This window comes from Drosophila rhopaloa, unplaced genomic scaffold (genome assembly GCF_018152115.1).
Source record: "Drosophila rhopaloa isolate 14029-0021.01 unplaced genomic scaffold, ASM1815211v1 contig_2, whole genome shotgun sequence".
Lineage (NCBI taxonomy): Eukaryota > Metazoa > Arthropoda > Insecta > Diptera > Drosophilidae > Drosophila > Drosophila rhopaloa.
The window spans coordinates 10,582,255-10,654,343 of NW_025335083.1; the positions used below are offsets into that span (position 1 = coordinate 10,582,255).

General features: G+C 37.9%; 2 protein-coding genes and 1 long non-coding RNA gene across 3 annotated transcripts; 1 reads left to right on the forward strand and 2 right to left on the reverse strand.

Annotated features, from left to right (window-relative positions):
* Positions 1–5,453: 5,453 nt before the first annotated feature.
* On the reverse strand, positions 5,454–6,529 carry LOC108042303. Its single transcript, XM_017120517.1, has one exon. The coding sequence runs from the start codon at positions 6,408–6,410 to the stop codon at positions 5,607–5,609; it is 804 nt and encodes a 267-aa protein (XP_016976006.1). The 5' UTR covers positions 6,411–6,529; the 3' UTR covers positions 5,454–5,606.
* Positions 6,530–18,381: 11,852 nt separating this feature from the next.
* Positions 18,382–18,854, forward strand: LOC108042301. Its single transcript, XM_017120513.1, is given in 3 exon segments — positions 18,382–18,432; positions 18,434–18,787; positions 18,789–18,854. Coding segments are annotated over 3 exon segments (471 nt in total).
* A 4,732-nt stretch (positions 18,855–23,586) lies between these two features.
* Positions 23,587–55,972, reverse strand: LOC123037732. Its single transcript, XR_006417609.1, has 3 exons — positions 55,508–55,972; positions 42,146–42,257; positions 23,587–24,136 (listed from the first exon to the last, which is right to left on the reverse strand). It is a non-coding gene; the product is annotated as an uncharacterized LOC123037732 (long non-coding RNA).
* Positions 55,973–72,089: the final 16,117 nt, after the last annotated feature.

Below are 72,089 nucleotides of genomic sequence, written 5' to 3' on the forward strand. Positions count from 1 at the left end.
TGACATGAAAATGGGTCAAAAATTGGATCAACGTTAAAATGAAAAATTTGAATGCAGATTTTTTGAGAATCAAATTACGAGTCTTTCGAGGTATGCCACTTTGGAATCGTATAAAATTTGATAAAGTTATAGACTTCGGAAGTCCAGTTGTGGGCCACCTTTTAACAAAACATGGGAAACTTGGAAATAAATGACATGAAAATGGGTCAAAAATTGGATTAACGTTAAAATGAAAAATTTGAATGCAGATTTTTTGAGAATCAAATTACGAGTCTTTCGCGGTATGCCACTTTGGAATCGGATAAAATTTGATAAAGTTATGGACTTCGGAAGTCCAGTTGTGGGCCACCTTTTAACAAAACATGGGAAACTTGAAAATAAATGACATGAAAATGGGTCAAAAATTGGATCAACCTTAAAATGAAAAATTTGAATGCAGATTTTTAGAGAATCAATCCACGAGTCTTTCGAGGTATGCCACTTTTGAATCGGATAAAGTTTGATAAAGTTATGGGCTTCGGAAAACAAGTTGTGGGCCACCTTTTAACAAAACATGGGAAACTTGGAAATAAATGACATGAAAATGGGTCAAAAATTGGATCAACGTTAAAATGAAAAATTTGAATGCAGATTTTTAGGGAATCAAACCACAAGTCTTTCGAGGTATGCCACTTTTGAATCGAATAAAGTTTAATAAAGTTATGGACTTCGGAAGTTCAGTTGTGGGATCAACGTTAAAATGTAAAATTTGAATGCATTTTTTAGAGAATCGAATCATAAGTCTTTAGAGGTATGCCACTTTGGAATCGGCTTAAGTTTATTAAAGTTATGAACTCTAGAAGTTACCACAAAGGTTATTTCGATTTTCAAAATTCAATTCAAGTTTAGTATTTTTGGTGAAACCTTTTATTTGGAATCAGTTGATACCTTTATGAAATCAAAAACACAATCTGATCTGATTTTCAGATCAACCAATGGAATACTAAACTTTTATGTAAACTTTTTATATGTAAAATATTTGGCCTACCGCATTTGCAGTACTTCCAGGATAGATGTATGATAATTTTTTTGGAGACCAAGCGGAGTTGCATGATGTTTCCCCATCATATAAATTTGCGGCTGGCCGCACACACTTTTTATTCGTGGCCAGAATGCAAAGTGTGCGCCATCGTGTTCCCGGTGATTCCGTATAGTCCCTTTCCCCAACTCCCAGAGTTCGGATCCTGGAGAGGAATGAGGCTGGAATTCCGGGTGCCGGTCATGTCGTAATTAGCAGTGCACGGCGTTGCCGGCGATAATTAATGACGTTGGTCACGTTGGTTTCATGTCGATTTCATTTCATGACACGGCCGCAGTCACATCTCCCCGATCCACCCAGTTTCAGCTACTTCTGCTCCTCGATGCGGTGATTTGTCAAGCGTTCGCATTGAAAAATAAAGAAAAACTGCTTCGACCTCGACGACTGCATGTAAATCTACATTAAATTGAATTTCATTTGGCCAGAAAAAAAGTGCGAGGGCGTTGGACTTTTTTATTTTATTTTTTTTTGCTTCTGCTCCATTTCGCTGGGCGTTCATTAAACGCCGACCATTTTGAAATTCAATGCAATTTTAACTTTCAATTCAGTTGAGTTGAGTTCAGCTCGATTCGATTCGATTCGTTTCGGGTTGCGCATAATTGAATAATTTATGGACGTGCCGGGCCAAAGTTGTCTTTGATCAAGTTTGCCCAGCGAAGCGGTTTCTTTTTTACAGTCTATTTTGTCTTATTTCTTAAACCTTTTTTTAATCATTAAAAAGAAGAGACATTTTTTTATATTTAGATACGTATTTAGTATTGGGAAAGTAAGTAAAAGTCGCCTCATAGCTTCACCAGTTATATCAACTGAATCACCACTTTAGATTCTTCTTCATTTGTTTCTAATTTTATTAAAGAAAAGTGGTTATCGATGTTAATCAAAAGAATCGAGTCATTTAAAAGCTTAGAAATTGATTACAGCATATATATAAAATTATTAAGGGGTCCAAATATTATAAAATTAAAACTTTTCCACATGTATAATATATTTATACATTTTTAATTATTTTTGATTTGAGATATAGAACTTAATACTTAATTTTACATCATACTGTGATTTATTTTATTGTATATAAATATTTCATTGTATACATTTCTTGTAAATAAAAAAACAACAAATAAAACAAACAACAAACTTTTCAAATAATTTTATTGAAGGTAACATTTTTCCTTACCTATAGAATTCTACAGCACAATTAAAACTTTTCGCTTGGGTGATGCAATAAATGAAACGGCCAAATGGTCAGATGATTTAATTTTCAACATTTCTAATCTGCTCTTCAGACATTTTATTAATTGTAGTCGGTTTTTGGAGCGGCAGCTATTTACATATCACTTGATTTGCCAAATTTCGAGTTGATTAGAGTGCAAATGCCAACGCAGCTTGTTAACTAATTAAGTGGATATCCCTCACTCACGCCACTCGGTTACAAAATTAATTAAATTCATTTTGTTTGATAGTCCGCGTTTATGCGACTTCACCGAAATTGAATCCATGGATAAGAATCAGGGATCAAGTGAAATGCCATTGCATATTGCCAAATGTTTGATTTTCTTGAGCGGAGCACATGTATTTGCCTTTGCCAGAATTTCATCAAATATTTGCATATAATACACACAATGGCCATCACAGTGTGTGTGCGAATATATTTAATCGACAAATACTTAATGCTCTTAGCCTTAATGCATTCAACATCAAAGTGAGTTATTTGGTCTACTTGAAATACATCAAATTGTCTATACAGCAAAATTTCCTGCATTTGTCTTTACTTGTGTGAAGCTGCCAAAGTGCATTTTCCCAAATCCTATCTGATTTTGATAATCTGAGGAATTGACTAAATGGTATGTTCGCTTTTGTGACTTGATCCGGATTTCTTAATCAGCTTATTGTATAATCAGATCAGAAGAACTTATTGAAGTCGTTAGAGCGCTCGTATAAAATTATTTAAATTTCAGGGGGAAAAACTTTAGGTTGTTTATTTATTCATTTTTAAAAAATCAAAATTATATAGATATTTTTATCATTTGTGTTATTCTGTTAAGATGATGTGCATAGTTGAGCTATAATCAAGGATTAAAGTGCAGTACAATAAAAGTAGAAAAAGATGATTTTCCATAGATACCATTTAATAATCAGCTTTGCACCAATATTTATGTACATATATGACTTAAAGTAAATATTTATCATACGTATAGCCCATATTTTAACAGATTAATTGCGCTTACATTTTTTAGTGAAATTTATGTTCTTTGTGCCAATTAACTTTTGTTTATTGTTTATTATTTTTTGCACAGAAATAATAATTTGTGTTTGCCATCGATCACAGTTCACTCGTATTTCGTTGTCACCAACCACTGGCTACAGCTGGTTGAAGGGGACCAAATGCTTGGAAAAAATAGATCTGACCCGATGTCAACCAGCTACACACAGCGTTGCAGATAATAATTTGTTTAATATCATAAAATTGAATCAGTTTTCTTTTGTGCACTGTTTGCATTTCATTACGCACGTTTTGTTATACTATACATCGGAATCGGTAATATCAATGCGCCGGCAGTCGCATAAATCAATTCGCACTAATTACGCGCCATTGTTGTGAACGATTTTATTAATATATTTTTTTTTTGAGAAAATTTAATTGAATAAAATATGCACAAGCACAGGCAGTAAATCACAATGCATCGGTCAGCCGACATTGACAATCATTTTTTTTTTCGACAGGAAAAGTTTTCTATGAAATTTTTTATTTGGATACCCTAGATTAAGTTAAAAGTAAGTTTTAAATGGTTAAAACATATGGAATTTAAACGCTTTAAACGAGAAAACCATAAAGATGAGAAAATTATTCTTAATGTACATACCTTTATCTCCGATGTGCCTTGCTTCTTAGTTGTTTAAAAAAATTTTTAGTTTATTTCATATGATTCCATTTTTACATTTTAATAAATAAAAATATTCATGTATAAATGATAATTTTATATGAACATAAATTGCTGCATTTAAATTAAGAAAAAATCTAACCAAGTAGCTTTTCATAAATTTTTTTTTTTTATATTTACCATAGAGGTATAAAAGAAATACCAATGGACCCTTTAAAATAATGTATTTATACCCGTTACTCGTAGAGTAAAAGGGTATATTGTATTCGTGCAAAAGTATGTAACAGCTAGAAGGAAGCGTTTCCGACCCTATAAAGTATATATATTCTTGATCAGGATCACTAGCCGAGTCGATCTAGCCATGTCCGTCTGTCCGTCTGTCTGTCCGTCTGTCTGTCTGTCTGTCTGTCTGTCTGTCTGTCTGTCTGTCTGTCCGTATGAACGCTGAGATCTCGGAAACTATAAAAGCTAGAAGATTGGCATTTTGCATGTAGATTTTAGAAGTTCCTACGCAGCGCAAGTTTGTTTCAAAATGGTGCCACGCCCCCTTTAACGCCCACAATCGCTTATATACGATTTTAAAAATTTAAATATTTCGGAAAAGTAAAAATGCAGTTTTATTGTGTTTATCAATACCTATCGAAATGTAGAAAACAATTTTCAAATCGGACCATTCGTTAAAAAGTTATGCGTGATCAAAGTTTCTATCTCCATCTCCCTCGCACTCCCTTTAGCTGAGTAACGGGTATCTGATAGTCGGGGCACCCGACTATAGCGTTCTCTCTTGTTTAATATGTGTTTTCGTTATTTAAATGGTAAAGCAAAACCTTTACAAAGAAAAACTCTTTAAAATATATTCCGCATTTTAATTTTCCAGCTTTAATGGCCAGGATCATCTATCCTGTTCCAATGTGGTCCGTCTCTTTCTGCCACTCATTTATCCGATTGTTGTTTTGCATGCGGCACATTAGCTTCATTTGTTCTATTGTTTTGATTATGATTTACAATGCCCAATGCGCAGCTTTTGTTGCTTTGCTGAATAAGCGTTTCGTGTGTGTTGGTAAGTGTGTAATAGTGTGTGTAAGTGTGTGCGCACATGTATGAGTATGTGCGCGTAAATTTATGTTGAACAAAGCATAATACATTTGCATAGAGAAAAAGAGAGAGGCATTTGGGCCACACAATAAATTTCATTTAAGCTCTGCACACTATTTGAATAGTCCTTTGTGCAGTGGATTTTTTTCGGTGTTTGGCAAACACCCACAAAAGTGTTATTAACGCTCATTAGACTTTGGGGCTTAAATCCCCTTCGTACATCAATTGCGCACTGCTTAATTATTTAAACATTTAAATTGGTTGACAAATTTAACAGTTACAAAATCGAAATATAAAAAAGAAAATATTAATGCTGTTACAAAATCTTAAATTTATTTTAAATGTGATATTTTGTATATGAGGAACATACGAATTTATTTATCCATAAATAAGGATTACCGTTTAGTAAACAATGCAGATTTATTAACTTCTGTAACATTTGCTTTTCACAAGGTTTCAATACAATTTTAAAGTGTTCTTAAATAGTTGCTGCAAATTAAGAGTATCTTGTTTTAAAACTAGAAAATTTTGGCTCGATCGACTATGATATTGTATTAGATCTGATTTAGATGGGGCTTAACTGGTTCCTCTCGCCTAAAGTTTAAATTGCCAGTGGTATTCGGAGCCTGCTCGAAGGATTGGTTGGGAAAGAAATGGGCCTCAAGTTTCTGCACACCATCCGGAGTGCTCAGATCGAAGGCGAACTTTAGGTATTTGTCGAAGTAGTTCTTGGTGCGATTGCTGTTGTGCCGTGAATTACGATGGCTGAGATTGGGCGACTTAGGGGCTCCCCTTAACCTGGAATCTTTGGATTCTTTGTGCTCTTTTGATTCCTTAGGCTCATGCAGTGTCTTGTGTTCTTTGGCCTCCTTGAGTTCCTTAAAGTCCCTGAACTCTCTGGCTTCTTTTAGTTCTCGGATTTCTTTGGGTTCGTTTAGCATCTTAAATTCCTCGGTTTCCCTGAACTCCTTGATCTCTTTGGGTGTGAGTTTTTGAGCTCTTCCTGTGGATAACACTGGGGTTCGTAGGGTCTTTGATTGTTGGTTGCTTAGATTAACCTTGCTTTGGTATTTTGGAGCCACGGCTGCTGCTCCGCCTCCTCCGGCTGCTCGGATCGGATTTTTAGAGGCTCGAGTCAGATCAAAATGACTCATTTGGCCCACAGCTTTTGACTGTGTTGTAGGTGAATCCTGCACCTGCTGTTTGGATGACTTGTTTCGCCGATTGTTACTCATCTTCGGTACCTTTTCCTTGGGCATTCCTACATCGTTGGCTTGCTGTCGATATGTCTGGGACATCGGAGGATTCTCCAGGCGTGTGGACTTCGCCTTGCGGGTCAATGCCGCATTGTGGGCCATTTGATTTGGTTTATTAGCACCGCGAGGGCAATTGATCAATTTTCTTGTAGGTTGCAACAAATTATTATCTAAACTTATTGAAAAACAAATGTTGTAATGAGGCAGAGACTGATTTACCATTTGATAGTAAATTCTGGGATTATATGAACGACTTGTGTTTGGAAATGGAAACCCTTCAAAGTTAAAAGTTGAAAATACCTTATATTTAAAAAAAATATAATTATATTGCTTATGTTTATCTTAAGAAAATAGATAGTTTGTTCTTTTCAAGACATGTTCCCTGCACGAAGATTGAATCTGGTGACTAAAAGAGTTTTTCAAAAAAGTGTATAAAATATTCCACATACTCCTTTAAATTCAGAGGAAAAGAACCCCACGAATGTTTCTAAAAAAGGTTAATAATCCTCCGGGGATACATTTCTTCTCTCTCTTTTAGACACGACAAAAAGTCAAAGCTTAAAATGCGAGTAATTTACCAAAGAGAAATGTGAAAAAGAGACGCAAAGATAAAAAGACTTTATTTTTGTTGGATTACTTTTTCGGGGCAGCTGCTAAAATAAAAATAACAACACAAAAAAAAACAATTAATTCCGGATAAACACATTTTATAATTAAAAAATTCCTTCGCCTTTTTTTCTGGCTCGCTCAGTCTATTTGGTTTTTGTGTGAGCTCGCAAAAACAAAGCCGGCGAATAATGCGAAAGAGCCAAAGAAATTAAATGAGAAAAAAGAGGAGACGGAAAAAGAGCTTAGAGAAGTGACAGCAGAGGAAAAGAGAAACGGAGAACGTCAAACTAAAATATAACCAAGAAGTCGAACAACACATGGCGTATACGCAATATTCCTTTGATTTTGACACAGAAATTTAATCATCTTTTCTGGGGAAAAAGAAAACCGACTAAGCTGATTAGGGTCTCTTTTTACTAATTTCTTTCTTATTTTTCTTATCTCTTATTTCCCTTTTTTTCCTTTTTTTCCGTATTTCCGTGGACCAAGTAATTTATTCTTTGTTGTGCGTAATTAACCCGCTTCGTGGTCGCGTTCTTGGCTTTCACACTTTGTTTTGTAGCCTTTTGCCTAATGACGTTATGCACGTTTTGAGGCAAATTTTCCCTCTTTTATTCTGAAAAAAAAATTCATTTCATTTTGGTGATTTAAGTCTTATCTGCGTGTAAAGTCGTCCACGTAATTAGTTTCATTCCAGCCTCCTCCTTTCACGGAATTTTTTTTTTTTTGCCCCCAGTTTGCGACCTGTGCAAGTTTTTCCCCTTTTTTCGCTTACATTTCACAAAATGTGCGCAGCTTGGCTGAAAATGTGAGAGAAAAGCGGCGGGAGTGGCAGTTGACGGGGCCAAATGTCAGCTTAGCCCTCGCGGGCAATGCGAAATGACAGGCAAATTAAAGCTGAGTGGACGGGTTGGAGATGGCAGCCAGCAGACAATTTATCAGAGATACACATAACATGATAAAGGTATAAAAAAAGCCATGTTCAGCGCTAAGCAAAAGGAAAATGACAGGAAAATCTCCTCTGACATTTACTGGAAATTATTCGAAAGGGAACAGGTTTTCGACTTGTTCGGGGGATTTTCAAATCTACAAAATACGATTTTAATAGAGTAACTTTGTAAAACAAAAATGTTGCTGAAGCGGTTAGTTAATTTAAAGCACCTTAACAGTATTCAAAACTTTTGAGCTCGGTTATTTATAATAATAATGAATATATTTTATATTTTTCTATATTATTTTTATGTTTATATATACTTATTTTTATGTTTATGTATACCTAGCAATAATTTCATACATTTAAGTAATATTTACGATTTCCCTGGCTTTGAAGTGAGGTTTTAAAAACGAATTTATTGTTATTCAAATTATAAGTTTGTTTGCCCAATCTTAAGTTTTTTTTTGAGCAATCGCTGTTAGAAGAAATAAAATCATTTAATTACATGAGAAATTACATTTTCCTTATTATTTTATTACCCCACTGCCATTTAAGTTCCCTAAATAAGTAATACTCACTTAATGCTCTCCCAACGAGTTGTCTTTTGTCTCAACAGAATCAGTTCCCTTTTTTCTACTAATGCTTAAAGTTTCCTTAACGGGCTTAAGGAACAGAAGGAAGACAAAGCTCTAAGAGGGAATTGTCTTGAAGGAGTTCTTGTGCTTAGGCAGCCTGTTGCCAATTGTCGAGCAAACAACTATTTACTTGACATTTGCAAAGGAATGTGTTCTGTTGTGGACCTCTCTTGACTGGCATTTACTTCTTTTATGCAGGTCCCTTTATTGTCTTGTTTGCCTTTTTCCCCTGATCTTTTCTGTTTAAGCAAGGACTTGAAAGAATTGTTTAACAGCTGCATGAGGTACAAGAAATAAAAAATACAGCTCAATTTTTAGTTGAAAGTTCTTTAATATAATATATAGGTTTTAATAATACAATTTGTGAATTCAATTGACCTTAAAGCATTTCTTCGGCATATAGTTTCGGATTAGTTGTTTAAAAATTAAGCAGCCCCTATTGTGCATTATGAGATAAGGCTAAATTTCTAATATGGTTAGTTGATTGTTTGTTGAATGTTTAACAAAATTTGTAAAAATTAAATTATACCATATTAAAAGTATAATATTTTAATGCAAGCTTTTGGCCCTAGGCTAGAATCTGATCCCAATGGTAAGAAAAGTCGCCTAATATCAAATAATGCCTATTTTTTATCTGTGCAGTTGCTCTTTCCAGTTCTCCAAGGTATTGATGTCAACAGAATGTTGCAGCAACTTCTCACCTGCCTCCTCACCTGTCCGTTCCACTGAATATTTCACCGCTCGACTGACAGTCAATTGGAGTTCCCCGAAAAAAAAAGGGAAACGAGAAATACATATATAAATTGCAACATAAATTATACGCACATGGCTGGGGGAAATCGAGCTGGGATAGCTTGTCCCATGTGCTTAAGCGGAAATCGTGTACAAAATGAAAATTCAGGAGGAGGAAAAGTCAACCCCTGACCCCACCCGAATTTCGCTTCCTTTTTCTCCTGTCGCCGGCGCCATTCGTTGCTGTTAACATTTCCGCTTTATTTGTCTGTCTGCCCCTTTGCCCCTTTACCCCGTGCCCCTTGCCCCTGCCGCTTTATCTATGCCCGCTTTTCCAGCTCGACATTCCACCTACATTTGTTTGGATTTTTGTTGCTGCAGCTGCAGTTTTATTTTTGCAGTTCCTTGCAGCTCGGTTTTTATCTCTTTTGTGTCGCCGCTGACGTTGTCTAATGTTTTAAATATAAACTCGAAAATAATGCAGAAAATAAAAACATAAATCAACGCAAATATCGCTTTTGGATTTCTTTTCAATCTGCCCAAGTACAGATAGAGTTGGCGTAACTTTTCCCTTTTGTTGGTTTGGCTTGTTTGGAAACCATAAATTATTCACACACAAGCTTATCTCTTAATGCGATAGTCTGAGTTTTCCTCGCTTTTCTCTTTGCGTTTCAGTTTAGCAATAATCAGGATGCAAAGGAGACTAGTGGGTGGATAAACACCTTGCGTTGTAAAAGTTGTTCAAAAAATGTTTACATCTAATTTGCATTGCTAAAAGATATTCCCCGTTTTAGTTTTGGTACAGTAAATGTGTTTATGTTATTGTATTTAAAAGGGGTGAAATCTATATACTCAAAATGCTTGGTAGGTAACTTTTCTTAGAGATTCCTGACTAGTGTTGAAATGTACGCAAATCAGTAAACTTATCGCCCCAACCTGATATACAGGTGGCAATTTCCATCGTTTTGAACTGTCAATAGTATCCGTCGACTACTCATTGCATTAACATCATTTGGACCTGTCTGCTGACTTGCTCACAATTCCCAACTGGCCGAGCGAAAGTGGCAGTCGAATTTCCCGTTTAGGTCTCGCACCCAGATGAGCGATCAATCAAACGTGGCATGCAAAGTGGGCCACCAAGGATTGGTCCGTTCTCCGGGCTCCTTGCAAATTGAAACGTGAGATGTGTACGGGACGACGACGCATCCTTCCTCTTCAGTTACCACCTGGCCATTTAGCCACACGAAGCAGTTAATTAAATGATGAAAGCATTGACGTGTCGCAGGGACCAAACGGCCGGAAAGAGGACTCGCTGTCTGAGTTGGTCGGCAGCAGTAGGGAGTAGGGAGTAGGGAGTGCTGACATACGGGGAGGTGGACTGGCAGCATGGACCATGGCCATGTCCTTGGGCAGGACTCGCAGCTTGACAGACGCACGTTCGGCCAGTCTATAATGCAATAGAGAGTTTGGAACTCGAAGTGAGGTAGCGACGAACTCCGGCAAAAGTGTTGAGCTTAGGCAAAAAAGTAAGTTATGGAAAAGTTTTGGAAATTTGAAATCGAATAATTATTTAATAACCAAATTTAAGGAAGCATATATTAGAAAATTCATATTTTTAAATATTTGGTTTGCTAGCATGTTGTCAATTTTCTTACCCTTTTACAATATATAGTTTAATAATGATGTATTATATTTCTTTTAAGTAAATGTGGCAAATTTATTGAAATTTAATTAAAGATTAAAATAATGCAAATAAAAATGTAAATAAAATATATAATGGTATACATTAATAGGTCATCCATTCGATATTTACCACAGTTTTCAAAACGTTCTTTTTTTTTTAAACCCCCTTTCGAGGCAGCTAGTATATTGAAAACATTTGTCTTCACAAAACCAATTTATTGCATTTTGAGGCTGTGAATCAAAGGATGTTGATTGTGTCAAGAGCAAGGCTAGCCAATAAGTTATAATGCAATGTAGAGGGAAATCGGGAGGGGCTTGCACCACTGTGGTTGCACTGGGTGGACTCGGATTGGGTTGGGATTCAGTGTTCGTCGGGGTCACGTAGATGCTTCAGTTGCATGTCACACGCCGCTTGATTGGTTGCCTGATTCGTTGATTGCCCTGCTCGCCGCTCACGTGACAGCGCGTAACCCTCGGGCATTGTCCATGGATCCAACCCGCAACCCGCAACCCGGAACCCGGAACACGGAGCCAGGAATCCTCACCACTTACAATCCATCTGCCCCACACACCCACACTCACTCACCTGTCAGTCCGTCCGTCGATCTCCGCGCGTGTGTGTGCTCATTCTAATTTTCATTTCACTTCCACTCGAGTCCCACAAACGCAAACTAACCGATGTTGGCCAAGTCAGTTGGCCAGGTTGCTGATTTGATTGATGGCTGGGCTCTGCTGCTAATGAACTTACATAAGTGATACCGTTAACAAGTTATGGCCCACTGAGTTGCTGTTGGCCCAACAATTTGCTCATGCTGCAAATGTAAACAGATTTTGGACTAGTTTATGTTTGTCCCTCGGGCTGAAGAGGAAACGTTGTTAATTAGTAAAGTTGATAAATTCACGCAGATTTAAAAAATCAAGTGGGTAGCAAAGTTTCTTTTTTCCTCGCTCCCTGATGCAGGTGAAGGTGAAGTTTTTCTAGTAATTTTTATTTTTGACCTCCGTGCAGGTATTTTTTTATTACCTTCAAAAGTTGTTGACCATGTTCTGGGAATTTTTGCCCAGCAGTGGTTGGCAGTTTACATGTGGCTTCCTGTAAGCAGAGAAATATGTGAAAGTTGATTAGTACATTGCGTATACGCAGTGTTGGCCAAAGGGAATATTTTTAGATGTATAGTGTTATTAATTAAGGTGATTTGAAAGTTGCAGTGGGGACAAAGTTTGCTCAACTTATATGTTCATTAATTAGTGTATGGAAATGTGCATGGAGAACAAAGAGTTGCCAATATATGACATAAAATATATATTTATTCTAATAATTCTTTTGTTTTGTAACAAATCAACTGTTTACTCAAAGTTTACTAATTTAGTTATGGTTACATTTTTCCCAGAAATCCCAAATGAATTGGATAGAATCTATTAGCTTAGATGCTAACTTTATTCCACCAGCTGTCTACTTTCTACTTATTTATTTAGTATCAATTTTATGTAGTTATTTATTTCGGTAAACTCTGCTGACTCACTAATGAATTCAATTCAATTAACCAACATTCATATTCAGGTTTTCCTGCCTGTCAACATTTCAGCATGTCAAGCACTCTCCATCTAACTTCTTTCCGGCAACTTTGTTGGTCCAAAACACATGTGAGTGGGCGAAGCCAAGTCAACACTTGACAGCCAAACGATAATTTTCTTAACTAAATTGTCCAGGGCAAGGCAAACAAAAGTTGGGCAAACAAATAAACTCATCGAAGACATCAGGCCATTAGGTTCACTTAAAGTAGTTGGCCAAACAAATGGAGGTGAGTGGACAAGGTGGAAATGGAAATGTGGGTGGGAGAAAAAACCACAAAGTTTCTTAGCAAATCGCTTCAACTTTTGCATGTTTTACCGAGCTTTTTCCTCTTATTTTTTTGCTTGTTTGTTCTTCAATGAAAGGTTAACTCCATAACAACTCCAAGACTCAACTGCATTGACTGACAAGTGGTGTTTTCCCCCATATTTTTCCTCTTTTCGCGCTTACAGACCCAAGATTTTGCAGCTCCAAGGCGAGACAACATAAATCATGAACAGACACAGCGGAAAACTGGTGGAAAGTGCTGGGAGCTGGCCACAAAACTGCGGCGGAAAAGCCGCAGTGGAAGAAGAAGGAGCAGCTGGAAAAACCGCAAAGCGTTTTTGGTCTTTTGCTGTTTTGGCGGCGGCGCTGGCGGAAAACTTGCCACTGGCACTGGCAGAAATCGCTTCAAATGGCTTTAAAAGGCCATCAACTCGGTGAGCTCGACTCTAGAATTTTCCTCGCCAAGCGGCAAACTTTGTTTGTGGCAGCTGCAGTTTGTCTGTGCAAATTGGCGATGGCAACTAAATTGAAAAGTGCCGGGCTAAACGCCCGAAAGTAGGCAATGGTTTCTGCTTCTCAGCAGGATTCATTTCGTTTCAGTTTGCACCAACCGCAGAAAGGATGTTTTTGCTTAAAGTTCCGGGCTTCTCGGTCTCCTTCTTTTTTCGACTGTCTGCCCTGGACATTTCCTGCACTCGTTCGTGTTTTTCCTTTAGTTTTTTTTTAGGGTACCAGCATGCCAGGATGTCTGGCCATTGAAATGCTTTCCCTTCGCCCATATAGACACTATTAATTTGAGTCGTTTTGCTCGGTTCAGCATTTTATTTAATTTTTTTTGTGTTTCAATTTCGTTTCGGCATTCACTTGATTTGTGGCTTGTTATCGTGATTTTTCTGCGCACAAGAAAATTAAGTGTTTTCGGGAAATTCTTGCAATTTATCTCGTGGTTTTATTCTTTGTTTGTATTGTGTTATATATAAATATAAATAAATTCTGTATATTATGCTGTTTATATAAATTAGATTTTTTTATTACTTTTGTTTTTGCAACTCCTTAAAATCCATATATTTGATAGCTTACTGTTTAAGAAATATAACTTTACTCATTAAATTTTTGAAGAGCTTAAATAAAAAAGCGTTCATTTACCGCAACCATTTTTGCAGCATACTTTTCCGGTCTGATCCAGTCAAAGGCGAACGCTAATTGAAATTCCTCTTTTAGGAAAGCCAGACAAAAATGCGGAGAAAATACTATCTGAACAATACACGAAACACACACATATGGCAAATTGTTATCGATGCATCCGGCAGCTGTGGCAACTTCCGGTCGACTGACCCAACTCCAGATTTCTATTCGGGACATTCAATGAGCGCGACAGATTATCCGCTCGCCAACCACAAAAAGCTAGAAAAAAACCGGGAAATGCTAGCCGAAAAGCAGGCGAATCGGAGGGAGATGGCGGGGGTGGATGAGACCGACAAAAGCGACAGAGTCCGTAATGATGCGGAAGTGGACAAAAGGCAGCCACAGCCTCACAAAAGCCAGAAGCTGTAGCTGCCAATTCCACAGCCCATGGACTGTGGCCATGACTATGGCAAAAAAGGGCATTCTAAAACTGCGGTCAATTGAAATGGCAATCAAGTTAGCGGGCACGTCCTTGTCAAAAGGACATATACCCCGCACAGCACTGAAATCTGAAATGGGATGGAAGTTCAGCCATTTGCTGAAATTCACACCACAGAACAAAGAAAGCCAATAATTGCAAAGGGCAGGCCAATTGAGTTGCGATTTATAGCTGCTTTAAAAATATACTCATTTTAAATTAAAATATGTAATTTAATTAAATTTAATGTTGTATAACAAGTATAAAGCACCTATGACCTTAAAATATTTTTAACTCAGCTTTGTTTTAACTCTCTACTGCATGACCATCTTTTCAATCAATAAACCCATTTTTTTAACGAAAATGTATAATTATTTGTGTTTTTGTAATACATATTTGAACAGTTTTTGTAAAGCAAGTTTAAAAGTTTGAAAGGCATAAACAACTATTTTTCTGTTTAACAGAAAATAAAAATTACCCTACAGTAAAAATGTTAGTTAAATTAATCTCTTGGGTGATATTTATAAGTCGAAAGAAACTTTTTAAAATGCCTTTCCAGATTAAATTACTAGTTTTTTTGGCCACAGAAGTAAATTTTAAGCCGTTAAATATTGCCCTGCCAGTAGATTATTTGAAAACTTTTTCTGCACTTCATTTGAATGTACTAAGGGTATGGAAAAATTTAAAAATCCAACTGCTTTGCATTTCTTTTACCACAGTCGTAATTTAATGAGTGCTTGGCACTCTGCTTTTCCTCTTTTAAGTGGGGAATTCTTCACCCAGTTTCCAGAGCACTTTAAGCCCGATTATGGTTTTGGCCACGTTTTTTTTTAGCGCCTTTTGTTTTGGCCGCGCACTTTTTGTTTGCCGTGCTCGTATCACTGCACAAAGGAAAAGAGAGAGGTCATTACGTGCCCAGCGAAGTGTGTATGTGTGCGAGAGTTTTCCGCACTCCGTGTGTGAGTGCGCCTGCAATAATGATTGGAAAGTTTCGCTTTGCAGTTGGAAATGGAAATATACTGCAACCAAACACGCCCCAAGTCGTAAATATTTGGCAGGCCATGGGGGTCATTTGCATAACAAAACTGCATGCGGTGCAGCCATTAAATAATTAGAAATGTTCCTTTTCCCAATGCATATCTCGAGGGGAGAAAATTCGGCGAGGGGATGGATGGATGGCCAAAACTTTGTGCAACGCCGCCTTGGCCATTAAAGCGCAATCAACTTTCGACATCATTGGCGCCAAAGCAAAAACCACAGAAAGTGGAGATATTTTTCAGTTTATTTCAAAGCTGGAATTTTAAATACTCTTTAGAGGAGTAATTAAATTTTCCTATTTAATTAAAAAAAAATATTTTTTAAGGTGTCAAATTTTTGTCGATTTTTTAATGTGCTAGTTCTAGTTTGTAGTTCTAGTTTGTAATCTGTCACAGAAAGCTAACATGAATTTAAAGTGGTTGGTAACACAATTCGTTTTTTTTTAATGAGACGATAATTATACGAAAGACAAATCTTTACTTGATATGTTATCACTCGAATAGGAAAGAAATTCACAGAACTATTTCTGAAATAGAAAAGTGGGCGAACTACTTCTTGTCATTTTCGTTTTACTGACCGACAAATAATAACTAAAACATGGCCTCTCGTTAGAACCAAAAAAGTCTGATAAATTCTCACAAGGTATTGAAAACGTAATGTTTTGGAAAAAGACATTTAACTTAGCTTCAAAACTTAACACTACATTGAGAAATTTCCAATTTATTTTCAATTTGATTTTAATTACCAATTCAGATCTCGTTTATATTTTAGGAACTTAGTTGCTGTCATAAATTTTTAGTGCCCTGACGTGGCTTTTGTTTTGCAGCTGCTTTCCCTTCTTTTTCCCAAGTAAATTCTTTTGTTCGTTCGCCTGCTCTAATTGGCAGCATTTGATAAATGCAATTGACTTGCATTTTTCCGTTTTTGTTCAATTTTGCTTTTTTGCGCTTTACTGGCTCGATTTTAATTGCTCGTTAAGTAGTTTTAATGGGTGCGTGTGGCTTTATGGACTGCCGACCCATTGTTGAGTCATTGCGAGTGCATTTTGAGCAAAAGCCTTAAAGCCAGGTCCTAACATTGTGGCCAAAAGCTAAGCCAATTTAAGACAACCGGGAGATTTTGTTGCGCGCGTGGAAAATGGGGAAATGGAAAAGAAAAAGCATGTTGGAAAATTGTCAACGACAAGGGGCGACAACCACAAGTCGAATTGACTTTGGCGCTTTTGGCTTTGACACGTTGACATACAATAAAGGTATTTGCCTTGGCCACGCCCTAAGCTCAGCCCGCCTCCGCATATAGCTTACAGCGATTGTCACATGGAATTTTCATCACCCAAAACGGCGACGTGTCACTCAATCCTGTGTAAAAGGAGGGAGAAGGAAAAGGAGGAAAAGTCCTGGATGGAGTGGCTCATGTCATCGTGTATATTGAACTTGGGGCAAGGATTCTTCTTCCTTTAATACCATTTAATCGGAGAATCCGTGGGTGTATTATTTTATTAAGTAGAAAATGTAAGATCGAACCCATTGCCAAAATTAAGGGCTTATTTCTCAATTGTAAGTTAAGATTTAAATTGACACAAAATCTTCATTGTAATTTACCATTTTATTATGGTTACAGTTCATTTTAAGAGGTATAAATTCAGTTTACGTAATTATTACTTTTATAAGTAAATAAATTACTTAGCATGTTTAATATGTTTAATATATGTTTAATTTTTCTAAAGGGTGTGTAACATTCGTAAGAATCATTTGCATTTTTCTTTGAATTTTTCTTTGCATTGAGTTTTTCTTTTTCCCTTTTCTTTGGCCTGCGCTGGTTTCACACTGATTACACAAACGTGAGTAAGCTGCTTTCAGCATCGCGTTCCACATGCAAACATCAGTTCATGCATTTATTCATGTACTCACTCATTCATTCATTCACTGCTCCAAGGATGTAGTCATTCATTTTCATCATTTGTATGTTGTTAAGTCAGCAAAGGAAAGGAAAAAGACTTGGGGAAAAACTTGACGCACTTTTTTCTGATTTGCACTTACCCACCCGCCGGTAATCCCATCCCCTGATTTTCTTATCTGGGCGAGTGAGTGTGTGGGATTTCCTTGAAGTTTCCTTTCTGGTTGGTCATGCCAGCAGATTGAACCCGGCTAACTTTATTTGGCTGGCTTTTAGGCCTGGCCTGCAGGAGGCAAAGTTTGTTAATAATTTTAAGTGATTTGCCAGAATGAAACCAACAGTTTTTTAATTGCTGGAAGATTTTCGGAGAACACTTTTTCCCAGAAATGAAAAGCTTAAATTTATTTATAGAAAACTTTGCAATAATTTTGCTTCAGCTCACTTAGCTGAAGTGTTTCTTAACCACAAAGTTTCTGGGAAAACTGGTCTATCAATTCTAAGTGAAGAATAATATTTCCCTAGAGGAAATACATTTTAGGATAAGCGTTTCATGGAAAATATATAAATAGCTTTCATTTTAAGCTGACTGCTTTAGATACCGTAAAATATATTTATAATTCAACTAAATAGTTCTTTGATTCAGTTGTAAAAAAACTTGTTTACTGATTTATTTAAAGTACAGTCTCTTAAACTATCACTTTAAAGGGCTTATGAGCTGCTTTAATATTTTAAATATTGTATTTACCTCACATATTGCAGTTGAAATTGAAAAAATAGCATTTTATACTTCTTGAACTCAATAAACTAAAACGAAAGACATATTTTCCAGTAAAGTGTTCCCACAGTTTCGAGTTAATTGCTTTCATCTATTCCTACTTCATCTCTCCAATTTCAAATTATAATCCTAACGAATTTCTAATGATATTCAAAGCCAAATCACCCTGAAATCCCAGCTGAAAAATGGCAAATGGTCTTGGGAAATGTATGCTTTAATTGACGAGCAAACCAACTGACACACAGATCAAATTTCAATATGCTAATACCCCCAAAAAAAAAAAGAAAAAACAACAAGAATAGAGTAACAGCCTTGTGGCATTTTGAGAATGCAAATTAACGCTCGAGATGGGATTCAAATGAAAAATGCTCCTGGCCAGGAATAGAATATTGATGTTATCCCCAGCTAGACCAGTTAGTTGCTGTCGTTGTGTGGTTATCAATATGGCCAATATTCCAATTCATAGCACATCCACACACCAGCTGAGATACAAAGAGCTACACTCGCATATTGTATCTGCATTTATGAAAATGCCAAAGTTTGGGTGGGGGAAAACGGCAGCTGAAACTATCAAAATGCATGCCAAGAGGCAAACAACAGAACCAGGCAACACGAGCTGCCGCAACATGGCAAACATGAAACCGAAACCTAAAACTGTAACTAAAACTGTGGGCAAAATCACCTCCCATGCCACCCACACAAATGCTTACTCTAGGCAGCCGAAATTGAAAACAAAAAAAGCAAGAGCGGGCCAAATTTGCATGCATATTTACAAACTTTCGTTCGGAAAAGTCAAAATGATAGCAGTACAGTCAAAAAAGAAATTCGCAAAAAAATGAAAAATCTCAGTCTCTCAGTAGTTGGAAAAATCATATTAAAGTTTATGGCCTGTAAATATTTGTTTGTAAAATCTTAAAATGGAAACTATTGATTAGAAACTTTAATAAAATAATAAATATATAGTATAGTATATATTTGTAAATTATAAGAGACGAAGAAAATATTCAATTTTGTCATTTATTTTTTTAGGGAATTTAAATGTATAAAATAATTAAAATATATTTGTTTTCAGAAGTATTATGTAAAGAATGTTGGTTCCTGTCGCTCTAAATTAAATTCCGAGGTGGATTACAAAAAGGTTTTTTAAATTCATATTTTTGCGATCTTTGTCTAGACTTTAAGACCATATTTTTTATAGTGTTAAAGCACTCCTCTATACACATTTTGCGCTCCTCTTGTGATCCTTCCTCTCTGTCAAGCCGCATTTGATGTTCGTTTTGGCAACTATTTGCGAATGCAAATTGCAAACATGCAACAGGGACATGTTGCGTAAATGTCAATGTTACAACAAAAATAAACCCCAACCACCCAACAACCAAATACACATGCAAATGTCTCTTTGCCAATCCCTCCAGGGATTTCCCTACATATATGTATATGCTAAAGGGGGATATAGCTACTATAGCGCCTTCGTTGATAAGTAGTTTTTACCGAAGGGTTTCCTTTTCTCAGCAGCTGAATAACAAAAGAAAGAAATTTGCAAATGGCTGGTGTGCTGTGTCACTTGATTGACAGAGGAGTTGCACCGCCAATTGCATGGCATATGGGTGGGCGTGGCTTTAACGAGGGGCGGAGAACTTGCAAATGGGATTTCCTTTAAGAAGATAAGGCAAATAGCTGACCAGTTATAAACGAGATATAAACAAGGTAAAAGCCAGATTACAAAGAAAAACTGTCTGCAGGTTAAAATGTTTGCTACACCTTTTTTTAAATAATGCTGCCTTTTTATTTAAATTAAAATTTGTAATCTAGAGAAATTTAAAATTATTTTGAAATATATGAGCTTTTAAGTGATTTTCAGTTTGAAGTGTGACAAGGACACTGTTAATAGTAGATGTATTCAGGGAACCGCAGTTATGTAAAATTGGCACCATGCCGAACTGAACCGAAACCAAAAACATAACATATATTTCCACAATTTCGGGAAAATTGCTGGAACTGAGTTTCCATTTATTTATGACTGTTTCGGCCCCCAGATGTTTTCCCTTCTTTTCTCTTGTTTTTAATGCCTTCCCCATTCGCGTGCGACCTTTTCGTTTTATCAGCAGTTTGTTATGCCAACTGGTCCACTTCGACATCCTTCCTCTTTGTATGTTTGAGTGTGGATTTAATTTTATGCCCGCTCAATATTTCATCTTTACTTTACGCACATAAATGGCATACATATATGCATAAGTGAAATTTTTCGAACAGAAATTGAAATATTTATGTGTGTTTTTCTTCTTTTCTTTTTTGTTTTTTTTTGTCCTTGTTGTGCTCTTTAGCGTTGTCCTTACGCTGTCCTTGCCGGCCACATTGTCATTTGCTTCAAGTGTCAAGCGCTGCTGAGTGGCCAACGATGTCGCCATTTCTGCTTGTCGCCCCCAGTTTCCGGTCTTTTCCTACTTTTCTCTCCTGTATTTTCCTGGACAGTGCTGAGCATTTGGAAAATTTGCCATTTCTGAAGGCTAAAATTTGGACTTAGTAAATATTTTTGTACATGCCAAAAGTTATTAAAATAATTAAAATTTTAATAAATATACGTTTTTTGAATAGTTGTTCCGGTTGCAAAATTTTTTTATATATTTGTTAGTAATTAACTTTTTTTTTTCTTTTTCGAAATAATTGTTTTAGTTTTACTTCTAATTATTTAAAAAATAAATTAAATAATTTATTTTGAATGTAAGCCCATTTTCCAATATTACTTGTAAATGTTTTTATTTACGATAAGTTAAACTATTTAAAAATCATTTACTTATGGGTATTTGTAATTCTCTACTTGGCCAACACTGCTCCTGAAGTCCACTTCCCATTTTTCCCCGCCCACTTTTCGGGGTTTATTTGCGTTGGTGGCAAAGTGTCTCGTCGCCTTCGTTTTCCTTTTTTTCCACCATCTGAAAATTTCTGTTTGTTTTGCATTTTCCGCTTACCTCCTGCGGTTGTCCTTTTCCCCTTGGTCCCTGCTGATATATTCAGATATTTCCAACGCTGTTTCTTCCATTTTTTTCTGCATATCTTTTGAAATTGTTTATTTTTCTCGCTGTGTGTGTGTGTGTGTGTGGAGAAGGGAGTGGGCCCGTAAAATGTGTTTATGCTGCCCAACTGCCATTTACCCTCTCGATAGCATCGTACTTCCCCGAACCCCAACGTTTATGTGGAGTGCATAATGGTTGTTTACTTTTTAGCCTCCCCTCTCTTTTCCTTCATTTTGTGAAGTTCGGTTTTCCCCATCAGTTTTTCTTACGATTTTCATTCACTTTGAAGTCTGCCGCTGTCATTGGAGACTTCTGCTCGGCAAATTTCATTTGCCGTACTCTGACTAAGGGTTTTCGGACTTTGATTGAAACAGAGTTGGGGAATTTACCGGGTCTTAAAATCTGTCAGAAGTTTGTTGATTATAAATTAAACTCCAAAAACAATTAAAATAAAATGTTGAGATTTAATAGTAATTTAAAAAATAAAAAATAATAATATAAAGTTTTTAACATATATTTTAAATACATTTCATAAATTAAATTCAATTAAAGCTCAAAATTCAACAAGCATCTTAAAATAAGAGTAATTGAATGAATATTAAACTTTAATCTTTTTTCCTGAATTTGCCTGAAGTGTATTTCAGTCTAATGACTCTTCATCTTGTCTACTTTTTTTTGGTATATTTTCCTTGGTCTTTCATCAAATTTGCGTACTCAGCTTACTCCACTCTGGTTATCATTTTATTCTCTATGTGCGAGCATCATTTGAGGTCTTTTTTTAGCACTTTGTGCACTGGCACTTGGGCAAAACGACGCCGGCAAAGTGTCCTTAAAATAGTCATCAAATAACAAGCACACAACCACAATGGCACAACTCCTTCTGCTCCGTCCTTCTTTTGGATTTTGTATGCATGTGCATGCGCTGAGCTCTTCATAAAAGGTGTTGAATTCAATGCCTGCCTTGAATTACAGACGGCCTCTGTGAAGAGGGGATTTGCATGGGCTTTAAGTCTTTAATTTGCTGGATGCCTGGAAAATGCCTTGCAGGCGGTCTTCGGACAGGACAACACTAATTGGTCGTGTCGCAGTCACGTAGAGAACTCAGTTCTCCAGTAACTGTATCTGTATCTGTATCTGAATCTGTATATGTATCTGTATCCGTCGGATAAAACAGGCCAATCAAACCCACAGACTACTGACCAGATGGCCATACATGTGTATATCGTTTATTTTATTTGTCATTTAGAACAAAAGTCAAATGCTTTGTATGCAAATACCAAAGGACGAGTTACAGGAAATCTAAGCATACGCCAATGTCAGTTGTATCCTGTATCTCTCTGGTCGATGTATCTTTTACTTGAGCCAGTGCGTCATTCATTCTGGCTTATTCAGTATTTGCTGTTTTCGGTTTTTGGTTTTGTGAAAAATCTGGTTTTTGTTTAGGCATTGAAATAAATAAATGCATGTGTGCTGGCTTGTTTATTATGCAATATGCATGACCACTTTTTCCTGAGGATGTCTGCAAGTCAAAGGATCAGCCCGAAATTGTAACTGCCAAAGCTTCCTTGCAAACTTGTAAAATATTGCTATTTGCATACTGCATTTTAGTGCGTTTTCTAATACAATTAAGGCCAGCTGCCTGTGAGCTCCTATTTTGTATATAATCTGATGGTCTCTTATTTGCTTCGTTACTTGTTTTTTTTTCTATGGTTAGTAGCAAAAGTTTTAAGCAAATTTCTCATGCATATATGCAGATGTGAATGTCCTTTTTACGGTCACACGAGCACGAAGATGGCAAGGGATAATCCTTGAGCAAACATCCATGGAAAAAAGTCAAGCTTGGCCATGCGTATTGAAAAGAAAGATTCTGTTTGGCATATGCAGGCTTTCAACTATTGTTCATATTTTACAGCACAAGTCTTTCCTAAATGAATGCAGTAAATCTGTATTCCGAGAGTACATTTTTCAGCCCGAAGTGTACCCTTTAAAATACTCCCCAAAAGTGACAAATTAATTTAGAACTGCTTAAAATGTAAACAAATTTCCCGGGCTAACAATGTTTCCTGACGACAATTTGCAGCCAAATTAAATTCCTTGCGTGGACAACGTTCGCGTTAGTTACACTCTTGCACTCAGTCAACAAAGATGTACGGCAAATAAAACAACCTGAGGAACGGCGAAAGGATAGCTGCATCAACAAACCGGAGGCAAACATCCAAAGGATAACAGCCACGACGCGAAAAACATCAACAAAAACAACCTCACGTTGGCCCTATAAAAAGTGCTTTAACTTCATTTTTGGCGGAGAAACACAGGCGGTAGGAGTTCAAAGAGAGTGTCCTCTGATTGAAAGTCCTTTCTTCCAGCCAGGATATACACATAACTACATAACTCTGCAGCAAAAATGCTGCTCTTGGATGTAAGACATTGTGGTCCAAATGAAAAAGATTTAAAGCAGAAAAAAGGCCAGAGTGTGGAAAGGCTTTAAAATTATTTTAAATTTAAGTTGACCTAATGCATATATAATTACGATAACACAATCATATTAGCCTATGGATATTTATTAAATGCCTTCTATTAATCATTGTTTTCTTAAAAAATATAATAAACATGTAAGTGAGAGCACTTAGAATATTAATTTTGCTTGATTGATTCTGTCAAAGCGTTTCCTGCCTACCTTTCCCCAAATTTGCCACCACTTCTAATACCTGTCGAATTTGCAATTTAATTTTCTGCTTGGCTGACTCGCAAGTTTGTTTATTTCAATGACACGACCCGAGGAACTGCAACTGCGAACTACAAACTGCAGAAGGCAGAAAAGCAAAAGGAAAATATACATATAAGCTGGCGTTAATTACATTTCCATTTCCATTGGCGAAAATATCAATTTCAGCCCGGAGGAAAGTGCAGCCGAGTTGAAAGAGTTTCTCAATGCCTTTTGTATTTTGTGGGCTAAGCAGCACAAAAAGCGATTTTCTGCAATTGATATTTTGTGGTTGTTTATTGTCAACTTACCCTGAAAATTGAAAATTCGATGTAGATTCATTCGACCGCAACGTTAAAACGATTCTGCAAATAGATGAAGAGTGGAAATACAATAATGAAAATCAGTTTCCACATTTAAATGCAACGTAAATACGGGCTTAACTTGTAGTTGATTTATTTATTTGATTTAGAATTCAGCATTTTATTTGCCTGTTTTTTGTGAGCACAGTCGTATAATAACCAAATAAACAAGCAAATAAATGTGCGATTCGGCGCATTTATAGTTCAATTACGGCGAGAACGATTCCAAAAGTTAACTGAAAAACCTCCCCAAATCCCCCGCCTCAATTCGAGCATTACGGATTCAAAGGCAAAAACCATTTACCCGGGTACTCGGAAACTTCTCTCGCTTTGTATAAATATTAATGAAGTAGGCCATAGAAGTGCGAGTCGACTCGAGTTCAGTTTGTTGTTGAATGGAGCATTTGTAACAAGAAATCCTGGCCTATTTACAAGTTTTCCATTCATTGTTACTCCCACTTTTCCCAGGCTTTTCCCCGGCTTTTCCCCGGCTTTTCCCCCCTTTCGCCTTCATAGCTCTTGAGTCGCCGTTTATTTGCATAGGATTCGCATAATGGTGCGGAGAGAAACTCACTGGTTAAGTCACGCATCGGCGCTTCAATTGCTGATGGCGGCCACTCGGTGCCTAATTAGCAAATGTTTTGGTTATTAAATGGTCCATGAAATAGGCGGGCACTATACACATTGCTCTGCTCTGCATTTAATTTAAGCATGGCTTAGGGCCAGTGTATATATACACAGAAAGAAAACCAATACATGTATTCCCCATCTTTAAATTAGCAAAAGAGCAATGAAAAATATGCATTTGTACAAAAATTGGAAGTATTGTTATTACCACAACAATGAGCCATAAAAATATCTTATGAAGATGTGTATAAATCGAATTTATTTCCTACAAAATATAAAAAAAATAGAATAAATATTTATGGCATTTTCTTTCTGTGTAGAGTTTCAAGTCGAAAACATGATTGAGGAACAGATGGAGTGGTTGAGCTTCCTGTTCCTCATTACGCTCTTAAACGGAGACAAAAGACTTGATTAGAGTCACAAGAGTTTAGAGTGTTGCTATTCCTGCGCCCTGCCACGCCCCCATTTCGAATGCCTCCCAGTTGAGTCCATTAAAATCCACTCAAGTGCACTTAAACATTTCCGAGTGCTCTGGCTGACAGTTTTGCGTTGGCACTAATGACAGTTAAGATTTAAATCCTATATATGTGCGTATCCCTTTGTGTTGCCTCGTGAATTGTTGTACTCTTTGTGAAGAGCATTAAAATAAAGTAAACATGAAGAATAAACATATAATTTCGACAACTTAAATGAAAGTTTATTTGCAAACCAAGAACGGGGTTATAGCTGATTGAATAACATTTCAAAAATACATCGTTTTAAATAAATATTTAAAACTACGAAATAAACAATGCGGATTATTAAACTGTTCATACCTAAATCGAAATTTATTTTCTTTTCTAACTCGAGGTTATGGTTGCTAATATAATATTTCAAAAACACAATGGTTTTAATTAGCTAGCGAGTTGTAAAAAAATGGAATTTAATAATATAATATTTTGAAATACATTAAAAAATCCAAAAAAGGGTATTCAATAGCACGTTCCCTTCCACATTTTCCATGCCACCTCTATCAATCTGCTTGCTATGTGGATGAGTAATCGTCTCCGCCCACAAAGTTCGCCCTGGGGAAAAAGCAACTTGTCTGTAATCAAGGAAACTGCAAGTTTTCGCCTTAACTGTTATCGCTTGTGATTCATTTTTGTAGCGCTTTTGAATGGTCCATAAAATGTCGCCGGATGCAAGTGCAAGAGTGCAACCAGTTGCATGTCCTCCATCCTTTTCCCCCATTTTCCCGGGAGGCCCCCTCCCGCCCCTATTATTACCACTCCCTTTTCCTGACCGCCTGCAACATTGTTCGCTGGTATTTGCCGGCCATAAAGGACACCAAAGTTCAGGCTGAAAGGTGTCGCGCCTTGGGCCGATCCACTAAGTCGCTTCGCTTTAATTAAATTGACAAAGTTTTTGCGATGCGAAAAGTTTGCAGTTTATTTTTTGGGCCGCCACGCCAAAAGACAAAAGCTTCTTAGGGCGGTCGTTTTAAAAGTACGCTTTAAATGTAAATGGCATTTGGTTGGCCTCCTTTTTCGTTTAGTACCTCTTTTTATATTTTCGTATTTTCTATTTTTTTTTTGCTAGGGCATTCGTTTTTATGGCAGCCGTGTGTGTGCCGATTTGATTGTATTGTGGCTCGTTCTAAGTCGCAACTAACGAGGACATCAACAGGATGCTGCGCAGGCTGGAAAAAAGGCCAAAGGCAGCACAAAAGCCGATTGCAGTTGGTTGGTGATTAGAGTGGGGTAAAAATGGGAGCCAGCCAGCGACACGTTGCGAAAATTGCCTTAACTGTAATTGCCAGGACCTGCCTGGCCTCCTTTGAGCACCCAGCCCGCCCTCAAATTAGGCTTAAATGCTTGAGACAGCTGCCTATCCAATTGTTGGCTGTCTTTCGGGGGCTTTGATGCTCTCCATCTGATTGGTTTTTCCCAAACGAAAATCTGGCCAAACGAGAGCTAAGCTGTGGCAGAGATTACCTGGATTTTAACTAGTTTTTAAGAGGAAATATCTAGTGCAACGAGGAGATAAATTCTGAGGAGTTGGCTTATGCCTAACTGAATTGGGACTATTTCTTATTTTGAAGTTCATTTATTCGTATGCAAAATATATGTTGGAGAGAAAACCTTGTGAATGCTGACCCTTATATTTTTCTTTAAGATTTAAAGAGTGGTTTATCCACAAATATGACATTCCTGCCAGCATATTTCTAACATTAAAATGGATTAGTTCCATTGAAATAATACTATTATTTAAAACATCAAATAATCTTGTCAAGAGATATTTTGCAGACTCAATTGAATTAATCAATATTTAAAAACTATATAATTTTTCCCATTATTTAAATTGATAGTTAAATGAAAACTGAATAACAGGTGTGTCCATCAACTGATATTTGAGCTAATAATGCATATTGGTAAAGCGAAACTCTAATAGGATTTTTGTTTGGAATATGAAATGAAATTTTAGAAAATTTTACTGGTGCTAACAGCTTGCCAAACATGCCAATTTAATTGTGGAAAATAATTTTCACGGCATTCTCTTTTCAGAAAAATAAAAATTTCTCAAATTTCATTAAGCTCTTCGTTAAGGTCCGCTCTGTTTGCCAAACAAGAGCGATAAATTTCCAGCTTATGCCAGTGCGCCATAAAAACAATTTTATGGCATACATTTTTTTTTTTTTGTTTTACTCCAGCAGCGAGGGAACAAAAAATAATGCAATTAAACAAATAAATTTCCCAATAAACCTATTTGAGGCGGGGCCAGAAAAAAGAGGCAATGAAAAGCGGGTATAAAAATGGCGTAATTTACCTCAATTAACACACCAGCTGGGCGGTGGCTGGTTCGGGCAGTTCGATGCAGGAGGATGTGTATCCTGGTGTGGGTTTAATTGCAGCCAATGGTCAGTCAGACAAAAGGCAGTAACCCAGCATCCGTGGCCGGCCACGCCCCGTTCTGGATTTAATCGCCCCCCTTAACGACACTCCAAGTGTTCGCAGTCGAAGCCATTAAAAACTGGAGGGACTCGACTTCAACTGGCCTTCCTGTTCGCCTTTTATTATTTTTTTTTTTGCCCCCTTTTTGGGCAAGTAATGACCAAAAACAAATCGACAAGGAGCAGCATCAGCGGCAGGACATGTCTGGTCCTGGAGCCATTTAATGTCCATGTAAATGTGAGCTAACAAACCTACCTGGGCGCCATTAAAGTTCACTTTACGTTGGCCATTTTACAATATAAACCAGTGGAAAAGGGAGAGATCCTGAGCAGGGTCAAAGACACTGTGGTGCAACTGTTTCTAATTGTGTGCCGGCCTGCATAAAAATGCTAATTTTATGTCCTGCACACATAGCCGAAACAAGTTTCCATCTTGTAAATATTTTCATTATGGTCGGGCGAGCGGCAACAGCTGTCCCTTCAGGACATAAAATGGCTGTTTATGAACGTGCCCAGAATGGCCGAGATGCTTCCACTATAGTGGCCCCATTTGGAAAGTTCAGGGCTCAAATGCCAAACTGGGGAGAATCCTAAATAATCGGAATGTGTTCTCGGGCTGGACACTGAGTGCGGTAATAATTTGCGAAAGATAAAACTTACACAATTACTCAGAGCTTAAAATGATTGCAATGATATTTGGTGGAAAGTACTTTTTAAAAGGTTTTCGCAATTAACCTTAACCTGACTTGTAATGTATTATAAATTTAATTTTAAATTAGCTACGGTATTGAAAATAATGTCCGAAGTCAGCGACTAAGTGCGATAATAAATCAATGAAGATAGAATTTATGCAGTCTCAAAAAACTTTAAAATCATTTGTGCTTACTACTTTTTTACTATAAAATTTATAAATATTTAGTTCATAATTTTAATATTTTTATTTCGATCTTATCTTTTACAAATAACACGTTCTTGAGTAAACAGTCTTTCGTAGAATACCTACAAGTATTTGTAGAGAAAAACTACCAGTAATAATTTGTATAAAACAATGAATTTGAATAAAAAGCAAATATACCTGAGTTTTTCAGACTAATTAAACGGTCTTTCGTAAAAACTAATAATATATAAATAGTCAGTTTGTATTATGGCACTGTTCTTATACATAAATAGCAAATTTCCCACATGTTTTTACACTAATTAAACGGGCTTTCGTAAGGTACATTTATTTTTAGAAAAAACTAATAATAGATAAAGAGTCAGACTGCATTATGCCTCGACATGTGTGTACGTACTTAGTGTGTCTATGAGTGTGTTTCCCCTGACTGCCTTTGTATGTTCTGTCCTGTAGCTTCTGTTGCCGCATTTATTGTTGTTTTTACCCGCTTTGTGTGAACGTTGCTCGAGTTTCTGCTTTTGTTTTGCAGCTGCAGCTCTTCTGCTTTTGCCTTTGTTTTTGCCGGCTTTGCCGTTCGGCGTTTCTTGTTTTGCCAGCTTCCGTTTCCGCCGAAAGTATTTTGAGTGTGTGTGTGTGTATCTGTGTGTTTCGCTACTGAGTTTTGCCTTCCTGTTAGCGCCTTTGGGAGTAGTCCTCCAGTTTCCTACATTGCCTCCAGCTTCATAGACACTCAGAAATAATTTTAGTGTGCTTTACATTTAAAAAACAAAATAACAAATTTGGATTTTTTAAATTCCTAGTGATACAGTAAATAAAATAGCCTTATATAACATTAAATGGAACTTAAATTAATATTAAAATAAAAGTCTAAAGAGTCTAAAAATGTTTAACAATTATATATTTGTGATTTGATAACAAAAATTAAATTTAAAAATATTTTTATAATGGCAACTATTCAGTAAAACCCTGATGGAAATAGCCATCTAATTTTTTTTAAATGTAAATCCCACACCTACAATTTTCTTACTCCCCAAACTGGGTTCATATTTCGCCATTTTTCGTTTACTTTATGAAATTGTAAAATATTACAGAAATAAATAGAAAACTGTTTGGCGGGGGGAAAATGAAGCTACTTAGGATATCGCCCGGGGACTTTCAATGAAGCCAGATAGCGAGTATAATTTCTCCCAGACCGCGTATTAAAGTCAAAAGCTTTGACAGCGTTTCCCGCCTAAGAAGTTTTCCCTTATTTTATTGCATTTTTTTCGGGGCTTGTTAAAAGCGCCAGAAAGTCGGTAAAGGGACTTGATGATGCTGCGCTGACGTGGCGCATTCGTGGCTTGTTTACAGGGGCGGGGATTTCAAGGGGGAGTGGCCGATGTTGGTGTAAACTCATCGCATTTGTGCAGCTGTTTGGCTGGCAAGTTATTTTTTCGGGTTTTTTTTTGTTGTCTGCTGACGACATTTTGTCATGTTGTTTTTGCAGCTGGCTCTTCCCCCTTTTGCCTGCAGTCTAATATCAACACTTTTGTGCTACGTAATTACTTTGAAATTAGTTTGCGTCGCAAACTTTGCACATTATGCGCATCCTTATGCCCAGAGATCGCCCTTCCCCAAAAGTATATGTATATATATATATAACCCTCTAAGCATTAAAGTTGCCATTAGCGCGCTCCTCGCCACTTTCTATATTTTCTTCCATTTATTTGTTTGTTGTTTCGACGCTGTTAGTGCATCTTGTTTGTTATTTCATTAAATTAAATGTTTGGGAATTTTCAGAGCTTCAAGTGTACGCGTGTACTTGTCACGAAAATAAAAATATATATTATTGAATGACTTTTTAAATAAACAGCAAATGTTGAGTGCATTTTGCTAACTAATGTTTTGGAAACGGTCGATGCGAGAAAAATTGTCTATTAAATTATACGCATAATTAAGTGTGTTTTGGAGTGGTTGAACAAATGGAAAATGCCAAATCGTATTAGAAAATGTTGATTATTTCCGACCATTTATACCAATTTATTTTAACTATGTTTTTTGAGCGCGTATAATTTAGTCATTAGCTGGATTATTCAAATTATAAAACAAGGTCAATGTTTATCAATTAACAAACTGTATATTGGTTAACAGAAATATATTTTTGTTGTATATAAATTTGTAAGTTATTTTTTAAAAATATGAGGTAAATTTATTTCCAGCTATAACCCAACTCGTTAAGAAACTATGTAAAAATACTATAAAAATAGATATTAGTAATATGGAGAATTAAGGATCCTAAGATATGAACATCATAAAAATCATCTTAAGAAATAAAAAATAGATGTTAGTACGTTATAAAGTTAACAAAATTCTCCCATAAAAATCCTGTGTTGCACCTCACTTAACTAAGAGTTTATTGTTCCATAAAGGCTTTAACTACAACATCCTCATCTCCACGATTCCGATCATTACGTGCCAGACAATGCGTTTTGCTGTTTAGCTTTTCATTTCATGAAAGAAGAAACTGCACCGCAAAAACAACAAAGTCAGCAACAGCAGCTGCATTCCCAGAAAACAAATAAATAAACAACTGGCAAAATGAGCACAGCAAATGAAAGGGACGTGGATGTAATGGGGCGGGATTGGAGGGGAGTGCAATGTACAGTGAGGCTAATGGCAAAAATAATATTTAACCAGAAAATGGGGGTGGGGAAACTATGGATTTACTGCCTGAAATATATATGTGCAGGGGCGGAACCGTGGACATTACTATCTTTTCCGCCCTTTCAATTACAAACGCAAACATTATGTGCAGAGACAACGTTGCGTATGCGCAACATTAAATGCAGCCGTTGCAGAAACGCTGAAATGATGTTGCCATCGCTCTGCGCAAGCTGTGCAATTAAAATCATGCAAGTTTAATGCGTAATGCCAACACGGGCATAAGTAAATAAGCGACAAAAGCAACAGCTCTGCCGCCGAGCTGCTAAGCAAACATTTTAAAATATTTAAATACCAAGAAGCAACAACCACTGAACCGGCAACACATACAACACCGGCAAAACGACTTTATTATTTGAAGTTACCAACCTCGAGATACTTCTTATTATATATTCTCTTTTTTTTAACTTTCGTTGTTTTATTACATGTGTGGCTAAATAAAATGTCTGCAAACAGCTCAGAAAATGTTCAATAATAAATGTCTAGCTCAGCCTACATTTATATTTATCTCTTGTATTACATACAATCATTTTCGTTAATGGAGAACGTTCTATTAGGTCTTGTAAAATTAAAAACCATATTTAATTACGTAAAATACAAATTAGTTATTTTGTAAAATATTTAAATGATTAAGTAATTAAACAAATTTATAATATTCCATGAATGCAAGTGAGTTCATAAAAAATGAACACAGCACTGGAGTTTCAAAAAATTAAAAACTAAAAAATAATATTAAAATAATAAATCTACTACTCACATTAAGTTTTGCAGAAGTTTCACAGTTCTTAAAAATTAAACTCTATCTGGGGATCCAAGAAATCAACATAGAAAATTTAGTTGCATTCCAGGTGGTTTGCTTTTATAAAGCTTTTACATTTTTTCATTCTGCTGAATTCATATATATTCAGGAATATACAAGTAATATACCCTGCGACCTTTTCGAGTACCGTGCATATAAAAAGGTAAAAAACCGTTGACGTGTCGTGGCTGTCGTTGTTGCTCTTAGTGTTGGTGTAACTGTTGGTGTTGGCCGGGTTAAGTGCCCGCCCTGTATTTTTACGCTTGATTGTGTTTTATGGCCAGACGACGCCCAGCAAGAGGAGAGTAGGGAGGGGGTAGGGGGTAGGGGGTAGGGGGTAGGGGGCGGCGAACATTACTCGTCGCTGTCCCCGGCAGCCACAGGACCATAAATACTGTGGCTTGTTCTCGCATGTCCGTGTCGGCACGCCCATCCTGCAACACCCACTTTTACCCCCCACCATCATCCTCTCCTTTGTGCGCCCTTTTGCCCTTTGCCCTCCCGCCCAAAAGAAGCGGGGAGCAGCTGCAGTGGCAGGCGCTGCTGCTCCTGCATTTTTTACGATGCAACCCAGGTTGCACAAATAATGCACAAGCCAATGAAGCATGCCACCGGCACGTTTGCAAATGCGTCCCCCTCAGAAACGCCCCACGTTTCAACAGCGATTTTCAACTTTGTGCGTTTTTCATTTCTTTATTACTATTTCCTCCTTTTTGTTTGCCTCTCACTAATGAAAAACTTCGCATCCGGCGAATGCAAACAATAATTATGGCCAAAAAGGGGTTGAGAGGCGGGTGGATCGAAGAAGACGAATCATAAGTTGGCATTGACAGATACGACCACGCCCCCCTTTGCGGCTGGGCAAAAAGTTAATTGAAAAATTCTTGGCAACCAGCTTGTGCTGCAAAAGGAATTCCATTTCCTTGGCCAAAAAGAAGGGATTGTGCTCTCCAAGTGCTTATAAATAATATTTGGCCATCTTAATTATGGTAAATAAAGTGAAGAATATATTGACTTGCGAGCGAAACTTATCAAGAAGGTCTTATGATAAAACATTTATATTTATAGATTTAAGAACCCTTTAAAATATTTTGTTTCTTGAAAGGAATATATGTTTTATTTGAATATATTTTGAGTACTTTATTCTACTTTGTTTTGGATGTTAAAGAGCAGTGTTTGTCTCTTCAAAAAAAAAACAAAAAGATAATCAATCAATGTTAATATAAATTGGCCATTTAACAAGTCAGTATTTATGATAGCATAAAATGTATTTGTAATATTAAAACCATTCCTCAACTTATTTCTCAATTAATTGTGTACCCGTTATGGCTTAATTAATTTGACTGACCCTAGGCCTAATAGAAACCGAAAATCATTTATTATTTTAATTAAGTCAACAACTCAACTGCTGCTGTTGCTGATGGCCAGGTGGAAAATTGCAGAAATAAATGAGCCAACTGTCAAATGCCGTGCCTTCAAGGCGGAAAATCGGTAGTTTTCCGGGTGGGGAAAAGCGCTGGACAACGGCAACATGTTGCTGACAGTTGTCCAATTCGCATCAGAAAAGTTGTTCGCTTCAGCCGTTGCGGCCTTTCTGCCATCATTTTTGCATTAATTAATAACGAGCTTCATTTATTGATTGAAGTGAGCAATCAGTGGAGTTCACTGCCTCGGGACAAACGCTGTCAGCGGCCATTTGCACAAACTTAATTTGATTAATTAATTTTTATTCTCAGAAAAAATGATAAACAATGGAAGAAGAATTTCGTTTTTGGCAGAATAAAGTGCTGCCAACATGCATTATATTTTTCTGCTGACAAAGAAAAGTTTGAGCTACTTTTTCGGCAGCCTTGCTTTATGCATAACAAATTTCCTTATAACAAGGTTATTTCAGTTGTCTACCTTTCTTGCATATAAATATGAGATGAAATGCTGAAATACCCTGAAACCCTGAAATATTCGTATATATTTATACCCTTGCAGAGGGTATTATAATTTCAGTCAAAAGTTTGCAACGCAGTGAAGGAGACATTTCCGACCCTATAAAGTATATATATTCTTGATCAGCATCACCAGGAGAGTCGATCTAGCCATGTCCGTCTGTCCGTCTGTCCGTCCGTCTGTCCGTCCGTCTGTCCGTCTGTCCGTCTGTCCGTCTGTCCGTCTGTCCGTCTGTCCGTCCGTTTCTACGCAAACTAGTCCCTCAGTTTTAAAGCTATCTGCTTGAAACTTTCCCAAAAGTTGTCTTTCTATTGCAGGTAGTATATAAGTCGGAACGAGCCGGATCGGGCGACTATATCATATAGCTCCCATATAACTGAACGATCGGAAAAGCCATAACTTTGGTGTTTTTAAAGATAAGAAGTTGGGATTTTCTATGGGTTTTATTTTTGGCCAATCAATCCGACATACCAAATTTCATAAGGATCGGCCGACTATATCTTATAGCTGCCATATAACTGATTGATCGGAAGTGCCATAACTTTGGTGTTTGTAAAGTTAAGAAGTTGGGATTTTCTATGGGTTTTATTTTTGGCCAATCAATCCGACATACCAAATTTCATAAGGATCGGCCGACTATATCTTATAGCTGCCATATAACTGAACGATTGGAAATGCCATAACTTTGGTGTTTTTAAAGTTAGGAAATTGGGATTTTTTATGAGTATTAAGAATGCATCATATGAATAATTTTGGAGAATATAATAACAGAGTATTCTGCAAGGGTATATCAACTTCGGCTCCGCCCGAAGTTAGCTTTCCTTTCTTGTTTTGGATTTCTTTTTTTTTTTTCTCTTTTTTGTGCCCGGCACTTAACACGCCGCGTGTTTATTATGTATGGAGCGTAGTCAACGAGACGCACTCACGCACATTCGGAGAAAAAGAGGAAATGTTGCTGAATAAGTAATATTTGCCGGCTCTTGTGCTGTGGCCCATTTAAGTTAGATTAGCCGAGAATAATATTAATCAATCACGCCTCAGGATTTTGGCCAGGCACGCGTCTTTATCCTTCGGCAGCCATTTTGTTGCTCCATTTGCCTAAGACCATCGGCTGTTTGGCCCCCATCACTGGTGTGCATATATCCCGTCGAGTGATGTTGATGAGCTCCATCATGTTGTCCCGGCTCTTCGGCTGACAGCTGCTGCCCCTTGGAATACGTGTCCTGGCTTAGTCCTTCGCTTTGCCTGTTGTCAACTTTTGGGGCGCAAGAAAAATTGCCAAAGTTGAAACGAAAAAAGCTGGTTAGCTGGGGGGGGGAAATATATGACTGGGTGGCGGGGACCCCAGGACCTGTATGTCCTGTCAGTCTGCTTTTCTCTCGCTCTGTTATAACATCATTTATTTAGCTACACAGACGACAGACAGCAGCTACTCTCGTTTTTTATTTGAATTTATGCTGATAATGTGCAGAAACAAAAAAAAACAGAAAACAATGGGGTTTTTTTTCGGCACCGGAGCTGGAGCAGCTGCAGCTAGGTGGGCTAGGATCCAGGTCCTGAATTCCCCCAGGGATATGATTAATCTGCCCAACGCCACGCACTTTATCATGGGCTACATGCAAAAAGCATATTAAATATTTACAACCCGCTACCATTTATTTTTGTGATGCAATTCCGGGTGATGGAATATGGAATATTTTATGGCAAAGTCAATTCATTTATTGATACACGTTTAAGGAGCTTCTGCCAGGAACATTTATATCCCAAAGATTGTGCTGACACAGTAACAATTTGGCAGCTTGTTGCATATTGAAGATATTTCCCTATGTTTTTTCCCATCTATCATCATAAATTTTCGTTCTGACGCACCCCCATTGGCAGATGTTCCTGTCCATGCTCCCTTCATGTTTGCTTTTCGTGCTGAACTTTCCCCCGATTTTCTATCTTTTCGCAAAGGTGAGAAATGTTTCCGCTTTTATGCGGTGGGCGCGGACACGCGATCCAGCTTAATGTCTACTAAAAATCGAATCGTGATCCATCACATCAACTATGTCCGCTGAAAATGCAAGGTCGACTTTCGGAAACTCACATTTTTCTTTTTCACCCTCCAAAAGTGATGTGATTTTCGTTGCGCATTTATGTATAATTTTATATTTATGAGCTGGCTGTTAAAAGTCGCTGGTAGCGACTGGTGTGTTTATGCTTTTAATGCCATTTTATGACGGCCCAAACAAGCATATGCATAAGGGAGAGTTAAGTTCGTATAAATTCCCCGACTGGGCAAACATTAATCAAACTTTTATGCCAGCTTAAAGAGCATAAAAAACGGGTGGCCTACTCATTATCAATGCACATAAACGCCGCTGTGTGCATACTTAAAGCGGAAACTACTTGCCTTAAATAATACATTTTCCCCAAGCCTCTGGCGAAAAGGACACAGCGGCAACATCTTGGGAAAGTGGAAAAAAAGTTTAAGAGCACTTGATGACTTGCCGCCGGCATTGGCTGTACACCACTGCGGATACGCGACGTGTCCCCGGGCAACCGCAGCCGTCCCAATAAGCCACTTAAAAAAGTTTATAATTAGCAACAGCAAGGAAGCGGCAAAAAATTCAGCAGTAAATTAAAAATTGTAGCCGATAAGTGACAAGCGAAGAAAATTGAGGAAAACAAGAGATGACAAGAAAAGATAGTAAAAGAATATTCAAGCTTTTTGTAGAAACAAAGCTAAATGTTCTGGATACTGTACTATTTTAAATTCCATATGAACTTAGCTGCAAAGAGTTTGTTCCCAGCATTATAAATTATTTTAAATAATCAAATATCTCTCAAATATTAAACTTTATTATTTAAATATTTTTTAAGAACATAAGAAGACCTTTTCGAAAAATCTAGTAACTGAAGAGTAAACCTATGGCAAACAACTGTGTTTTCCTTTTCGCCCTTATCAATAATTATGAATTCTCATTAAAATGCGCTTCATGTACTACTAGCTTTTCTTTGGCAAAGTCAAAAGCAGCTGGAATATTATTTTTAATCAATTAAGTTTTGTCAGGCGCGCCCAAAACTAAAACATAAATGATGAGCACGGCACGTGACATGTCTGCTAAATGTTTGGGCTTTTCCGTTCGCCTTTCTGGGCGCTTTTCCCTTTTCCATTTTCGTTTTCCCATCCACCAACACTAATTCAGAGGCACTCACTCACTCGCTCGCATAAACATACAATGGCCTCGTTATCTTTGCCCATTTGGTCGCCTCATATTTACTTACATCTATGCAGTTAATAATTATGTCAGAGCCTGTAGCTCGGGCTTGTTTGTGTGGACTCACGCCTCCTTGTTATGAAATGCCCCTATTATATGCTCTGCTGCTTCTAATAATGCGCCCGTTGCTGTCATCTGATGGCCTAGGACAAAGGCGAATGGGAATCCTTATGGCCGGCTCCTGTCCATGTCCCTTCCCCCGCTCCTTTTCGATCCCTCAAGATGTGCAAACAAAAGCGCAGCGGCATTTAACTTGTGTATGTGTGTGTGACAGCTGTTGTCCTGTTGTCTGGCAAGCGGATGTGCGAGCATTGTGTTGGCACATCCGGTTACATTATGAAACTAACACACACTCTTACACACACACACACACACACACGCTCGAGAGGAGCGTAGGCACACACTCGGGCACATAAACTTAAATGGTTCGTCCTTTTTTTGATGCTGCAGCTGCTACTGATGATGAAACCCGAACAGTGGTACTAAAAAGAACTACATCGTGATACGTGTTTTGATAAGCGATGGACTTTAAGAAAGCTCAGCTTATTCAATTTAACCTTTTCCTTTAAATAAATGTTTTAAAATTATTACTTCAGGCAGCTGATGCTTGAAGAAATAATAGGCAATGTATTTGCTTGCATATGATAACATTAATAAATATTCCGATTAATTTTCAGGCAGTCTTATCAAATACTTGTACATGTCCAAAGATTAAATGTAGGTGATCTTGAAAACTATATCCAAATTATTTTTTAAGTACCTAAATAGATAACGACCTATCACGTAGCTCCACTGTTTTTTCCCCAAGTTATATACTTATTTTTCGCTTAGACCCAACTGAACCATAAGAAACCGCTTCGAAGTGTAACTACAGGAGCTCACACGTTGCGGCCATAATTCATGGCCATTCCAAGGACCTGGACAACAGGATGCTTTTATCCAATGCCAGTTAAAGACAATTTTGTGTGCGGAAAATCTCAAACTCTCCGCTGATGTTATTATAACAAGAACTAGGGGAAAAGAAACGAGACAAAAAGAAGCCTGTTTATTTCTAAGATGTCGTTTCCCAGTTTCCCAGTCCCTGAGGTAAGCAGATAATTACATAAAAATGAATAATAGTCCCCGAAGAGGGAAGCAACGTCTCAAGAGCAGCGACAAGAGCTTATTGACTAAATGTGTTAATGATTTTGCAAATTGAATTGGGGTTAGGTGGCGAAAGGAACCCAGGAACCCAGGAAGCAGACACCTGCAGCAGGATGTCAATTTAAATAGCCGGAAGCCAGAGTACCGGACTCCAGCGGGACGTGTGATTTGTGAACGTGGAGCGGAAGTGGCCGCCCGATAAAGCCCAGGAAGTATCCCAAAAGGAGTTGCCGACGAAGCAGAGGAAGATAGATATTCTTGACTACACTTAAACCAATTAACCACAAAATGTAAGATAATATTTCTCTTAATAAGGAAATTTATTAAAGCATTGTATATGGCGGGAGTGCCAAAGAATTCACTAGAATTTTTGAATCATTAAAAAGTGTTTAAAATTATGCAGCATTGTATTTTGAGTTTTAAAGTTCAATGGGTTAATTTTGATAGAGTAAGTTATATTTGGCACTGTTTCACTGACACCTTTTTAAGTGATTTTAAATCGCAATTTATTTTAGGGGCACACCAATGATTTATTTTTTTAAATCTATAAAAGATAGGAAAAGAATGTTCCTTGAAATTGAGCAAAAAGAGCAATAAATTGTTTTACAAAAGATAAAACTACACTTTTAAAATTTAAGAATTAAATTCCACAAAAATCAATTTTTAATAATTCATTAAAATTGTTTTTCAAGTGCAGGGACTAACTGCGGCTGACCAAGCGTCAAGTGCAGCAAAGGAAGATAAAAGAAAATAGGAGAGAAAGAAAATCAATCGATGGCGGGACAACAGCAAAGTTATTAGTTTGGCGGGACACTAAGACAAATAGCGATTATAAATAAGCCAGTGGGAAAAGCAGCAGAGACCAGAGGATGAACCTCGAGCAGTTATAGCCCCCTAAAGCAAATAGAAATGTAATAATGCGATAAGAACAATGGGGCCCCCTTCGATTTCCACCAATCCATCTCGAATAGCTGAAGCGTGATTATGAGCAGCCTAAACGTATTAGGGCTCGGATGATTGGACCCTCTCGTTCCATTCTCTTTAAGCGATAAAGCAAATGAAAATTGCGCTATTTGTTTACTTTCGCCAAGGGGTGTGGATAATTCGTGTGTATGTACGTGATGTATGGCCGGGACATATGGCCAAGCTGTCTCCGCCTGACAGATGCTGCCTTAGATTGAACATTCTGCAGATAATCTGCAGTCTCAGCAAATTTACGCCACGAAATTGAGATATCGCAATGGCTGGCTAAGGAAAATGGCCCATGATTCCATAGAAATTGTGAACTTTTGTTCAAGAAGATAACTGAACATGATTTTTTCTTCATCCATGGAAATAATTTTATTTAATAGTTCACTTAAATTATCCGCATAACAATTCAACCCTTTGAAATGGCTTTTATGCTAACATTAAGCTTTTAAATGCTTTACATTTATTACGACCTTTTTAATCGTTTGCCGCAGAAATCCTTAGGTTTCTTCGATTATTTATATATATAGATTTTCTTTACTCAGAGTTAATTTAGCAAATTGAAAACTTAAGAATCTGCTGGAGCAACAGATGCGTTCGGGGCATCAGATACTGCTCAGCTGCAGCTTACTTGCTGTCATGCCCAGACAAACATTGGCCCTTGGTAACATCCTCCCATCCTCCCATCTCCACATCCAGTGGGCAACCAACCTGTCCGGGAAGTACGAGTAACTATCCCTTAACCCCTGTCCCCAATCGTCCGTATATCACCCTTTCGCCCGATTCCTGATTCCTGTTCTCTGCTGTCCGCCGCAGATGCGACTCGCCTTTGCCATTGCCTTTGCCTTTGCCTTTCCTTGCCTCATTTTCAATTGATGTATCTGCCGACGTTGTATTTTTAATGCGAGGAAAGGATGCGAGGAGTGGGCGTGATAGTGGGAGTGGGCGTGGCCGGGTAACTGGCTCCGGTGGGTCTTTAAGCCATGTGCAATCATCGACGTGTCTGTTGCCCTGGATGCTGTCGCTGCCATTGACGCAGCATCTGCCCCCTTTGCCACCGCAGCATGCCCCTCGATCTCCGATGGCAAAATGTGAGCCGCATTTCCGCAAAGTCTGTGAGCTCAACAACGATAGAATAAGGAAGAGGTCGAGGAGCTGAGGGGACTTTAGACAACATTATAGCTGTGGTGGCACAGTGGATTCCAAAATATTGAAAATTAAAAACAATTATCGCATAAAATCTTGAAAATACTTTAGCCTAGTGATAGATAGCTAAAAATAAAAGCCAGGCCCTATGTTTTGTTTTAAAACATCTGAAGTATTCCCTGGCGTATGGTTAAATTTATGGCTAAACTTTGGAAATATCTAAGGACAGCGTAAAGCAGATTCAAAAAAAGACTTATTTAAGTGTAACATTTTTTCACAGTGGGTTATTCATCAATATAAGACTGTTTAAATTTCATCTCATTCATTGTATAGTAGCACCACTGTGCGCAGCATTTCCGTTTCTAATGCGGAATTGCGAATGCAACAGACAAGACCCGGACGGTAAAAGAGTAGAGATGTGGGAGGACTCACATCGACTTTGTCATTATAAATTGAAAGACATTTCTAGTCGCGTTCTCCATTCCACGGGGCAGTGGGTGGGTTGAAGGTTAGGAGTGGTCGGACTTGGTGGATGCCGCGGGGTTAGCCGAGCAGCATCCTTGTGGCCCCGTCTCATTCTGAGGTCGCCCGATGCGTTGCGATGCCTTCACCTAACTGCATCCGGCTGACAGTTCAGCTGGATCCAGCTTCAGACACTACATCCCCCCATCCCTGCACCATTTTCCACCCACTTTCCCAACTGCTATCCAGCTATCCCTAGTCCTGCTTCCTGTTCCCAACTCGGCAACATGTGTCGCTTGAAGGAAATTGAATTTTTATTAAAGGAAAACATTTTTATTGCAGATTATTTTCGTTTTGTGCCCAAGCTGATTGAAATTTCAACTTCCGCCTGGGGCAGCAACATCAATTGAATTACAAAACTTTTGACATTCACTGGAAAAGTATAAGGCTACGCATGTGGGTAATTAAATTTGACAAAAATAGTCGTTGGAATAAAATGTTAGCTCTGCTTAAAAGGGCAATTGAGGGATAACGTTCTTTTTGCAAAATTGTAGTAGTAGGTTTTTGTTTTAAATATTAACTCCTGTTAATTAAAATTAGTAGATCTATCAAATTATTATTATTTTCAAAAAACTTTGGTAACTTTGCTGCAACTTAACCAACTTGTATACATGGCATTACACTTTAGCTTTACATTGTTGCAAAAATCAAAAAAGAAGGCAAGCTGAATCGACTAGAGTTTTTCGATTTTCCACTTGCCCGATTCGGTTTTTCTTTTTTCGCCTTTGCAAACTCAAGCTCGACTTGTGCGCAATTTGGATTCAGAGCCACAAATTCACTTTGGCAGACTGTCTGGCCCCCGTTCTCTACCCTTTATTCTCTGCAAAAGAACCACAACCCATTTCTCGGATTTTGTGGCTTTAAAATTATAGTCGGTTAGATTCGCTGGATGGCGCATAATAATGCAATGCCATCTTTTCAGCGCTGACACAAAAGTCTGTAGGTTAAATGTCGTCGTTGTCGTTCTTGTCGTTGTCATCGTCCATTGCCACAATGGAAGTATTGAGTCATAAAATTTATAAAAGCATTTGCAATAAGCAAGCAGCCAAAAAATAAATGCGACTGGGCGGGTACTTACCATTTTATCGATTTTCGGGGCTAGGTTCAGCCTCCCTCCATCTCTTTCTCCATCAATCCCTCTATCTCTCTCTATCTGGAGATTGGTATGGTCTTTTTGGTTCGGTTTTGGCCTGCAATGATGCAAATAGATTTGCTGGTTGTTAAATTTGGTTATTTTTAGGCGAGCTGACATGGAAAAGTTTCATATTCAATTTGGAAAAAGTTTCGTTTAATGTAATAAGAAGTTTTTTCTGGATTTTGGTGTTTCAAGGATTGGCTAGCAGAATTTTAAGGTTTAACAAATAAATTGTTTTTATTTTTTATTTTTGAATATTTCTAATATATAAAGAAATAAAACGAAAAAAATGTAAAATACAATTGTTTGCCAAAAATTAAAGCCCAAGACAGATTGTATGCACCTTTCAAAGTAAAACAAAAACACAGTCCTATTAATTATAATTTAAAAATGTTTGATGAAAAACAGCTAACTTCCCTTCTACCACATAAACTTGTAAGCTTAAATTTGTGGGACAAAACTTTGGTCCTTTATTTTACTTCTCACCTGACCCAGGACCGTAATTAAATTGGTGAAAAAATTAGCATATAAGCTGGTAGCCCATTTATTCAAATTACACTCATTAAGGCGACTTACAGACATATAAAAAGGTATGTTTAAAGTATGTTTAAGTTGGCCAAGAAATTTGCAATTCAAAATTTTTAGGTAGAGTGAGGGAGGAAACTATAAAAACAGGGAGCCCAGAAGGGAAACTTGGCACTTTTGTTTGCCGTCACGTGCACTCAATAAACTTTGAACAAATTTGCATTTGCAGCGGCAACGACAAAGAGCTGCTCTGGACAGTGACACGCCCACCCACGCCTCCGGTACCTACACATCCTTGCACATACCTGCACATCTATACATCCACACACACACACACACACCACTTTACAATGCGTTTTTTCAGCACGAGATCAACAAAAAGCGTAGCATTGAATTTCAAAAGAAGGAAAGCGGAAACAAACTTGAGCACACAACGTCCATTTCCTGTTTCTGTTTGTCCTTGCTGTCGTATCCTGGCTGTTGTTGTTGCTGTCCTTGCCCATTCGCACATCGATTCGGCTTGATTCAGCTCGATTTGCAACGGCTTTTGGCACAGATTGTGTTGAGTTTTGTTTGGCATCGTTGGACTCTGGTTACCCCGATTCCCTTGAACCGAATTTAACATTTTTTTATTTTTTTCTCAGGTGGGGTCATGACCACCCGTTGCGGAAAAATAACCCTTAGGTATACTTCTCCGGCAGCTTACATACCATTTTCTTGGCAATTTTTTGCAATCAACTTGAACAGGTAATGAAATGCAAATCGAACCATATACGCATTAAGTCGGATGCATTGGCAGTTTTCCCAAGAAATGAAAGAACAGCAATTTCTAAGAAAAAAAGGCGACTATATATATTTGCGTATGAATGAGGAATTCAACACTGAAAAGTGTTTAGCGGACTTTTATATTTTAGAACTAAGAAAAATTATATTTCTCATTAAGATAAATTGATAAATGCCATTGAGAATTATGACTGTCGGTATTTTTAGTTTGAAAAGCATATTGGTATATTTCCTATTAAAATAAATATTTAGTTGTAAAAAGTAGACTTTTTATCTTAGTTGAAAATGAAAAATTTTTTGAATGTTTATGGGCCTTTTTCAAACTTAATTATATACCAAACTCATATAAGATATCACTTGTTTTACATTTTAAGAATTTTGTGTTAAGGAATATATTTAAAGTTAAAATAAAAGACATTTGCTACTAAATGTTAAGTGTTTGGGAAAAAGAGGTTATAATATTATGATCAAACTATTTTTAGAAGCGTATTTAAATACCCATGTCCTTTTGTTAATTTTTTCTTGTGTATGATCTGTGTATATAGTTGAGTGGCAAACAAATTGCCGCCCATCTTATTAACATGAGGAGCAACGAGGGTAAACAACGAAATGTGCAGGTAACCCAACCAGCCGAACCACAGAAGTCTGTCCGCTCCTGCTCCTACTCCTGCTCCTGCTCCCAAAGGCATCAACGGCCAACTGGAGCTGCCGGAGATGGAACGGTGGAAAAGGCGGAGGAGCATCATCAACAATGGGGCGGAATCAGGAGGGGAAAATGGTGCTGGCGGAGCAGTGGTGCACAATTTTGCAGCTGCAAACGAAAGCGAGAAAATTACTTTTCTTCTTTTCAGCAATTTTGTTGCTTCTTGCAATTTATGCAAAAGTCAAATGTTGATTTGTGGCCCAGGACGAGGAAGGACGATGGTGCTGGGAGCTGAGAGCCAGGACCACGGACCCTCGACCACCTGGACCAAAGCAGAGACCACATAATGCAGAACCACCACCATATTGATTTAATGCAATCTCCACTGCCATTTCCCATTGGCCTGCCTCAGTTGAACTTTGCTACCCTTTTGCCTTTTGCCTTCTGCCATTTCCTATTTTCCCACAACTTTGAGAGTGTGGGATATTTTAAAAATTTGTGCTCCTACGGCTTGAGAGTGGGAAAAGCACTTGGCTATTTGCATAACAATTGGCTGGGAGCCGGGCAAACGAGCAAACAACTTTAGTTTGATTTGCCGAGTGCCATTGATCCGCATCATCATCATTATTATGCTCATCTCCAGCTCTAAGTGAATCGAAGTGGATTTGCAATTGTTTGTCTGCCCTGGGAGCCGCCTCAATTAGTCCGTCTCCGATGTACAGAGTTATGTTCTTAAAGATGGCAAGTCGATCCCCTTTGTAGCTGCTCTTGCCGACCCTTATTAAATTGGCCGGTCCCACATTTTAAGCTCTATAAATTGCCAGTAATTCGAGTCCCCTTTTTTTTTGCCAACATTTCCTTAACCTTTTTCCCTTGGCTTTGGCTTTGGCGCTAACCCGTCTCAAGTTGATTGAAAAGTTACTTTTTCCATTTTCTGAAGGGGTTTCCATTTAATGGCCGGCAACCTTCTGCTTTTCCAGTTGACATTTTTTCCTGTGGCCAAATGGATTTTTGTGCTTAGTCAAGTGATCAATATGTAATGGAATTTTCCGACGTAAACTATGCGATGATATCTTTTGGGTTCATAAATTATGCAACGTTTTGGTGCGCACGGAATTTCATTCTGATAAATGTTTTTATTTTCGTACATTTATTTTGCACCATGCCTATAAATTAACTTAATTAATGTTCTGCGGTTGGCGGCCTTTTTTATTATTTTTCCGGGACTTGTGTTTTTTTTAACCAGCGCATATGATTGGCATGCAAATTTTTGGTAAAATATTTTGGCCATGCAAATTGAAATGAATAACCATTAAATTTAGCTCCAGTGCTTTAAGTGCTCTATTATGTGGGGCTCAACCCATAACAAAGTTCATTACTCGTATGTCAGGCTGTCAATTAAATGCTTTTGATGGGGGTTGAATAAACGAATTTCTATTTCCGGAATCTGTGAAAGATTTCAACTAATTGAAACTGTTCGGAGCCGCTCCCGGCAGATGTCATTCGAACAAAGATAAAAGGGGAGCAGATCTACTCTCGAAAGCAATTGCCAAAAGCGCTTAAAGACAATATTTTCCCATAAAGGGAGGTACTCGGGGTCGAGAGGTTATTGGATACCCGGAGTTCAGAGTTTGCTGAGGTCGGCTCCAGCTGGGGGCCAAAGTAAAGCTCCGTGCTGCCAAAATCTCTGTGTGCATTGGCAATCAGTGTTAAATAAACGAGCAGGCCAAGTGCCACAGACAGGATGCAGGACACAGACGGATAGCTGACGACATGCAAAATGCATCGGGATTTCAAGAGCCTGGCAGCATTGATAAAACTTTCAGGAGGAGCTCAAGCCATCTGATTGATTTCGACCAGAGTTCAGCACCGAAATGCCCAGTTCCTCTAATGCGATTAGGACTAGCTAATTAATATGCACCGACCCAAATTGGTTTTGCTAACTCTAATTAGTTTGAAAACGTGGCCGCATTGTCTAGTCGGCTCTTATCAATGCCGGACACTCCGTAGTTGGAAATTTCTTAATTAGGAAAATCCCAGTCTTAGGCCAGCATTTCAACACAATCATTAGGCGATTATGGTAATTTTCCAGGCTCACACATTCATCCGAAATTTAATTTATGTCTACACAAAAACGTATTTGATGCAAGACAGCAACAATCACGGGGTCATAAGTCCCAGGGAAAAGTTTTAAGACAAATGCAAATATTAATCAAATCATCTCTTCGAAGAAAGCCCAGTTTAAACATTTATGTTAAATTAATTGCCCTCAAAAAACTTGCCGAGTTGGTGGCAAGTTTTGAGAGTCTAATCAAACTTGCCACATTAGACAAATGCAGCTGGAAACTCGGCTGTGTCAGCATAAACTTATGAACTCTATTCAAACCACTCAAGTTGATGATATGGCACTTCGGAGCAAAGAAATAAAGCGAGGAAAACTCAATCAATGACGGGTAGAAATAAGGGAAATTTCTCATTCGCTGTCGTCACCTAGAACATAGAAAATGATGTGTCGAAAAGCCTGAACTCAACGGATATATATATAGAAAAAGGAGAACTGCCAGCGACATTGACACGATGATGCCATGCGTCTAAGGTTAGAAGCAGATAAAAAAAGGAAGACGAGAGAGATGGGTTGATTTATTACAGCCCGATAAGGAAGCGCAGAGGAAGTCGGAGGAGCAGATAAGCCAGGTCCTGGCAAATGCAATTGGCAGGCATTATGGGCAGATAAAAGCGCTAGACAGGACGAAAGAGACTTCATCAAGCTGAGTGGCTGCATTGCAGTTTTAATGAAATTTTCGCCAGAGTGGCAGCGACATAAATCAGTCAAAAAGGTAAACTTAAGAATTTACATAATAAGCGAGAGCCAAAAAAAAATTGGAAGTCAGGAAAAATTCATATTTTGATATATATATATATATATGTATGTATATATGAGAAGCGAGCTGGAAACTCCATTAATATTGTGCGCTCAGGTGGCTGGAGTTTTCTTCGATAAGATTTAAATGCACTCCCAGTGGCTGCTTTTCAGCGCTTGCTTTCCATTTATCTTTATATTTTCGCGGTTGAATATTTTAATCTTTTGCGCTTTTCTTTTGTTTCGGTTGACATTTTTTAGAACATAATAATAGCATAACATAATAGCAATAGAGTATGAAAGCCAGCCGAAGAAAAATGTAAGCATATAATAATCGTATATTTTTAAACGGTCTTGCTTATTCACTTAATTAAGTAAGAATTTAATATTATTAATGCTGCAAAGGCAATAATGTATGGCCTTTATGAAGTTACACTTAGCTTTTAGTTTTGACGAGCTCTAACGAATTGATATCACTATGGCTGACCACTGCCATTTGTGTAATTTAATGAACTAAGAATGTATTCATCAAATTACTTTCATTTTTATATAATACCTGAAATGTAACACATTCAATAGCCATATTTAATTGCCATAAAAACAAAGTAATTTATTCCAAAAACGTCATAAAAAATAATACAAGTAGCCCCTTGAAGTACTTGACAAGCAATTTATACACATTTACTAATTAAAAATGGCAAAAAGTGGACTCCTATTTCGCGAACCCACTTCAAAATACAACCATTTAATAATTAAAAGGTCGTCAATTGAGTTGCATAGCTAATAACAACAACCAGCGGAAAGTGGGCAAGTTTGGACACCATTCCAACTCCCTTCGCTCTATCTAATTACAAAAGTTGAACGCGTTTCCGGGCTGACAAATGGCCGAGTTGGCTTTTCAATATGTTGCGAGCGCATAAACTAGACATCCATTGTCCTGCCAGTGACAGCATGTGGTATATATGGTACATGGCCTCGGGGAGGAGATGATATAGGGATGGTTATGGTGGAAGGCTGTTGTTGTTACCCCTTTTTGTGGCACGTGAAGTCTGCTCCGTGCGGCAGCTGCGCTCGATAGTTGGCCTAAAGTTTTAAATTAATGGCGCAAAGTTTGTAATTAAATTACGGAATAGTCGCTCGCACACCAACCCAGACTATCCTATACTATAAATATTAAGTATGCCTGCGCATAAAAGTAAGCTGCATTGAATTGGTTTTCGCCCTTGCTTTTTACTCTTCTGCTGTCTATATTTTTTCATACATGCCATGTGCACTCTTGCGATGCAGTGTGTACCAGTGTTTGTGTGCAAGGATATTATGCCATGGCAGTCGCAGCTGCCCGAACAATATATTAAGCCGTTAAGTGAGGCAACGACGAACGCTCTGTTCTGGCACAGATTGCGGCACAAATTGTCCGGGCACTACACTGCGTATACGTAACATAGCTTTCCAGTCGCTGCAGCAGAGATACTGATGCACTGAGACATACCACTTTTTTCTAGAAATCGATGAAAGCCCAAATTTAAGAGTAAAATCTTATGTGAATTTAACATTTTAAATAAAACTACATCTACATATTTTTTAAGGATTATCTAGTGCGTGAAGCTAAAAATATTATTATTTTTTTGATGAAACAAATAAATGTATCTACTGTAGACTTTTTTCTTGTTGTTTCACCTTTTTGAAAAATAAATATTTTCGTTTTGCTTCCTAATTAATTTTTCCTATATGTATATATTTTTAGTATCGTTAATTTAATACCATTTTTTTATGTTATTTTTCCTGAGTGCACAAAAACTCAGACGACGCTGACACAATTACAATGCATTAAAGTTATGATGAAGCCAGCTATGGTGATGATGATCATCATGTCCTGGGAACGGGAATCGAAATGGGAATGGGAATGAGAATGGCCATGGATGTGCAACAATTATGAATCTCTCGCGCTGTGTCGCATGTGTTGAATACTTGACTGACAGCTGAAGGATGGCAAGGACACGGGACACAGGACACGCAGGCAGTCGAGCAGGAAAATCCCGCTGACATACGGAGCGAATGCGATGGAGACATCAGCATACCCGCTAGCATTTCACATTCACATATATACAAAATAAAAATCATCCTGCCAGGATGCTGTTTCGCGTGCAAAAATATTGCTGAAATCGTCGCAGGAAATATTTATGTCCTCAAGCCAAACCCAGTTCAAATTAAATATACGTGAAGTGAAGAAAATACGATTTTCGGATAGATTTAATCCATTAAAATTGAATTTTTGACAGTTTTGGAAGGAATCAATTTATTATTAAATAAATGGTACGTTCTTTAATTTATAACCCCTTTCTCGATTTATTTCCATTTAAGACTCACGGACCAAAAATAATCGATTTGAGACATTTATTTTACCAGGGCTGCCCATGTTCATAAGCTTATATAAATCAATAAAATTGGATACCTTCGAGTTCTAGTTTCAGTAGTCTTTTAAATATAAAAGTATGAAATAAACGGCCCAGTTTAAATTAAATAATCATTTTATTTTGGGAACAATGTTTTTTGAACTGCGTCTAAACTAAACTAAAGGAAAGTAAGCCATTCATTTTAGCTAATATCTAAGCCCCCAAACGTGTTACGGAATCAAATTAAATAACCACTAAGCTGCAGGAAAATAATAAATTGCACAAGTATATTTGATTAATGGCAACTACTTTCGCCAGGATATTAAATTCTGGCTAACCAAAAAAAAAGTGGAAGGCAAAATAAGGGCAGATCCAAAAAACAGTGGCGCATCATTCGAAAAGCCATTTGTAAATAACATAACCGAAGGGCATTAAAAGCTAATCCCGTTTGAGCCAAAGGCAGTAACGGCAGCTGAACACGTTTACATGGATGCGGAGGAGGATTAGGTTGGAATCCCTGCCCCAAAGTCCACGTCACTGTTGCTGCTTATCCCGCTTCTTTGCCATTTTCAACCGCTGCATATTTATGTGATTTATGCTAAAATTCTGGACCCTCGACCCCCGACCTTCCTTTGGTTTTGTGGGTTAACATGGTGTGGCCTGGGGCGACATTTGGTTAAGGTCCCCTTTGCAAAAGGAAAAACAAAAGCGGCAGCGTAAAAGAGAAATGCGGAAAATTAGGTTTGAATTTCTACACCCCAACTGACAGGACCTGCCACCTTCGGAACCTGCTGTTGCTTCCCTATGTAGTAAATACCTGAAACTGGCTGCCTATATACCTGCATATATATATATATATATTTATAAAGGTTTTGTGGGGCATTGCGGGACGTCTACTCGATTATTAGCCCTGAGGCCTTGTGGTTATAAATTCAAAGCGGCAGACACATTCTTTTCGTTACTTTCCTTATTTTCCCTTTTTGGGTGTGTTCAATACGGCCTCTTTTTTTTTGCTGTTTTGAGGGACCCACATTCTGTTTGCCTCGCTGTGTTGCCTTTTAAATGCTTATGCCAATATTTACATTTCTGAGGTTTGGCCCAATGATAAAATATTTGATTTTAACACGAATACAAATGGGCAAAACACGAAGGCTTTGGGCAGTCCCCAAAATAAATGCCAACGACCCGTCTCAGCTGGAAAAAGAGGCAGCAATCGTGATAAGCACACACTTGATCGATGGCGCTATTGGTGGCTTATTTATTTTCCTCCTTGGCCGTCATTCACGACTCACAATAAGTCACAGATAAAGGAAATGTTATTTTAACTTTTTAATTGAAAGTGTTTGTGACGCTTTTATTTGGAAATTTACGTACTGTTGGTATATATTTTGCCTATATATTTATGTATTCCTTTCCTTAAAATGTCTATTGAATCCCTTCCTTTATTTAAATTTTTCACCTCTATTAAATCTAATTTGTGTTAATTTTACCTTTACATTAACTCTTTCCAGAAATAGTGCTAAATTAATATTCTCTCTTCATTTCGCCTTAACACTTTTCAACGCATTCGTATCAATTAGGCCACTAATTAACCTTAATTATCTTGTCAGCTGTCAATTAGGCCGGGCCCAAAACAATTGGCAGTGCAAAATGCTAATGCAAATCTCAGGAGGCGGTCGGATTCAGAAAACCAGAATTAAGACAGGACTTTGCCCACTTTTGCGATGGGGAAAATCGGCTTAGATGCGCTCGGCCACCTTGAGAAGTATTCACAACCCTCTGAGCTGTTTTTTCGTTAATTAATTTACTTGCAATGGGGAAGCTTCCTCTCGTTGCATAAATATTTGACTTGCCAGCAGCAGCAAAAATGAGATTCATTTTCTTGGAATTTAAATGAATGGCTGTCAGTCGCGAAGTCGGTTTGTCCATCCGCATACTGAGTACAATTAGAGTTGGATTCAGCAGTTTCCTTGCTGTTTGCTATCGCGGCATTGGCATTGCATAAAAAATAAGCTGTCTTGGCATTAAGCAATAAGAACAACAAAGTCGCGGTCCGCCGGGAAAATCCGGCTATAAGCTTTTCCGCTTTCCCCACTGTCTTAGCCGAAGTTTTGAGTAATGAAACCGCTTCGCGAAAAGTTCTGTGCTGTAAATCTGTTGGATTAATTATTACAACTCGGAATTGTTTACAAGGAATCCACGGCGCTTTGACTTTTTGACTTTTTGTTTCTTGCTGATTATGCTTTGTTGGCTTTTCTTTTGTTTTATTTGCTGCTTATCTCTGCATAGTTTTTCCTCTTACTCAGCTTGTTTTCCAAGCACTTTCTTATCTAAACGACATGTGTATGAACATTTTGCTGCCTCATTTGGTTCAACTTTGGGGATCAACGAGGCGCAAAAATCAACTGCCAAAGATTGTGTCCCAAAAACAATTGCTACCCAGAAGGGTCTTCAATTAAATGCTCGAATAAAGTGCAATGTCAGAGTGACGGGCAGCAAAAGGTTCCCAAATTGTGAGCTTGGAAATTTTTTAATTAAAAACTAATGTGGCGAAAGTGTGGGGTTGGAAGATATACAGACATACACCCTTAAATACTCACCCGCACACACCAAGTAAATTACGCCTAATTGCGAGTGTTTAATTATGCACTAGTTTAATTTTATGGTCTTGTGGCTTGGGGTCCACCCGAAAATATATGAAGACATTTGGGTTGATGGCGAGTGTTGTGGGCTGTCCATACGCTTCACAGGATTTGGAGACTAGCGAAGAGTCCTTCTCGCCTAATCTGCTTGTGTGTTTGCTGATAATTCCCAGCTTTCATTTACGCAAGGGTAGTCAAAGTAGCAAATAATTGCTTGCTTGTCTAGTTAGTTGCGTTGGCTCGTTTGAGGGCCTTATGGGCACACAGGAAGAAATATATTCGCTTTTCGTGAAAAATATAGAATTTTAAATACCGAGCTTTGATAAAATACAATAATATAAAGAGTAAATATACATACAATATAAAGTAATATTTATACCAATAGATAGAGCTCAGGTCTATCTCTCTGGTCGAAGAAAGTTCCGTCCACTTAAACTTCTATTTTTACACAAATTGTTTTCGGGCCATAATAGAAATTTACTTTGCGCTCAAGAGGAGCTGAGAAACAGGAGCCTGTTTATAAGCACTTGGAAATTCCTACGCCCCAACACAAAAGGAAAATTGCTAAAAGTTTATTTTCTCGGTTTGCTTTCTGTTTTTGTTGTCGGTCTGGCCTGAAGGGGTGTGGCAATTTGCGGTTGCAAACTTATAATGTGTGCAAATTGGTCTATGAAAAAATCATGTGTGAAAATTTCAAAGAGGAAAACGAGGCAAACGGGCAGGGGAAAAAAAAACTTGGAAATTGTATTGCCTACTTTTATGGGCTGCTGAAAGAAACTCATATAGGGTGGTTTGAAGAGTCCATATCCCCCAGGATCGTAACGACCTTTTGCGGTTTTCCGTCTGCCGGCATTCAGACTTCAATTAGCCCCTGAAAATAGATAGCCCAAACAAAAGGTTGAAAGAAAAAGAAAAGCAGAGCCGACCAAAGAAAACCTTTCCCCATCGACACCTTTTGCAAATTGAACGCTCATTATTCAGACAAAAGGGAGACGATGTCGAATGAAGGCCGGGCCTGGAAACAATTTAAAATTAATTGGTTTCAATGTCTGTCCTGGCTGTGGTTGTTGATGATAGTAGATGAAAAACCTGGCCTACAAATTGGTCAGCTTTTCTCCGCCTTTCCTTTTGTGTGGTTTTCTCGGAAAATGAAATCATTTGAAAGTGTTTGCAGCCCCCCAACTGCGAACCTTCGAGCCCATGCAAACAATGAAGGCGAAAAGGGTTTCTACTTTCCTTCATTTCGTCTGCAATATACACTTTTTTTTTCACAAGTTTTCCTAACCATCAAAAGGATGAGTCGGGAGGCTGTAAAAATGCAGGGTTGGAGCGAAAAGGCGGCCTAATTAAATGAAAATTCATGGCGTATGCTCTGACGAAACTTTTCCATGTTGTTTTTCGTCTGGCTGTGTTGTTCTTGTTTTTATTGTCCCCCTGAAAAGTATCCCAAAATTACTGCCAACAATACTTTGAATATTTTTGCAACAAGGCGACAAGGGGGGCGTGTCTGGGTGTGTAACACATAGCACACAACCTTGTTTAGTTAATAAGATACAATGTTTTTCAAGCAAGTCTGATACTCTTAAATGGCGTTCTGAGTATAGCCCTTGAGGCTTGGTTTAAAAATGGTACTTTAATGCAAAAATATAATTTAAACAATTTATTTTATTTAATTAAAAATATGTCTCAACATTTTTTCGTACTAAAAAGTAATAAATACAATCTGAAACAAATTAATTTATTTTTAAATCCTTCTATGTTTCTACGCGTGTTTTATTTAATAATCGTTATTAATACTTTTTTTTTTAATATCTATTGTAAGGGGTATAGTCTTTTTTTTTAATATACTTTGTGTATAAATAAATAAATATAATAAGCTAAAAAAGAACATTTAACCTCAAGGTAGGCACTGAAATTCTGTAGAGCATTGCCTGTTCGTTAATTTGATTTCACCCTGTTGTTTTTATGCCTTTTAAAAGCCGTTTTGTTGCCTGGCAGCCAACGAAGACTGAGCTGCGTGTGTGGTTTGGCAATTATTTGAGTAGTAGAAAAACACACACAGATGTACATAATTACTTTGTATACATTTGCATGGCAAACGGTGGAAGGGGAGGGAAAATCCTCGCAAAGAACAATCAGTGCGAAACATTGTAATGCGAATACGTATACGCAGTGTGTGCCAGTGCGACTGAGGCTCAGTTTAGAGCTCCTCCTGCTCCGCCTGCTTTCCGTGTAATATGCTGCCATGTTATGTCGTAAATGTCGCTTTTTATTATTTTACATACATTCTTGTGTTCGCCGTACTTTCTCGCCCAGCTTCCTGCTTTTCCTTTGTTTTATTTACATTTCAACACGCGTTTGCCCAGATGTATATCCTCTCTGTCAGGGCCCGTCTTGCTGGCTGTCAGCCGGCTCTAAAAACGGAGCACATATAATTTTCTGTGTAATGACAGTCAGTCTGGAATAGACGAGAGGAATGTCTGCTAGCCAAGCCAAGAAATATTTAATGCCGCTGATTTTTCTAATTAAATGTCTGCCAACGAGTTGGCAACTGATTAAAGTCGGTTATATATACGCAGAAGCAGCCATTTATTTTGCTCGCGTTCGCCACGCTTCTTTGCACACATTTGTCGCACCTGGCGTATGCGTAATGCATTGTAATTTTTCATGAAACTCTCAGGCACTTCCTTGGCTTTTATTGCCCACTCTAAGCTGATTTATTTGCGCTCTAATGAAATTTGTTTCGTGTGCAGCGGGGCCAAAAAAAAGAAAATTAAAAGCGTACGCTTGAGTTAATTTTAAACAATTTTCTCTTGTCGAAAAGAATTGGAGTTTGTGAATTTAATAATGTTTCCACAATATAATACCAAAATGTAATAAATTTTCCTTTGCAATTTCGTTACAAAATATATATAATATAAGAAACCAACTTAGTCTTGATTTTTATCTGAAAATTTGTGTTTTATATTTTCTTAGGATATATTTTCTATAATAAAATTTTTAAGAAAAAAAAATAATATTAAAGCTTTTTTAAAATATTTTGTTAGGTAAAATGCTATAACTTGTTTTTTTTTATGTACATTTATTACAAATGACTTGTGAATCTATATTTTTTATAAGCTCTTTTACTTACTCTTACTTTTCTGATATTCTCAATACCAATTAACTTCATTGCAAACTAACTACCTTTCGATGCAACTGATTAGATTTCCCGCAAATTTCCGCCACAAAAATAATTGAATTTCTCATATCATTAAACAAAGCTCACGCATAAAAACTAGACCAAAAAAAAAAACGAACAAAAACTTAATTAATTAAAATGCAATTGGCATTCCCGGCCAGTAACCGCAGCAAATAAATTCATCAGGATCAACAAATTCACAGCTAATAAAATGCAATTTACCATTTATATGATTGCCATTTGTTGATTAGTACAAAATAATGTGAGCTAAAACTTACCGCAATATTGTGTTTAATTTTTAGTTTGATTCGGTGAATTGTTTGGGTGGGTTTGTTGGAAGATATTTATGGGTCTGTCTGTGGCGTTTTAATTAAATTGATAGTGAGTGTGTGTGGGAAACGTGCCGCAAATTAAACACGCGACTCACTGAGACGAGACTTTTTAATTGACACACATCCACGGCACTTGAGTGGGGAAGAGGATGGTGATGGGCTAAGGATCGGTTCAGTCACCTTACAGTCTGGGCTTGTTTTATTTTTTTGGGCCGAACACTACGCGACATGACGTTAAGCTGCAGGACGAAGACTGAACGCGACGCGTCTACTTCTGATGCCGTGGTGGTGCGTGGGTGTGAGTGTTGCAGGTTGCAGATGCAGCAGCAGCAGTAGTAGCAGCAGCAGACGCAGTAGTAGTAGCAGTTGGAGGAGGAGCAGTCAAAACGGAGCTGAGTAGACCTGGCCACCTACAACACGCAACGACGACTGAACGAGCGATGGCCCAAGGACCAACAGCACAGCCCCAAAAATACAGAAGTCCTTCGCAGCAGCAGCAGCACTAGCAGCGACAGGAGCAGCAGCAGCAGCGGCAGCAGCAGCAGCAGCGCAGCAGCAACATGAAGGAAAATCTCGGCTAAGCGAGCACGAGAAAGAGAGCGAGTTTCACGGGCGGCGGAAGAGAGAAAGCGCCGACCCGAGGAGGGCATTTTCCGTTTTCCACGACGAAGCCTGCAATTTGCGTAGCGCATCGGCATTTTCCGACGTTGCACGGCTGTAAAATTGCTCGTACAATGCAATGTGTTGCCGCCGTGCTGTTGGTGTTGCTGTTGGACTGTTGGTGTTGCTCCTTTGCCAGAGCAATGCGGAACGCGATGGAAACGGAACAGCCAGAGCTGGGTGATATAAAGGAATTTCCGTGGATTTATGGCAATTTTTGTGTAGTTTTAAAATGGGTTTTTAAACAATAATGAAAAAGAAAACGGAAATGCGTTTATTATAATAACAACTTTGATTAGTTTTTAATTAAAGGTAAAATTAAGCAAATAAAAGATTTCTTATAGTAATTACCCGATATATAAAATATACTTGTTTCCTGGATTAATCCTGGCTTGCTATCAAGTGGATAAAAAAAACTTAAAGAGCTCAAAAACTATGCTTTAAAACCTTTTACAAAAATTGTATCTAGCCCCTTAGCTCAGAGTTTATTGTAGAAAGGAGATATTCAAATCAAGTAAAACCAACAATATCTTGAGAGTTAAAATGAAGTTTTAAGGACAATCAAAAAATTATATCTAATAATATTTGATTTAATCGAAACCAAAAAATTATTTTTACCTTTAACATATGTCTGTAATATATCCTATTATAATATCCTATTTTTATAATCAGAATGATGGATTTCTGTATTATCCCATATCAATTTTAATGATTTCTCTAAGTAAAGGTCTTCCTTCTCAGGACCCTTTAATTTAACAGAACAGTGGGCGCAGCTCTGTAAGGAGTTAACAGGACTTTCAAAAGCAGCATCACCGAAGCGGAAGTGAAACAGTCACGGTTCTATCTCTCACCGTGGCTCTCCAGTTCTCTCCAGCTCTCTCGAGTCTCTCCTGCGCCTGCGCTGCCAGGAGGAAGCCGAGCCACAGCCGAATTCCGATGCTGTCCCTCGGATTTCCGCTCGTCGATATTCAGAATCCACGAATTCCTGGCAGCGGACAAAGCGCAACTTGCTCCACATATTCTAGCCCTACTTACACACATATAGCACGGCCCACTCACACACGCACAGATACAGGATTACAGCGCTGCTTTCGCCCATTAGCCGATGCTGCGCTGTCGGCGTCGCAGTCGCTGCGCAGGATGTGCTTTGTTGTTGTTTCGGCCGGCGCTGCTGCTGCGCTGCCGCCAGCTGTTATCACCAAACATTGACGCTGCTGATAACAGCAAAAGTGGCAACCGAGGCACATTAAAACCAACAACGACCCAATTCCTTTGCCGCCATTGCCACTCCTGCTGATAATGACGAGGATAATGATGATCCCTGCGCTAGTCATTGGCCCCACTTGCCAATTCCCAGGGGTCAAGCCGAGGAGCAGGTATTTTGATTGGTTTTCCACTATGGCATATAGTTGGGTGCACTGCGAGAAATCAATCAGGACACTTACGAATATTTTTAAGTTCAGATTAGCAAACTTAAAAAAACATAAAAAAATATAAATGGAAAAACGTTTGCTTTAAAAATTAACTTTATTTGGTTTTTTAAATAATCGGAACATAGTTTTAAATATCTATAATTTATGTGCCAATACTACAATATAAATCATTATTCTAAAATTAAACAAGTTATTTTCAATTAATATCTAGATAGTACTATAAGTTCCTATGTTAGAAAAATTCTTATTTCATAATAAATAAAAATAAATAAATACACTCTGAAAGAGTATAAAAACATTAATCATTTTAATTATAAGAAATATTTATATATTATATTTTGCTGATAAAAAATGTAAATTATCAAAAGTTTTTCTCTATTTATATTGATTAATTTTGTTCAGTGCCTTGAAACTGTATTTCTGTGAGTGAGAGCTTTTTAAATAACTCACCAAACACAAAAACGATTTAAATGAACATCGGCCATTCTAAAAAAAAAAACATTCCACTTTGGGCCCTGGCATTTTAATTCTCATGTTTAACTTTGAACATTCTCTACCTTGGTGCCCCCACACCCTCGAACTTAATTAAATGTTGTTGGAAAAACGCTTTTCATTTAGGCTGCATAAATTACAAAGCAAAAGTGCCACTCGCAACTTCAAGGAGGAAGCCAAATCTTTTTTCGGCCCTCCCCCAAAAAAGCCCGAGGCGTTGACTAGTGGCTAAATTATGGGGTGTGGCTGTGGCTCGGCTTATGCAAAATAAAATAAGTGTCTTTGGCCATTTGAAGTCTCCCTCTAGTTTTTTTTTTAAATAAAGGGCTTATAAAGTGAAACAATATATTAAATTAGTCATGAAGTTAAGCTGGTTTAGTATCCTGAAAGGGTTTTGCACTAGATTGTGGATTTAATGGAACTAGCATTCAAAGATATATATTAGTTATAGCCTCAAAGTATAGAACAAAATTAAATATGTTAGATACCATTTGATTAGTGCTTATTTTTTTAACTTTATAATATATTTGAATTTAATAAAATTACATGATGGGTTTGAAAGTTAAATAATAGTAAATTATTCATGTAAACTTTTTCCGCCAAGTAAGTCTTCCTAAATTAACACAGATGAAATCTAGCAACATCTTTGAAACACCCTTGGACTTCACATGAGGCCTCCGCAAATTGATGTTTGCCTAAAAAGGCGCAAAAGCGATGACACTTTTCTCGCCACAGGACACTGGGCAAATTACACTGGGAATGTCCTGCAGCGTTTCCACAGCCCCAAAAAAAAGAAACAGAAAACACTCTACTCCGACTTGTCATTTGTTTCTTATTGTAATTTATGTGCAGGCAGCGATTTATGATTACATTGTGATTTATAACGAATAAAGGCTTCAGCTGCTGCCGTTCCAAATATCCAAGGGTTGAGCAGCAGGAGGCTCGAAGGACTCTGCCAACTCTCACCTAATGTCACACGGCTGGTAAAAGTTTTGTGCAAGTTGTCAAAGTTTTTCAGCAGTTTTTCAGCTGCTTGTTTCAGCTGCTTTTCACCGGCAAAGTTTTCCCCTCGATATTGTTGCAAGTACAACGCAAAAAAATGGCATACAATCTGTCAATGTTAAGCAGGAATGGTAAAGAGGCAGCCGAGCAAGTCAAGAAAATCAATTGAAAATTGGCCATCGAGTTTTCGGGTGGCGACTGTCTCAGGTGTTTATGGAAACTTTTTTATTAGAAATTCAGGAAAGGATATTCCTTACTTCAAAGAAACTGGTTAAAAATGCTTAAGTTAATATTGTTGACCAATAAATACTTTTATAAACTTGAATTTGTCGTTTTAAATTATCAAATCGTTGATGAAATAAACATTGTGAATTGTATTGAAATTGTCATATTTCTTAAATAAAACACGAATTTTGTTAACAAGTATTAATATTAAGTAATTTATGTTGAAAATTATATTGTAAGTTAATATTAGAATTCCAGAACTTGTAAAAGCTTTAATTTAAATAGTATACATTTCACAACCGATATATCAGAAAATTGTAAACTTAAGCTAACAGACACATTATTATAAGGACTAAGCGAAAATATACGTAATTTATCAACTCAATTCAAGAGGAATCCCTTACTTTAGCTATCCGTTTTTAAGCGTTTTTATCTTACAATTGACAATTACATTTCCATTAGGCGACGACCGCCCCGGAAGCGTCTACAAATTGGCGCTTATACATTTTTCATGTACTTGGCATCATTTTCGAGTGACCCCGAGTGACAGGAACGCGTGTTGCCCCGTGTTGCGGCTGTTCCGCCTGAAATGTCAAACAAACACGGCTCAAATTAGCCAAACCACCCGGCATTTGGTCGGTTTTCGGGTGGTGTCCGTAATGCGCGTGAATTGTAAAACTTTATTTTGACAGCTTTTGCCCTCGGACACCTTGGGCCAGGACATGTCAGACGGATGTCAAGGAGCAGGAGGCTGACGAGTCGAAACTTTTCCTAATGCCATTAAAGCGTTTCAAACAATTCCGAATTGAAGCATATTTTTTGCTTTTCCTTTCCTTTTTATTACATTTTTATTGTTTGTTTTTGTTTAGAATCTCATATTGTTTTATTAAGAAGCTTAAGGCATATTGATTTTAAGTACTTATTTTTCTTTGTCTATTTTATTTGCCACCTAAACTTGTGTTCTTGGGTGTTATTTCCTATGTTGGATTATCTTAGGTTAACTTAATATTTTTGTTTGTGTTTTAAACAATTGTATCCTTTCATTGCAATTGAATTTTCGAAATATCTGGCTTAACTTTTTACACTGTTATCATGCATGCATTTATTGAAGCAATGTGTAATATTTTTATTTGACAGGAATAAATGCAGTGCATACACAGTAAATATTGTCAAAAATTTTAAGCGGATTACGGCAATTAAATATTCTGTGGGAATATTATAAAGCCTGTCGTACTTTTTTTAGCCAGATGATCCGGTGGTTGTTTGTCTACCAATGGGGAAAAATTGCCAGCGGAAAAGAGCCAGATCATCCTTCAACTTTAATCATGGGCCAAAAGAAGGCTGGCGTGTGCCTATTTGCCACCTACCTGAACACAAAAATCATAATTAATTTAGCTTGAAAACTGCCAGCCAACATCAACTTGAGCCTAATTTGGGCACTCTTCTGCCCCCCGGGAGCTGTGCAGGAAAGTGCTTGGTAATTACTTTTGGCATGGCAGCGATGAAATCGCTAGAAAATCACACAATTCAGGCAAAGGAAATTAACTCATTTCCACATAAATTAGTTCCGATTTCCGACGCTCTCTGGCGAAATATTATGCGTCGATTATGATTAACGATCATTGGCGTAGCGGGGCCAGGACTTTCATAAATAACTCACAGGACTCGTGCGGCTGGGAATGAGTGGGCACAAATCGTTCACGCCTCCCTCCCCAGGACATAAAATATCAAACGACGCTCGCATTTCGTTTCTTTCTGCTTTATTTTCTTTGATTTCGGCTTGGCCATTTTTTTTTTGCCTGCCCAGAAATTTATTTATGAGCCCTCTCTGTTGGCGTGTCATTTTTAAAGGACACGACAGGACGACGCTTTTGGGCGGTCTCATTGCGCTGGCAATTACGCGATTCTCGCGCGTCGAAATATTGCCAAAGTCATTGACTTGGGTCCAGGCCATTTATGAATTATATAAAACCAGCTAGAGCTATACGATGCACAGGGAAAAATAAGAGAGTCCCTCTGAAAAACCATCAGTGAATATATTGTATACCCTCTAAGAAAGCAGTTTCAAATTAAGTTCTAGCTTAGCCTAAACTTAATTTGCAATTAAAATTTGTAATTTTTATACATTACAAATGTATTTAATTTATTTGTATTTACATATTTTTGAGTGTATCTAAGAAAAAACATCTGCTAAAGGCGGGACCAAAGAAAACCTCAGACACGCCAGAATATCAATGAATATGAGTTATTCGCACGCATCCGAAAGTTTTTCACTTTACAGAACTCATGAAAAATACATTAAAGAACCTGAGGCAAAAAAAAAAATGCCAGAAGAAGTATTCTGAAATCTGCCGAGTTGTAAAAAGCGGATGTCATTAAAAATGAATTTGTGCCAAAAGCGCAACTAATGAATAAGGCAAAGTCACTTCAAAAAAAAAGCTCGAAATTAATGTGTATGCCTGCTTAGGATAACTCACATCCTTGAGAGTCTGTGCCAATCAATCAGCTAATAAAGAAATGGTTGACCAAAGATTTTTTCCAGGGGATTGATTTGTTTTGCCTTGGTTTGCCTTTTGTACGACGGAAAACCTCAGTCTCGGCCGCAATTCGAATTATACATTTGACATATTAGTTCTGGCCGATAAAGAAATTGATTTCTGCCTTTCAACAGCAGCAATCTCGGCGGTTTGTATACCCACAACTTTTTATATGAAATTGCTTTATTGAGTGGGCGAAAGGTTGAAAATGGGGTTCAGATGGCTGGGATATTTTTAGTCATCAAGTAAGGGTTCCTTTATATTGGATAAGTGCTCTCAACTAAAGCCCAAACACATTCATCACCTTTTAAGAAGCGGGCATAATCTTGATTGGCATTTGTCCTTAATGTTTTGATTAACGGATAAGAAGGAAAATACAAAATCATTCAATGTCTAAAAAATATAGATTTTTATTTAAAAAATGTGATTAACTATTTGCTTTGCTAAATTATTGGTTTAAACTGCTTCTGAAAATCCTTCTTAAGAGATAGTGATCCCAAAAGTCAGTCGCTTGGTGAGAAAACAAAACACTCAATTGGAAATCATCGAAGACGTCAATTCCTGAGAGTCGTTTGAGCTGCTTTAACAGTTCGCTAACAACATTGTTTATATTGTCCGACCGATACTTGAGCTATATGATATGGACACGCGACTGATACTTACTAATGAAAAAATCCCATGCCAGGCGGAAGCTGTCCGGTTTGTTGGATGAGGGGAAAGCAAACATTTTGGACGGCTCTTGTCAACAGCAGGATGTCCAGACATTCCGCACACCCGAGGCAGCTACGGAATGTGGGGGCAAGCCCAAATCCCAGAAGTGGACCATTGGATACAGTTGACGTATTTTGTTTATGTGCGTACGCCATTGATGACAGGCAGCCCGTCGCAGAATCTATACGATGTTATATCCCCCAGAAGCACGTGATGTCATTAGCTACAAAACCGAAACGGTTTCGGCGGCATGGGGTGCTTGAAGAGGGAGGGGGCGGGGGTCGGCGTGACAGTCTAACGCATTTGTCATAAACTAACGAAAAATGCCACGAAATTCGGAATGGAAGCCGACACGAGCACCACCAGCACGGCCATCACCGCCAATACCGCAACCACAACTCCGAGCACACACGCCAATCAACGTCAACATGCCAGCTGGCCAACTGCAGTAGTACACTGAGCGAAAAAGAGATACATTGAATGTTTGTAAAACATTTTGAAAGTCTGATTAAACTGTTTTTGGGGGTATATTTATAATAATCAGGGAAAAGATGTCGAAGGTTAGAAAAAACATTAAATATGTTTTTGTATTACAAAAATGTTACAACCAATTGTTTCACTGACCCCTCTACATATTATGAATTTATAAAAAAAATATTAAAACATCTTAAATTAATAATTAATGATAATATTAATTGAATAGTTGCATCTAAATATTTCAAAAGCTTACAACCAGCGTTCCCAAACATCTTTTAATTAATATTTAAAGATTTTGTTGATTAAAACAGTTTATAATTATACCCGTTACTCGTAGAGTATGTATATATTCTTGTTCAGGATCACTAGCCGAGTCGATCTAGCCATGTCCGTCTGTCCGTCTGTCCGTCTGTCCGTCTGTCTGTCCGTCTGTCTGTCTGTCTGTCCGTATGAACGCTGAGATCTCGGAAACTATAAAAGCTAGAAGATTGGCATTTTGCATGTAGATTTTAGGAGTTCCTACGCAGCGCAAGTTTGTTTCAAAAAGGTGCCACGCCCCCTTTAACGCCCACAATCGCTTATATACGATTTTAAAAATTTAAATATTTCGGAAAAGTAAAAATGCAGTTTTATTGTGTTTATCAATACCTATCGAAATGTAGAAGAAATTTTTCAAATCGGACCATTCGTTAAGTTATGCGTGATCAAAGTTTCTATCTCCATCTCCCTCGCACTCCCTTTACCTGAGTAACGGGTATCTGATAGTCGGGGCACCCGACTATAGCGTTCTCTCTTGTTTTTTATAACACTGTCAATAAATTATATATATATTGTTAATAACATATATTTGATATACATTTACCGGTTCCAAGCTACCGCTCTTTGAACAAATTGTATACATTTGTTAATTTGTTAACCGAATTTTTTGCAGTGTTGACGCTGCAGCTGTAGTAGAACCCAATATCAGTGGCATTACCATGAGTATCGGTTCAGCGATGAGGTTGGAATTGCCATCGGGCCCGAATCCCGGCTGAGTGATCTATGCCGCCCACGGCCGTTTATTGAAATTCCTTAATGAGCATCACTCCAAATGACCCGTGGTGACCTCACTCCTCCACACATGCCAGTCAAGTGAAATGCAATTTCCGCATGGTGTTCGTAACAGGCCGGTGTAATTTGCAGGCAATTCAATTAAAACCAACATGCGATGTTGGCATAGGAAAAAAATTTAAAAAAATAACAGCCTGTACAAAGAAAACGCATATTTTTTAACTTTGTGGTTGAGTTTGAGGTATTTTTAATTGGTTTCATATAACATTTAATATATCAATAACCAAAAAATGCAAGTGAAGCTTTAAAAACAATTTGGAAAATATGCAAATGAAAATGAAAGCACTCATTTTATGTGGTACAAAATAAATAAACATTTTTTTATAAAGGCCACGGCCAAATAAATAACACCTTGAGAATCCAGTGACTTTACCCAGTTACAAGTACTTAAATGTCGCATCAGTTCTCATATTTCGAGCATTAATTTCAATTAATAGTACCCGACATTGGGGAGCGTGATAGATGGGGTAATGCCACTTGGATTCGGGTTACGTGAAGTGGGTGGTTCTGGGTGGGGTGTTTTGTTGCCTGTCTTGCAAATCGTTGTTGCCAATTACCGCTAATGTCGCACAGTTGCCGCATTGCCATAAAATTAATGATAAGAGCGCAATAAAATAAGTTTTACTGCAGGCGAGAAGGAGGCGACAGCACAAAGCCAAGGAAGCGCAACAGCTGTGGGTGGGGATGGGGTGGATCCGGGCACTATATATTCCCTATATAAACCACACCTCAACCCCACCTCCCCCTCCCCATCATCGGGCAAAAAGTGGGTTGTGTCAGCAAAAGGTTATGCCACAATAAAATTAAATCCAACAAGCGTGAAGTAGGTGAAGTGGTTGTTCGCTTCGCTGCTCGCTACTCGCTGGCTTTGCAAATTGAAAACCTTGGACTGTTTTACGGCGAAAGGAGTTACGAGTTACGACCGGTGGCTACTAATTGCCAGTCACGGCTTTAAGTCGAATCCTCCGCTAAGCGGCTTACTAAGGATCTACCCCCCCCTCCCCCCTCCCCCTGTTCAGTGTCCAATGGGTCATCAGTTGTCGCTCCTTTTTTTTCTGCCAGCATCCTTGCTTATCGCTGGAGCGGCAGACAAAGCCGGGCCTCCACACATTAGCATATTTAACTTTTATCCGTGAAATGAGCTTTGAAATGTCGGAATATAAAAAGCCTTATATCAATCTCTGCCCACTGGCGGATGTCCCTTTTTTTTTCGTCCTTGTTCGTCTTCGTCGCCGTCTGCGTCTTGGGGCACAAAAACTTTTGGAGCACCTTTGCAACTTTCTCCCACTTTCCAACTCCGCCTTTTTTTCTATGAATAAATTGCGCAGAATTTATGTGCAAAGTTTCGCCCCTGAAAGGAAAGTGGCTAGCGGAGTTTTAGATGAATCTGTTTGGCTTAGTCTGATGAGTTATCTGCGTAAGTGCAGCAGGAATAGGTAGCAGCGCATCCAGAGGCAGTTGCACAATTTATGGCTGCAATGTTAATTGAGCGCTGGGCGGTACTTTTCAGATGCCTTTGCTTTCTGCAACCCAAAGTTTCGCCAGCGACGTCAAAGTTGAGTGCCAAGGAGAATTCCAGTTGCACTGGGGCCATCTCTGCTCCAAAGTTCGCCAAAAACTACCCAAAACTAGGTGGCAGAGTTAGTCGCTCCCGGACGGCCGAGAAATTCGGAAATTCAGAGTCGGAAGGGAAAAATCAAAGTTGCATATGCACAAGTTGTTTGAAGTTACTTGATCAAATTAGGTGAAGTAGCTGGAGTTCTATTCGAAGAGAGCCTGAAATGATTTTGGTTTGCCGTTTCTGGTATAAACTAATTTTGTTTTCCAAAGAATCGTAGATTTCTTGATTTTTTAAGTATTTTAACAAATTTTTTGAAAGTACCTTTACACAAAATAAAATGATAATCTCTTCAGATTACTAATTACATTTTTGCTATTACTACCAGACTTAGTTTTATTTTAATTTTAGACATTTTTTAATTCTATTACTAAGTATTCATCATTTGGTAAAAAATGTATTTATTATACTTTAAAGATAGCTAGCATAGTCGCATCTAAAAAAAACTACTTGCTATGCAACATTTGATTGCAACATAAAATTAAATGCTACTTTCCTTGTACTAATTAATGTATATGAGTCTTAGGCGTAGCTTCACTTTTTATGGCTAATTTCCATAAAACATTCGCTTATCATAACTCAAAATTGCATGTAAAATTAAGTTGTTCTTCGCTCGGTATCGCTTAATATTGTTGTTCCACCCGCCGCTGTTGCTGTGGCTATTATCGCGATGGCAGCGTGTTGCCAAGCGTGTAAGGATTAAGATTTACGCAGTGTTGTGCCAAAGGAAGGAAGGAATGCTCGAGGCGGGGGGAACTGGAAGTGAACCAACTGTGACACATGGGTGCCTCATTTCCGACAATTCCACCGAATGCAAAGTACCCCGAACACGCACCCACAAATTTGGCATAGGAGGTGGAAACACCGGCGGTTGGAAGGGGGAAATGCGAAATAGCTAAGTGAGAGTAAGGAGCTAGGAACAAGACACTCGTTGTCACACTTAAAAAAATCTGACTGAAAATTTAAAAAATATTCTTAAAATTGTGTTTTAAATTTCTGGTTTTTCCAGTTCGAATTAAGATAACTTAGTTAGTTAGTATTTAATATATTTTTTTACTTGTCAAGTTAGTTACTGGCAATCTATGTAAAGTTAAATTTATTAAATTTTAATTGCAAATATATCTAAAAGGTTGAAAGTATAAATACCCGCATTTTTTATTTTATATGAAGGAGCCAGACTATTTATAATTTATAAGATTTATAAGATTGATATATAACAAAGATGATTTAAATGCCTGTATCTTTATATTTTTGTTTAGTGCCTGGCACTCTACATCTTTCGGCTCTCGTCTTTTGGCTGTGACGTTGACGACGGGCTGCCTAGACAACAACGACGACTCGGTTGTGGCCGCTACGTAATATTGCTGAAAACCGCAGGGCGGCGTCACAGGCCACGTTGCGTATACGTAATATTTCAGCATTTGCCTCACGCTTCGCTGCCGATGGTGCGCTGCTCCTTTTCGCATGTGGATGTGTGTGTGCGGTCTACCATTATCTGTCTGGGAAGCCATTAATTTTTCAAGATTGATCCGGTATGCAAATTACTTACACAGAATGTGCACGAAAGCGCCAGCAGCGCCATCTACCGACCGACATGCTTCCTTTACTACTTTCTCCGTACTTTCTATTATGCCTCTTTGCTTCTGTATGTGTGAGGTGGGGTGGAAAACAAATTTTCCAGCTACTACATTTTATTTAGGAATTTAATTCTATGGGCGTGACCTGCCCACAGTTTAAAATAACAAAATGTATTTCATGTTTGGGGCTTTATTTTGGTTCTTTCTTGGCTTGCGTTAAATGCGTGCTAGATAATTACATGCTAGCATTGATTTAATGCCCATAAATTGTTTCATTTGCTGCAGTTTTAATTACCCCCATCCTGGTCATTTTCCATGGCACGCCAGCGGCCCTCCAAAGTGCACTTAACACATTTATATTCCGAGCTCTATGAAGGTCTGTGGCCCGCCCCTTTTAAAGGTGGGTCAAAGGGCGGGCAGATGAAAAATAATAACATATTACCCGGCTAGAATTAGTTGAAAGTTGTGTAAAGGGTAGCTAGATTTGTTCATTTTTTCTATCTATATTTTAATTCATTTTTTCACTATACCCAAAGATTCTTTTAGAGAATAATAGTTGTATTTATCAAACATTCCTTTTTTATGCAGACTTTATTTAACTACTCGGGAATACCAAAAAAGTTCGGCTTCATCCACTTATATTACATTTAGATGGATATTTAGGCTAGAAACTAAGCGCTGGTTTGTTTATCTTAGATAAACTCCACTAGAGAATTTTCTTTTACTACTTTTGTGTGTCTGATGGCGAATTCAGCGAAAATGACAGAGATCACTTTACGGCTGGCATGATGTTAAACAAAGCTGAGTGGGGAGATGTTGATGATGCTGATGGGGGTGCTGTTTACAAGGTAACACAAGTACCTAAAACTCGCACACACTCCTCGCACACACACCCACATACACACGGGCAAACAAAACGCGTATTTCCCGAAGGAGAGGGTCTGATAACAATCAAGACAGCTCAGGCAGAGGAAACAAAAGCCAAACACTGCAAACAGCGGCCTAACAACATGGTCAAACAAACAGCAGGCTCAGGACTTTAAGTCCGCACCGCTCATCCACCACCACCACCCACTCATGCCGCCCACCCCCTCCCCTTGAAAAGTCATCTGCCATTTACAGGAGCAAGCGAAACCGTGAGCTCTGAGCCGCAACGCGTTATCTTTGCCCAAGCTTTGCATAAATCAACGAAGCAAAAAACGGAAAAAAATAAACGAAAAGCGCCAGAAATATATTTTCCAAAAACCGAACTCAAGCGTTAAATTGAACGTGTTTTTATACACGGTAATCATACAAGTTCAGGGGTATATTGGCTATGCTTTTAAAAAATATCTAATGCTAAAAAAGCTTAAAAGGAAAACAATATACATTATTTTCATTCATATCTTAAGTTTAAAATTGACTAACCAATAATTATGGTCACAGTATAGTTTTTAATTTCCCACAAAAAAGTTGGCGAAAATCATCTGGCCCGAATAAGTAGGCAACATTTTTTGAACCTGACTGCATGGTATTTTATTGTCGTGTATTTTATTTTATAATATTCTTCTGTGCCGGACAAATTATCCAAAGACGCGCCCCACGTGAAATGCCAAACAAAATAAACTTTAACATTGCATGAGAAAAATCAAAATTCGTAAAACAAACAAAACACGTCGACGGCCATTTAATTGGCTTACATGCCAACAAAACCCCCATGGGTTTTGTCCCACACTCACATATACATTTCTACGTGTGCGTTGCATAAATTACATGAAATTTACAAATAAATTACGCGCATGCAAAAGGCAGACACAGTTTATGATGCTTTTTATTCCCTCCCTCGTTTTTTCCTGGTCTGTGGATAATTTTTATAATTGGCAGCTAGTTAGGGGAAAGCTCAAAGACTAAACTACGCTAAACAAAAGCCAGTTATGAAAATAATTAAAAAATTGCTGCGCAAATTAAGCAGCGGTTTTGTATCCTAGTTGTGTGGGCGATGAGCTATTTTTTTAAACTGGTTAATAATTGTTTTTAAATATGTTGTTGAAGTGATTATTTTTAGCTTCTGGAATGAAATGAATCAATAAATATAATTACTAATTAGTTTTTAACTAATGCTATAGTTTTATTGATATATAAGAAATGAAAGCTTATAAAATACAAACAAATTTTAAAGCACTAGTGGATTTTATCTGGATTTCATTAAATTCATTTTTTTAAGATATTTCATTATAAATTCCTGCGGAACTTAAGTTTTAATTCGCACCAATACTTAATTACCTTTTTTCGCGCCAAAGCGACTTTAAAATGTGTTTAATTAGTGTGGCATTTCAGTATTGCATTGCGACAATTGTTCTCAATAATGGTGGGTGGGTGGATTTTCTATAGTGGGTGGTTGCGGTGGGTGGCACTATATAACGTGTGGGGTGGTTGTGGAAATCTTCAGTGGGTTGACTTTTGGAATGGGTGCGTTATGAGTGCCGCCATCGAGGACATGGCGCGAACGATGTTGAGTTTTAATTTATGCACATTCGCAAACGCACACATATATGGCACACGCATGCCATGTCCTCGATAAGTGTGCCTGTATGTGAATAAGTGTGTGTGTGTCTCGCGAGTTTTTCATCGACATTTAATTGAAAATAACTCAAGCGTGTCAGCAACGCGCGCGGTTAATGAGCGAGAAACTCGAATGTCTGTCGCGAATTTTCCTCCCCACCCGCCATATATGCGTCTCTTTTTGTCCCCAACTACCCATCTCTTTCATGCATGCAACATTTTCTTTTTTTTTCCATTTTTTTTTGTCCGCCAGCAGCACGTGAATGACATCAATGACAGTGAAAAGGCGTTTTTCTGCACTTAATGAGGGGGAGTTAGTGGCTGAAAGAGAGGGGGAGAGCCCGAAGAACGAGACAGCCAGACACACACACATAGGTTCGCAAAAAGCTAAGCAAGTTTTTGGCTTTTTATCTTTCTGCGTATGCGTGTGACAACTTTATTTATGTGTCTGCAAGGCTGAGCCAAAAAAAGTGCAGAAAGGACGAAGAGATGAAACTTAAAAGACATTTCCCGCAGCATTTTTTTAGGGGGGTGTGTGCCATTAAATCAGTTGGAATATGTAGGTGAAGTCGGAATAGAGATAGAGATAAAGATGTTCCCTTAAAGAGCTGTCCAAACTACCGGCATAAATCACAAGTTCTGCTGATGTTGGTAATCCGTAAACATATTAAGAGAAACAAGCTATAAAGGAAGCTCCACCCACTCAAGCAGTGCTATATAGATTTTATATTTGAAAAGTTGTAGTTACACAATTAACTATTAACTATTAGCCTATTTAACTAATTTAATTTAACTTTCGTAAGCATTATATAAATTTTTGTTTGTATATCCCATCTTACATAGGGCTTTAAAATAAATATGAAAATGTAAATATACTTTTAAAATACAAGAACATCTCCACAGATATTTTAAAAATTGCATTACATGTACAATTTTTATTATCTCCCATTTTGTTGCCATGTTGCATTGTAAAAGGGTTCAAGATAATTATTAATATATTTGATATATTGCCATAAATTTGCATATTTTGCCAAATTTTTGTATGTAATGCCCGGCTTGAATTCAAATGAAATAATTAGAATAATAATTGCTATTTCGACCGGACCGAAAATTCCATCAACAATTCATGCAAACCTCGCATGCAAAAACCAAATTGCGGATAGTGAGGGAAATTGTGTGGGTGCTGCCCCTGAACCAAATTAAACTTTAGTTATTTATATTAAAAATTGTGCTTTATTGATGTGGTTTATATACATGAGGCCGGCGTCCTTTTGCCCTCTTTTATGAACGGCAGTGGTTTAGTTTTATTTTTTTTTCCCCGCTCACCCAGATGTTACATATTGAGGGATCCACATTCGGTTTTCAGTTGAATTTCTTTCGGAACACACTTCGTTTAACTTGACCTTTTTTTTGGGGGGGCTAGTTATGTGAGCTGAGGGCTGGCCATGTGTTTGGCAATTTCCTGGCTACGAACGAGTTGACCGCAAAAAAAGCTGAGCCAAAGCCAAACTACAAAGCACGAATGAGAGCAAATAAAAACCAAACCCAGGCAATCAACAAATACATTTCAACAGCACCTTATAAAAGTATTTGAACCTTATGCTGACCAAATTTTATCGCATTTGACACACACAAACCTATATGTATATATATATATATTGGAACATGGCATTGATTTTGGCTTTTATTAGCTGCTCACAACAAGGCGAAAGGAAAAATGGGGGGCGTCGCACTTGACTTCATCACCCTTTTTAGATCGGGGCTTTTGGGGGGACGAACTTCCACTGCAATTGCCGTAATCCATTGCCGGAGTGCCAGCTTGGCTGGGATCACGTCCAGCGGCGTTAGCCGGGAGTATATCTTTTTAAAACATTGTTAAAGTTTTACCCCCACTATAGCTTCGTCTGCTGCTGATTGGCAACCCTTCAACCCAAGCTTTATCACTGGCTGCTATTTCGAAAAAGAAGGTATATAAGTGCTGACCAGATGTTGTTTTTAATTTTATTTATTATATTTTGACGGTAACAAAACACAATACCACACGTGAATGGCAATCGGGTCATAGCTTCAGAATATTAAAAACTTAATAATAACAAGAAAGGAAAGCTAACTTCGGGCGGAGCCGAAGTTGATATACCCTTGCAG

Excerpts from the sequence above, each read along its gene's own strand:
- LOC108042303 (XM_017120517.1), bottom strand. The coding sequence starts at position 6,410 with ATGGCCCACAATGCGGCATTGACCCGCAAGGCGAAGTCCACACGCCTG.